Source organism: Podarcis liolepis, assembly GCF_965112155.1.
Source record: "Podarcis liolepis genome assembly, chromosome: 1".
In the NCBI taxonomy this organism is placed as follows: domain Eukaryota; kingdom Metazoa; phylum Chordata; class Lepidosauria; order Squamata; family Lacertidae; genus Podarcis; species Podarcis liolepis.
Window position 1 is genome coordinate 58,824,388 of NC_139554.1, and position 72,089 is coordinate 58,896,476.

Below are 72,089 nucleotides of genomic sequence, written 5' to 3' on the forward strand. Positions count from 1 at the left end.
TGGGAGGCCGGACTATATTTTGAAAAATACGGTAATATGAACAAATTCCTATGCCCCACAAATAACCCAGAGGTGCATTTTAAATAAAAGCACACATTCTACTCATGTAAAAACACAATGATTCGTGGACTGTCTGCAGGCTAGATTGAGAAGGCGATTGGGCCCCATCCAGCCTCCTGGCATTAGGTTACCTACCTGTCCTATGTTTAGTGGATCTTATTCTGAGGTAAATTGCCAGGTAAAATGAGGTAAAATGAATGGAACATTCTCCCTCATAGTTTAAAGAATCCAGTAGATCTGGAGGCTGAGTTCAGTGAATTCCTTCCCCAAGAGCATTTGTTCTCTGAGGCCAATTCCTGCCTCCTGAATTCCGGAGTTTAAACTGTGAGGGTACATTCCTTGTAGTTCAAAGGGCTGTGGGGGTAAATCAGATAAGCGTAAGAGATCTCTGGGCATCATTTGAATACCAGTAGGAGCAGAGAGCCAATCTTGCAGACGTTCTTAATATCTGGTTTCTGGGCTTGAATATTAATTTTTCACATAGTAGTCCAGGCGGGAAGCAAACAGCAGGGGAGTAATACGATTGCTGCAGTTTTTATTTCATGATTATTTTTAAACAGCAGCAAATAAAAATATTCAGAATGACCAGAAGAATATGGTGAATACAAGATAAACAATTTATGAGAAATGAGGGAACAGTTTAGAGGCCAGAAATAAGGTATATGAGTTTGAAAATTTCATCTGCAATATGCCACTTAGAACAGTTGTGGGCTGCCCCTCGAATAATTCTGGGAACAGCAGTTTGTTAAGGGTGCTGAAAGTTGTTAGGGTGGTGCTGTGGTCTAAACCACTGAGCCTAGGGATTGCCGATCGGAAGGTCGGCGGTTCAAATCCCCGCGACAGGTTAAGCTCCCGTTGCTTGGTCTCTGCTCCTGCCAACCCAGCAGTTCAAAAGCACGTCAAAGTGCAAGTAGATAAATAGGTACCGCTCCGGCAGGAAGGTAAACAGCGTTTCCGTGCGCTGCTCTGGTTTGCCAGAAGCGGCTTAGTCATGCTGGCCACATGACCCCAAAAAACTGTCTGCGGACAAACGTCAGCTTCCTTGGCCAGTAAAGCGAGATGAGTGCCGCAATCCCAGAGTCGTTCGCTACTGGACTTAACTGTCAGGGGTCCTTTACCTTTTATTATTCCCCTCACAAAGCTACAGTTCCCTGATAAGAGGGACTGACTGTTAACATACAGTGGTACCTTGGGTTACAACTTAATTCGTTCTGGAGGTTTGTTCTTAACCTGAAACTTCTTAACCTGAGGCACCACTTTAGCTAATGGCACTTCCTGCTGCCGCCGCGCAACCACCATGCAATTTCTGTTCTCAACATGAAGCAAAGTTCTTAACCCGAGGTACTATTTCTGGGTTAGTAGAGTCTGTAAGCTGAAGCGTCTGTAACTTGAAGCATCAGTAAACTGAGGTACCACTGTACTCTGGGAAATGTAGTTCTATGGGGGGTGGTCTCCTAGCAATTCTCAGCAGATCCCAGCATTTGGGGGGTGGGAAGCCCTGACTGCTTCAAATGGTATGGTGCTGCTTTAAATGTAGAGTGCAGTTTCAGCTCCCAACACCACCGTACCCTCACAAAAATATTGTCCCAAAGCTGTTACAAGGATTGCTAGTGGGCCATATACCAAGTGTGCCTGCCACTTGTAATATGTTATTACCAGTACTACTATTGCTTCCATCCCAAAATCTTCTCAGTGTCCTCAAAGCATCTTCTACCTATTTGTAGTTCTTCCTATAATGCAGAGCCCAGGGCCACCTCAGGCAGCAGATATTGGGGGGATAAGGAATGGTCCTGAGGCGTTGAAGGGCCAAGCTGTGTGTGTCACTAAGTTAACCAGCTGTCCTGTGGTGGAGGGTGCTATTCTATCACCGGTGTTCCGATAAAATTAAATAAACTTGTGAAGTGCCATATTGTCCTTCACTTCAGGCAACAAAATGTCTTGGTATGGTCCTATAGATACTTGAAGTGAGAGGAAGAAATTATCAGCTAGGTAACCCTCTATGTGTAATTAACATGCTTTTATGCTGTACAATTGTATGGTATGACATAATCAGCTAGAAATTGTCAGCAAATTAACAGTAACTTTCTCAGTTTGAAAACGTTACAGGTGCTATGTTTGTGTGTCAAATCCTGACATTTGGGGATGTTTCTGAAAGAGCTGGATGAGAGAATTCATATGGCCATGACCATCATTTACAAAACCACACGTCTCATAAAATGATTATGGTTCTCTAGCGATAGCTTGGTTGTATGAAAACATCTTCACACAGTTTTCTTATGAATGGCAATGTCACCTGCCAATGAAAACAAAGTTATCCTTTGTATACTCAACTGCCTCTGAAATGAAGCGGGAGAACTCTTGAGAAATGTCAACTTCCTGTTTAGAGAATTCCTATAAACTAAAAATTATAAGGTGACGGTGAGTACAACAAACAGTGTTGCACATGTCAGCTCTCTACTTAGTATTTGTAAGGTAGAAAAAGCCTACTCTGCACTTCAAAGGAAGCCCTCAGCCTTTTCAATTTTGGGAATACCAATTTTAGATAGACTGTGCTAAAAGCAGAAATGTTACAACAACCATTTCTTATTGTTTTTAATTGTACCTGGTTTCCCCCGAAGCGTTCATTTTCCTTTCCCCAAATAATGTCCCATCATGCTTCTTAACTATAAATCCTGCTTGAATACATTTTGGGAGCAGCATCTATCTTTTGTCTTGCTGAATAGAATTTAGAAGTGTTTCATACTGGGGCTCAATGATTTCATAGCAGACACAACAATTATATTTTCCAATGGGTCTGCCTATTTTTAGGGCCCTGGTTGAGGAAAAGATTGTGTGATGCCTAGACAGCCTCCTTATCTAGCATTGGTACAAAATGGAGATCGATTGCATATGTTGTTGCTTTTCATTGGAGCATGAGTGAGTGCTTTCTTCAAATAATCTGAAGGTATAATGAAAGTTTTAAATCTTTCGGCCCCCTCTGAATCTGGGGACTAATCAATATTGCATGGAATCTTTCTTGAATGTAGGAACTGTGAGTCAGCAGCCCTTTAATTTTTTTAGTTGGTGCTATTGTTCCAACAGCAAGCTTTACTGCTATTGTCCAGTGTTTGTCCAGCTCACGTTTACTGGACTGTGGGAACGGATTAGGGTTTCATGGCTCCCCCCTTCTTGCATAAACTCTTGATCAAAGACATTCCTTGGATGACAAAACACTGTATACTGTGTCACACAGTCCTGACCAGACTGCACGAACAGTAGTTTAAAAACACATGCCTACATTGTTCTCTAACTGGCTTTTAAATATTTTTTTCCAAAAAAAAAAAAAAAAAACCAACACAAATTTTGGTATAGGCACACTTTTTTAAAGGCCCAATTTACTATTTTTATAAGCAAATGCAGCCACATATACCATTTGGACATAGTGAACAGCTACCAGAGAGGTAGCCACTCCCTGAAAGACTGCATCTTTCTATGGTCGTTGCAGTCGAGATTTGACAATAATAGAGTAACATGCCACCCTAATCCCTGAGCAGTGCCAAAATTGCAGGGGTTCCAGGCACTTACCAAGGGTTCATGTTTCCATTTGGCACAACAGAGACTGTGGTGTCTTTATGATATAAGGTTTATTTACACATATATACCACCTGAGCGCAAGATGGAGCGTACAACATCAACACCACAAAAAGGTCTTCTTTCTCCCATAGCCTTGAATTCAGACAGAAATCAAATGTTGCTCTGCCTCTGTCTCCAGTCTGCTGTTTTTTCTTCTATCCACCATCACTGCAACACAACTATGGCTTTTCCTGCTAACTAACCATGAGCTGGTGGAGGGGCACCTCCCATTTGCCATCTCACACAGAGCCCCTTTCCTTGGGTTCCCTTAATGGCCCATCACCCAGGCGATCACCTCATCAGGGAGCTAACCTGACTTCTATTTTAACACTTGCTGGATCCAGGGCTCAGGAAGGTCTCTGCATACAGCCTACTCCCCTTACCCCCAACTCATAAACTAGAAAATAGCAACAATGGCATAACTGGTTTGTTGACATTGCCTCTCCAGCGTATCTTTTGCCCGCAAGAGCTATGCCATGTGATGCAATCTGTAAAATGTAAACACGGACCACACTTATTTTTTAAAAAAAAATTCTGTGAGTTTATATAATCTGTTTTAAATAAGATAATATTTTATGTGGTTGCATGTTTTAGAAATGCATTTTCTCCTTCATAAAAGCAATATACTGTTATACAAATCAATACATTACAATACATATAAAAAAGCAAAAAACACAATACATCAAAACAAAAACAAAAGCAAAAACAGTTAAAAACACATCCAATATTTCCATATCTTTATCTTTCATTAACTTGTTTCATCGACCTCCTCACACCTCCCTTTTTGTATTCTAGTTATTAATTATTTCAGCAAATCCTTTCCATCTTTCACTGTTTTCTGTCATTTAATTATCTTAATTTGTTTTAACCTTATCTTACCATTAAAACCCTAGAGCTTATTTATACTTAACTCCTTATAACATTTCTACTAAAGCCATATAATTTCATTCCAACATTTTTCTAACACTCATTAATTTTGCAACATTTCTCTAAATAATTTTTTAAAAAAACCTTTTTCCTCCAATCTTCTTCCACTGTCTCTTCTCCCTGGTCTCGGATTCTGTCAGTCCTTTCTATCAATATCATATAGTCCATCAACCTGGTGACCTTCTGTCCGAGGCTCTTAACTCTCTTCCATGTCCCTTCTGCAGATCTTCATATTTATACATGCACTTTATCTTCTGCTGATCTTGTTCTTAATTTCCTTTCTTTGGCACTGAGGAGTAGATCTCAGGGAAACTCCAACCTAGCAATGTCTTTATTCCTTCTCGACGGATCAGCCCATTCTCCATAGTGAAAACTAAAGTCCAAAAGATATTTCAAAGCACCACTCTCCCCCTGACCCAAATCCAGATCCCAAAGGCCAGAGCATCCCTGCATTGGAGGATCTATCCAACTTTCCTTCTCCAATCCAAGCAGGGCTCCATCCCACCAAATCTGGCTTTCTCTAGATTCGATCATAAAGGGCAACGGCTTATGATCATCAAATTGCTTCTGTGAGCCCGGGGCTCTCTCCACTTGAATTACTTGAGGTTCAACAACAACTTTCTTCTTCGTCTTCTCCACAGCTTGCCATGTCAAAACAGATTCCTGGGTCAATTCCTGAGTAATTTCTGTATAGATATTCCCTTTTTGTCCCAACTCAGTCATTTTTTGTCCCAAATTGTCAATTTTATTAATCCACACATCCGTCTTCTCATGAAGCTGTTCCAATAAAGCACTTGTCTTGCAAAATGCAATCACTAAGGCTTCTTCTGTCAACATTCTTGTCCAAGGTCAGACTCTGATTCTCACGCTCTTTAATCTCTGCAGCTGGAAAATTCCCCAGCTCCACTCCTGCAACAGTTTCAAAAGCTCCCTCTAGGGGAAACAATTTCTATTTGTATCCATCAAACGCAGATCCAGTGGCAGAATTAGTTTCGATTTTCAGTTACTTTTTTTGCTCCTTTTAAGTGCAAAAGGAAACAATGGAAACAATATATTTCTCTTATATAACTATGTGTCAAAATACGTTTTATTCACAGTCAATGAACTTTCCCAAAACGTCAATCTTACTGGCAGCCCGTTCCCAGGTTCGAAACAGTGGTGATTTAACTTTCTTCACTCTCTCTCCTGCAGGGCAGAATTTCCCCCCTCTTCTCCTGCTTCCAAGGGGGGTTTAGTAATTTTTAGCCGATGGAGATTTAATCCTTTACAAAAGACTTTCCAGACTTTAGCTTGCAACGTCTTTGCTTTGATCTATTTACAAAAGAGGAAGGCGGACTTCCTGTTTGAAACCTTCCTGTTTCGATGCCAAATTAAGAAGTTTAGAGATCCAATTTTCCGTTCTACTCACGGGTAGTTGTTTAAAGTCCAATTGTCCACAGGAAAAAGTCAGCGCTCTCCGGCAACAGCAATGCAGCTTCACTCCGTGAAAAAAGCAGTCGATTCGAAGCACCGCGCCACTCACCCCACGTCGCTCCAGATCCCCGAAACCGGATTTCCCCGCGAGTAGGGGAGGCGCGAAAGGTGCCAGCCAAATCCCACGTCCACAGGCTTCTCCCGCCTGTGGTTTTTAATGGGTCTCCGCCTCACCGTGGCGGTCCAGACCCTAGTTTCCATGGAGCGGATTCCTCCCGATCAGAGGAAATCCGCCATTGCCGGAGGCGCTAACCCGGAAGTCCAAAAACTGAGCCAATTCATTATGCACTTATTCCGTTTTAAGGTACATATGGACCCTGCATTTCAGTCTGGTGATTCCCTAATTCACCTTGCAACAGATTGTGACAAAGCAAATCAACTCCTCTCTTGATGGCAGGGGCAGCAAAAGATATGCTGGAATGGGACTGGGGAGTGAATGCCTCTGGTTCTCTGGAGTTTGTTCGTTTGTTGCTACTGCTGTCCATGCAGGGTCCGTGGTGGCAAGCCTAAGGCAAGGGAAACAAGCTTCTCTCACTGCCCAGGAAGGATACTAGGAAGCACTGGAATTAACTGGGACCACTTGGGGAGCATCTCCTCAGTCAGGCTGGATGGAATGATCTTCCAGGGTTATCTCTGAGAATCCAAAGAGAGGCTGCCGCTAGACTTGTGTCACTATTTTGTAGCAGGGATTTGAGCACATGGGTTTGCACAAATAAAGTGAATTATAGGGCATGTCCCAGAGCAATAAATCTACTTAAAAAATAAAAACCACACACAACGATCTTTTAATAATTTGGAAAGTGATTAAAAATGCATTGGATGCATCAAAAAGTGTGGGATGAATGAATTATTGACAGGAAGGTGTGTAAACACCCTCTAAGCAAATCAGGATGAATGCTCATTGCTATAGTGTAACAACAAAAATTAAGGGGAGAGTTGTGAACTTTTTAATATGCTTTTACTCATGCAAGACCTAAAGAGACACGTAAAAAGATTAAGTGAATTGTTCTTCTGGACTTTGAAGACCCTCCAACTTAGAACCAAAGGGAGAAACATTGCTAAGAGGAAGGCATGCTTGGCAAATCCACACCGTGATCAACTCCTGCCCGGAAACCAATGTCCCCACTGTGGAAGGACATGTGGGTCCAGAATTGGCCTCCACAGTCACTTACGGACACATTGTTAAAACCGTGCTTATGGAAGACAATCTTACTCGGCTACGAGTGATTGCCGAAGCTCTATCCAAATCATCCATATTCCAAAAGTTACAGTTGAATCCATATCACCAGACATATACAAACGAAAAATAAATCAAGTACATAGCAAAAACTATATTCAATCTATAAAAACTCAAGTCCAACAGAGAGCTTTCTTAACCCAATCATCTTAATCTCTTGATCTATTAAAAGGTTTAACACTTCATTTCAAACATTCATTAACCTTTCTTTATAATGAACCCAATATGTTAACATCTGATTTGCATTAATTCAGCTACCCAAATATATTAATATATTGTAAGTCCAGGAGACTTACATGGTCCCAAACGGTGTCTTTTTGTATTGTATATAAATTTCTACCAATTTGGCAAAAGCTTATTTTGTCTATTTTCTGCTACTATATAGGAAATTCTTTGTCTTCTGATCTCACTGTTTGACATACTTTTTTAATAATTGGGCATAACAGGATTTCATAGGTAACATATTTGCGATTTATTATCTTCCAATATTTATTCACCATCTTGCACTTCCACCACATGTGAACAACCCCCCATCTCTTCTTGAAATTTCAACGTAAGGGAGAGTGGCTCTTACTAATTTTATGTACCTTGGCTGGAGTACTATACCATCTTGTCATTACTATATAGTTTCCTTCTTATGCCTATGTTCAAAGAAAATTTGTGAGCCGCTTCCCGTACGTTTCTACCAAGAGCTCTCCTGTCATTTGTGCCCACTTAATCATGCACTTTTCAATTTGTTCTGGTTCTGTTTGATATTTGAATAAAAGCGGATATATTTTTGCTGGCCTGTGTGTATCAGCAACATAAAACTACAGGAGTCCAGTTGTGCTAGCAGGACTTGTTGCATTGGCTTCTGCTAGTGTTAGTTTCTGTATGTGCAATTTCTAATGCCTTATCATTCAGATACTGAACAGGAGGAAAGTCCAAATCGTTTTTAACTTTTAAGTCCAGCTGCAAGTCCAGTACATGCTCCACTTTCTCACACTGAAATAATGAACTTTTAAAACTGCTTAGCTTTGAATGGATCCCTCCTTAAGCCTACGCATGTTGCATGGCCTTGGAGGATTAAATTTGGAACCAATTTTGTTAGGTTTGGACAAGGGAAATCCAACTTCAAATCCTTGATCAACCATTATGTTCACCTTGCAAAGGTGTCTAGATGGTAAACGCAGGACCAGTGCCAGGGGTTGGCATTGTTTGGCATCTTCCAAGATGGCACCAGGGCTGGGTCCTCACTGCCATACCTCCTGGAGTCCCCTGGCTTTTGCTGCTGTCAAGATAGATCAGTACCTTCCAATGGGCAATTGTGTGAACTCTGCAAAGGAAATGACTGGGCAGTGGTAACTGTGGGGAGGAGGGCCCATTCAGAGAGGGAGCTCCATTGAGAGACTCTTGCCCACCAGCATAGGGTGATCATAGTATCAGGACTTGTTGTAACTCACAGAATCAGGCACGCAAGAGAACCACAAGGACCTAGGCATCAGAAGACTGTACAGTGGTACCTCGGGTTAAGTACTTAATTCGTTCCGGAGGTCCGTACTTAACCTGAAACTGTTCTTAACCTGAAGCACCACTTTAGCTAATGGGGCCTCCTGCTGCTGCCGCGCCGCCGGAGCACGATTTCTGTTCTCATCCTGAAGCAAAGTTCTTAATCTGAAGCACTATTTCTGGGTTAGCGGAGTCTGTAACCTGAAGTGTATGTAACCTGAAGCGTATGTAACCCAAGGTACCACTGTATTGTAAAGGTATGGGATGTGGTCCACATGTTAAAGCTAAAATAGTCAGAGCAGGTAGAGAATCTAGTGTTACACTTAATAGAAAAGTGAAAGCTTTTTTTGGTCATGTTTAACAAACTGCAAGAAAATGCTGGCCCATATATTTCATTAGGAACTTTGCAAAACACTGTCAAGGACTGAGACAACCAATGCATCATGTTTATGAAATAAAGGCTTCTTTTAAAAATGTGATCCATTATATAGAAACTTTGCATTGTGTGAGTTTGGGAAGGATTGTGCCAAGAATATATTCTGATCATTGCTTTATTCTGGCAATGTGTGAAAACATTACTCAACCTCTCAATCTTTATAGAACAGATACCAAACTGAACTATACTGAACCATGAACGCTTCTAAAAATAAAGGATAATTGAGTGCAGCGGATTTGTGGCTCACAAACCGTTCCCACTGAATAAAAGCACAGGACACAAGCATTGGGTTTTACAAATTTATTTCTAGACTTTTAGGGGAGGTCTTTATTCTTCTTTCTTTTGCTGGAAACTTATCTGTTACAGGTCTGTTGGTGAACATGTGCATTTCAGACCAGTGATGCCAATAAGTACAATATTATTATTTTTTTAAAGATACAAATCTGATTTGTTTTGCTTTCTATAGATCGTTACAACAATGTGACAAATAAAGCATCTCTGTTGGCACGTGAACCCGCTTATCAGCATTTGGCCTTTTAGTACATACAATACTTAAAATTTTGCAGTACACGCTGCCGCTTCTCAGTGAGCAAAACATAATATAACCAACAACCACTAACTCAATAATCTTGTTTGGTTCAGAGACACAGAGATGCCACAAACAGAAATGTCTATGAGGTAAGCAGTAAGAAATGTTCCTGAAATTTGGACAGAATGAATCCAGTCCTCGTGGGTCCTGCGAATGCTAGAAGCCTTACAAGCCTGCTGTCCTTTTCCATTTGAATAAGCTTAGGTAGGATCTTAACTGCGTTTGCCCTCAAAAATGAAGTTCTAATTCTGTTTTGGTTTAGCAGCATACAGGCAACTAGATTATTCTTCACCATACAACTCTGTTAGCTGGCTTACTTAATGAGATTTACAGGTTGTTGTTTGTATTTTTTTTTAAATTAGCATTATGCTATAATTAACATCAACAAAAACCCTAATATATCATAACAGATTAAACACACACAATACTTAAATTCCAGAAGATAACCTATCATACCGCATGATGATTCCCCAGTGATGGAAAGCATCGGGCATATAAGAGTTATATTATAATGCACCTTTCATATATCAAATGTGGCTAATAACACAGCTTAAAAACTACTATGATAATAAACCCCAGATCAGAAAAAAAAGAATCCACTTTATAAAAAAACAAAACAAAAAACACATAACCAAAAGAACCTGACATTACTCGATCTTCTGAAATGTCTGCTGTTTTAACATTAGCACAAACTAGTTGCAAATCGCGAGACCCATTCAGAATAATGTCCAATGCATTTCAGCTTGCAGTAGAACTATGAGGCATTGTGAACGAACATTAAAACCTGATCTAAACACGGTTAACTGAAGTATGAGGTATTGTGAAGCAGGAACCTTTTTTGGAATAGAGCAGTAAATCACATTAAGTAAAAATTGATCACATAAAAAAAAAATCTACCAAAAAATGTCAATAATATAATTTTCTATGAGAAAATTTAAAACCTATAACATGGCAGTATATGACATTGTATAACAAAAAAAAAAAAAAAAGACCACAAAATAGCAGCAAAACACAATGACAAAGATACAGAAAAGCAATGTTAATTTTTCTTTTCAATTCATGCTGGGAATTTATCCATAGCAGCTCAATAAAAAAAAATGGGAGCGTCCGCTCCTTTTTTTTTTCCTTTTTAAAACTTTTTTTTTTGTTTTTTACAATCAACACCTTAGCGGCAGTTTCTCACATACATTTTGCCATCACATTCTCCTCAAGCATCAACTTCAACAGCTATGTCCACGTCCCTTCAGCTACTTTCTACAATAATAATAAAAAAGATACATAGCCAAGATGTGCAAATTTTCTATTCGTAGCTAAATTAAAAAAAAGGAGGGGAAATACACTGGATTAAGAACTTTTCTTTTCTTTTCAAGTACACCAATTCTACACTTTTAACTATGGCGCTTTCTTGTGGTTATTTTGGAATCATCTGGGCCGAATGTGGTACTATCTTGACACGTCCTCATTTCTTAGTAAGATGAGTTAAAACTGCAACATCAAGGGCGGAAAGATCTTTTTGTTTTCTCAGAATCAAGGGGGTGATTTATTTTACAAATTATACTGGCCTTCTGAACATCCTCTGCAATAAATATTCTTTTTAGCCTTAACTATAAATTATATATTTTAGTGTTTAATAGCCTTCAGTTGTACAACATCTAGAGACAATTCTCAAAATATGTGTCCTATAGGTAAACCTTTCAGGCCCCTAAATTTATATTTTTTTTAAAAAATGAATTGGCACCAAAAGATTTCTAAACATCTCTTCTATTGAAAAGGTTAGGAAGATATCCTGGCAATTTTGTGAATGCAATTTCTCTGACTGGAACACAACCCTTCAGGAAAAAACAACAACCCCACCTTTCCTCACACCATAGTTAAATGCACTTGCTTTGCAATTCTGAGTTTGCACACAAGCACTTTATATATATATTTATATATTTATATATATAATTTCCAAACCATTCCATTTGAAGAAGAAAAAAATTCCCACACACAAAAAAAGAAAGTATTTCCTATACCTAATGAACTGAAAGTGCTTTGAAATGGAATGGTTTTAAAACAACAATAATAATAAAAAAGAAGATAAAACTGTGGATTCAACCTGGATATAATTAGGCTGTGTATCGTTTGGGTGGAAACCAGCATGTTTTTGTACACTACAAAAATAGGAAGGTTACAAAAATATATTATATAGCTATTGGAACTTCTCTTTAATGTTGGAACAGAATTTCGGATCTTTTCCTGGCCATGCTAAGCTGGAACCCCTAGAAGCCTTACACACAGGTAATCCACAGGCACAGAAGATTAACATATAATAATGCTGATTGCTAACATATACTAACGTAAAGGTTACATTAAAACCATTTATAAGGTGAAGAGGATAAAAACCTAAGGGGATAAAATAAACATTTACAGATGAATTATAAAGTGACTAAATGCATAAGCAAGCAAGATACAGAAAAGCCTAGAACTGCATTAAAGCTATGCTTTTTAAAGGAAAAAAACACACACCCAAAACACATATAACCTATCTAAAAAAACACACCCTCTTCTACTTTAAAAATGGTTGGCTTTTTAATATGCAAGAATCAAATCTAATACCTCCCCTGGAGAGACTGTGTGTGTGTGTGTGTGTGTGTGTGTGTGTGTTAATGCCTATTTTTACAACATAAAGACAAAAACACTTTAATATATAAAAAACTAATTGATTATTATTGTATAAAATCTTCTATTTTTGTAGCACAAACCCCTGGAGATCATGCAAATACTATTTTTTTTTTTCTTTTTAAGACGGTTGAGAGTGAAGGGGGGGTTGTCTGTTAAGAGTCACAAAGGGTAGGAAGGAATAGCGAAGAAAAGAATGAATGACATTTTCCCTTCTGGTATAAAAAGTCCTGGAGAAAAGGTTTTCCTAGGTGGGGGGAGGGAGGGGCGGGGGGAGAAGATCCTGATTCCACTTCCTTCTCAGATGCCCTTTCGTTGTTTGCTGGTACTGCCAAGCAAACCCAACTGCAGAAGTCCTCCTTAAATATTCACATCTCTAACATCAGTGGGTGTGCAGGAAAGATCAGCTTCATCTTCAACAGTCTTTGTTTCTGAAGATATGTTGTGTTGCTGTGCCTGGCGTAGACTAGATTCAAGGAGGGATTCAATCTGTTCTTGGCAGGCTCGTAAACAATCCTGCGAAAGAGAAGGGGAAAACTCTTTAGCAAAACAGAGAGAAGTGTGCACAGCCAAACAGCTTATCCCTAGAAAGCATATAAACAAATGGAAAAGTGTAAGTCATAAGGAAGCCATAATAATTCAGAAGTGGCCACCACTGTGCTCTCCAACTCAAAAGCCTAATACATGTGTAGATATGGATTTGGAGGTAGGTAGAAGAAACAGGAGAATGCCTAGTGACCCTGGCCCCTGATGTTCACACGTTGTTATTATTTCCTTTATTCCTTGTATCCTGCTTTTCCTCCCCAAGGAAAGCCCAAAGCAGCCAACAACCAACAATTCAATTCACACAAAATATTGAAGTAATGAATACAGGTAGCAACTGTTTTGGGCGTGCCTGATATGTGTGCTCCTTTTGGTGCGGCGCAAGCCAGGTGATTCGCAGGGCCCTGCAGCACCAAAAGCCATGCATTTTTTAACTCTGTGGTGCCCCACATAACAGCTGACTGATGTGGCATTGCAGCCGTGCCAGCCAGTTAAGAGATGTTAAGTGCCAAACGTGGCACCCAGGTGTCTCCAATTCCTCGCAAAAGGCTGGTTGCCAGTTGCGGAATGCACATATAATTTCCAAGTCACCCAAGGCTGAAGACGCAAGTATCACCCAAGGCAGAGGGTGCGAGTGTTCATTTCAATAAAAGGTCACCACTAATTAATCTAAATGGTCCACAGCTATTATTCTCAACAGAAAAGCCAGTAAGCAAGCAGACCACTGGAGCATCTTCTCTAGGTCTCCTTACAGGACAGAAGTATCATCAACAGCTATGAAGTAACCACTGGAAGATTCACCAGCTGGGTTTTGAGGCTTTGTCTTTCTTTCGAGGGCGCTCCGATCTGGGCTTCTCCAGCCAGTTCAAAGGAAGTAGCTCCTTTGCACTTACAACTAAATGAGTAAAGAAGCCTTCCTGTGGAGTATAGGTGGGAAATTCGTAGCCCTCCAGGCCATAGGGAACTGTTGGGACTCCAGTTCCCATCAGCCTCACCAGCATTGCTCATGGCTAGAGATGATGGGAATTATAGTCCAGCAATATTTGAAGGACCACTCCCCCCCCCCGTAGTGCGCAACCCAGTCAATAAACAAATCTGAGAGCCTGAACTTTGTATCACTGTCCATATTTGCTGTGTGATCCAGCCTTAAATGCTCGTTGCAGATACAGGCTTTTTCAGGCAAATGTATTCTGAAGTAAAAACTTAACATGACACTAAGCATATTAAATAATTCCGCATGAAGCCCAGAGCCATCTTTAGTTTCCCATTCAATGGCTATTATAATATATACCATTGGTTTTCAACTGATGGGTGGGGACAGAGTACCAGAGTATGGCCTGATCTAAAGTAGCAGAAGCAAACAGATAATAAAAAAATTAAGAAATCCATGTTTGGGTTATAGGTAGGTTTCTGGTCTGAAATGGCTGAAGACTATGGATTTCATATACACAACATGAACTAGGCCATTTCATGTATGCAACAAAGGTCAGAATGTATAGAAAGCTATTAACATATAGGGTTGTGTGGGGTTTTTTTTTGCCAGTAGTTAAATGGTAAGCATCCATTGATGTCTAACTACAGGAAGGGCTTTAAAGAGTACATCATAGCTGATGAACCAAGCTATTTTGTTAAATGCCGGCATTGTAAAAGCAGCTCAACGAACTTAACATACTCTGACAATATGGCAAACTTTTCTGTTTTCAAAATACTACCCAGGGCCCCTTTATTGTATTTTATATGGCGACCGCTAAGTACTCATCCACACTGTCTACAAGGAAAATGCATTGAGATAGGATATTTTAGGAGATTTGGAAACGTTTAAACAGCGTAAGAACAGCAAAAAGGAGAGTTTTGACATCTTAAGAAGAGTAACAAATTGATTGCGGCATGAACTTTGGGTGCCAAAGGTCTCTTCCTTGTTGTTTCTGCAACAAACTAACATGGCTACTTTTCTGGAATTGGTCCCAAAAGGATCAGCCATGCCAACTAGGAATTAAGACTGGAATGAGACCTGGTTGATCACCAGCACATGCGTCCCTGTGTGTTGGTGGGATACCTTCTTCAGTGCCAAGTGCTTTAAATAGGCAAAACAAACAATCCCACAGCAGTCTGCCGAAATTCCTTTGGCTCACTGTTTACTCCTGTCTTTCTAACAAACATCGCAGAAGCTTTTTTCAATATGTTTAACTCTGTGTATTAAGAACTTTGAAGTTTCCTTTTGGGATTGCCTTTTCTGATTTAACCTATGACATGTGCTAGCCCTTGCGGTGAACCCAGTCTTCCATGATAAATTGCCGTCAAAAGTGTTAGGATGTGCATGACTGAGAATGAATGTTGTTTTCCTGAGATGGTGACCTGCCTGCTGTTTTCTTTATTTTCCTGTTTCAATTCTGCCTTCATTCAGAAGCTTCTTGTGTGACCTACCAGCTTTTCACTGATTCCACTACCACAAGAACCTTCTCTACCACATGGCATTTGGGGGGTAAAATAAGATTAAAAACCCAAGCAAACAATTCTCTGCAAGCCTCTTCTGAGAGAGAGGGAGGTTAATCCTACCTCTAAGCAGATCAGACCATCAGTTACAGCTCACTGAAAACAAATAACCTTTGACCTTTACTGGTTTAAACTCTAGTGTAATATTTCCTCTTCACAGAGAGACAGTATTTTAAATTGCAAAAAGAAACACCCTATATCCTAAAGCAATTATGCCACAGGCACCCTACACAGCGCTGGCTTTTCTTAATAGATACGAATATGGTGTTTCCATACCTACTCTGATCTCACACATTCTTATTTAACCCAAATAAGAAATATAAAAAGAAATATATAGGCATTTTCACAAGGGTTTTAAAAACAAATTCTATCACTTTCAGAAAGTTTGGGTAAAGTTGTGAGTTTGATTCAACCATAACTGAACAGTATAGTCAGCAACTCCATACTGAATGAAGCATATTATATTTTTTCTCATATTCAAATGCTGGCCACCCACCTGTGATACACTCATCACTTGAAGGTCCCCTGTTGGGACTCTGTTAAGCTCAGTGGCCAGACCAATTCCACCTATCAGGAGTCGCTCCCAACCTGATGAGATCCAGGTGTTTTGAACACCAACTCGCATCAGCCCCAGTCTGTAGGGCTGTGCTGGATGGAACTGGTGGAAGCTGTGGTCCAAAACACCTGCAGGGCGCAAGGTTGGGGAAGGCTTACCTATAACACTTAAGAGGAACTCATATTCACACACACACACACACACACACACACACACACACACACACAAACAACTGAGAAAGCATTATCAAACCTATAGACGTGGTCAGAGTTCTAAACAAAGCAAGACCTCTGGCGTCCACAAATTCCAGCTGCTCCAAGGGGGCAAGGTCTTACCCCTAAATTCATGCTGTAGTTTCCAAAACTCAGCATGACATCAGGGACAATCCTCAGCCCCCTCCCATCTCTATGCACAGTAAGCATGCAGTTCATTTCTGTCACACACTTCCAATATGGCAGTCACATCTTACAACTACGGTGTTGACAGAGACAAGCCCCAAACTCTTCTTCTAAGCTTGGAGGTAAGGAAGACAATGGTCTCGGCAGTCATCAACACCACTACTATTATTCATTTATCCTTTGCTCTTTTCCCTGACGGGGACTCATGCTGTGAAGATACTTGAAAACACAGTGTGATGTAACCCCCAGTTCTGCTCTTGGATTTGGAAATCGCCACACACAAACACATGCCCACCAGAAGATGCCTTTGAAGCAAAGTGCAATGTTGGAAGGATCTCCTGGATTAGGCCAGTGGCCCACCTTGCCTAGCATCTTGTTTTCAAAGTGGCCAACTAGAAGCCTGTGGGAAACAAGCAGATACCTGAGCACAGCAACATTCCCCCGTCCTAAAATCATACTGCCTCAGTCAGTGGTGGTAGAACACAGCCATCAGGGATAGTTGCTGCTGAAAGCTTTCTCCTCCATAAATATGTCTTCTAAAGCCATCTGAGTTGATGGCCACCCCTGCTTCCTGTGGGAGCAAATTCCATACTGGGATCCCTACTCCCTTCTCCAGCTCCAAAGGCCAGCTGGGGCCTGCTCTTGTCATGCTGAGTTTCCAAAGTGCAGTCCAATTGTGGAGCTGATACCTCCACACCTTCCCAGGATTTGGGCTGGAGGAATGCTGAAGCTCATCAAGCTGGCTAGAGGGTGACTAGACACTCACAAGATTTGTAAAAACAAACAAAACTGGGTGCATAGCACATATGGTTTTAGGGATTGTGACCAAAAGATTCGTTGTCACTGGAGGGGACATGCCAATTTTTAGCTCCACGCTGCTTTTTCTCCCCAGTGATTACTGGCAAATCTTTCAGCAGATGCAGGGAACTCAAGAGTTGGTATTGATGTCTGAAACTCAATTTTGAGCTTTGGAACCAACTAGAACCTTGCTGTTTCTGGCTTTCCCTTCTCAATGCTTGACATGAATGTCAAGGGAGTTACCATGTGCCAGACACTGTGGAATCTCAAAAGTAGCAAGCAAAACTCATCCAGCATCCCATCTTCTCCAAAGCCTCATGTGAAGTGTAGGGCGGCCATACGTCCATAATTTCCCGGGCATAGCCGGAATATGGCAGTCAGAAACTGTCCGGGTGGAAATCACTAGAATGTATGGCAGGCTCAACAACTTTGCCAAAAGCTCTCACTTTGCACTAGGCATCCAGGGAAGAAATACAGTGCTGACTCTGTGATTATGTTTTTGGAATCCTGTTCCTTAGAAACTACTGTATATTTGATTGCATTGGGCTACAACTGACTAGTATTGAATTATTGGCACCATCAATCGATAATGACATTAAAACAGGGAACCTGTGGATTATGAGAATTGTAGTCCAACAACCTTTAGAGGGCATCAGATTAGGGAAAGTTTACTTAGAGCTTGTTCAGACCAGGCCTGAGAGTTGTGAGCAAATGAGTGTGCTCTACTAACATAAAGACATATCTTTTTACTATAACTAAGCTGTGATCAGGCTGTATGTCAGTCAATTTGGGATTTGGAGATCAAAGAAAGTAACAGAGACAACTTAAGAATCCTGCAATATTTATTGCCTGGTCCACTGTGGTTACAGACAAGATGCTCCCAGTGTGAAGCCAAACGAATTCCAATGTATTTAACAGATAGCATCGAAAACAAATTGAATGTAGCAATTTTCTGGCCTTGAAATGAATGTCAGGAACAGAGCTGATGGAAGACAGCCCAAGAGTCTAATGGTGGCTATCTGACTTCTAATTACCACTGATCAAAAGCAAAATGGGAAATTGGACTCCTACCAAAATGAACCGTAAAGGAATTTCAGTCAGGTGCTATTAATTTTAGCTTTTACTTTCTCGTGGTTAAAAGTAAAAAATTAACCGTAAATTATTATTTTTTTAATCCTCTAGCTCATCTATTCCAGCCAAGAATTTTAAGTTTATTTTACGATGTTCAAATGAAATGAAATGTTGATCTCTGTGGTTTTTAAACTTTAAAGTTGACGACTGTGTGACACATTATGAAAACCCATGCACTTGTAGAAGATAAAGTGCAAATTCTAAGCACTTTAAGCAACCCAGAAAAACTTGGGATTTTTGTGCCCTCCTGATTTTTGGACTGCGACTCCCATCCATCTGATGATTATGGACCATCAGCCAGGAATGGTGGCAGCTGCGGAAGGCCACAAGTTAGCTGGTCCCCTGTGCAGACAATGCAGCAGTGGTCTGACTTGCTTAAAGGCAGGTTGCCATGTTCCTACAGTTCAGAAGCTGCTATTAGATAAAAACTGAGCTTGAAAAGGGAGGCATCACTGACATTCAGCCCCTACTGCCAAAGGGCGGTAAGCTTCAATAGCTAATAAAAATGTTTTATTTACAGAAGAACCCCATTTTTCTTTTGTCCAATGCATTTTTAGTACACCATACTCCTTGGAGACACCTAAAAACAATTCAAAAGTATGACAACATAAAATTTAGCAAACTGGAATTATGTACAGACACATCAAGCCATTTCTTTTTACAAAAGAACATCCATGGAACCTCAGAGATTTTTAAGAATGTGTTTCTACATAACGTTCATGTGCCAAATTTTATAATACAATTGCTTGAATCACACTCTTGTCTGTAGCAGTGTCTAATGATGAACATAGTAACTCAAAATGCATGAGGCAAGAAATTGAGTGCTTCTGTAAATAAACAAACCACAAACCATTTTCTCTAGCACCTTTTGAGGTTCACCTCCTTTCTGTGGTCAGGAAAATTTAGTCCCAGTGCATACTGAACAGAGTTCTCTGGATCATAGCTCTTTTGAAAGACACTGGTGGGTTGAATCCAAAGAAGAGAAAATCTTCGGAAAGCAGCTGTGAATGCTATTCCCAAGGGCTTGGACAAGTGCTAACAGAAAGAAATTGCACCGTGTTGTAGGTACTAGGCTCCATAGATTTTCTCGTGCTTCCGTTTGTGCCAAGATTTTCAGCAAGTAACCAAGCATATTAGGTTTTATATTTCCTGTGTAAGGTGAAAAGGTAAAGGACCCCTGGATGGTTAAATCCAGTCAAAGGTGACTATGGGGTGCAGTGCCCATCTCGCTTCAGGCCGAGGGACCTGGGCTGGCGTTTTGTCCATAGACAGCTTTCCGGGTCATGTGCCCAGCATGACTAAACCGCTTCTGGCACAACAGAACACCGTGACGGAAGCCAGAGAGTGCACAGAAACGCCTTTTACCTTCCCACCGCAGTGGTACCTATTTATCTACTTGCACTGGTGTGCTTTCAAACTGCTCGGTTGGCAGAAGCTGGAATGGGAGTTCACCCTGTCGTCCGGATTTGAACCACCAACCTTCCAATTGGCAAGCCCAAGAGGCTCAGTGGTTTAGACCACAGCGCCACCTGCTCCCCTATTTCCCCTATTTCCTGTGTAACACTCCAGTGTGATGTATAAAACGCTCCTTCAGAAGAGGACCTTTGGATCCAAACCATTGTTTTCAATTATAAAAATCCCTCTTTCTGAGAAAAGCTCAAATATTGACCAAACCACATAAGAATGTATTGTTTCACATGATTCAGAAGACCACAATGAAATAGACTCCAGTTCCATCTTATGCATGAAAATATGCTTAAATATAATTTCCTTTAAAATCACGATCAGTGCAGGATAGCAGGTCATTTAACTGCTGCGGGACCCCTAAGTCAAATGTATTGCACTGGACAGAGGCAAAGTACAGTGGAGAACCTACTTGGTTCATAGGTAGACAAGACTGCAATTCAGGTATTAAAGCCAACTTAAGTTTACCACACAAGTTGAGAGACAGCAGAGGCAAGGGCACAAACTCTAACCCCCATTGGGCTTCAAGAGTTTGAGGTCAACAGGCTGCAGTAGAGACCCTGCTCTTCCTAGGCACACTCCCTAAGCAATGTATAGCCTGGAAAATCGACGTTGTACAATGCTGAGGGAGCCTCCATGTCTTGACAGCCACCCTCAAAACTTGTAGAGAGCAACTGGGAAAGGGTAGAGCAAGTGTGCACATCCCTGCTCTCCTCATTCACATGTTCTACTTATTTGTGAGTTCAACATCTGTGTAAGGCTGACACCACTTTGTTTCAACATTTGAAATGAAGCCAAGACTTCAGGAGTGAATTTAGACCTGGTGCCACTGAAGCGCTTCAGGTACAGTCTTCAAGCTGAAGTTGTGCCACTGAAATCAACCAGTTTTGAGCATGACCAGGTGACTCAATCCACCTAGCACTACCACAAAACACACCCTTCATTCAAGACAACAGGGGGATCATTTGTGAGCTCTGCAAAGGCTTCACGAAAAATGAGGAGAGTAGATCAGGCTCAGGTAAACTGCATCCTGCAACCCTGACACTAAATGTAAGTTAGCGCTGCCTTCAATGAAGCGTTCTTTCTACAAAACAAGACACAGCTCTGTGGTGTTTCCTTCAGCTCCTAATCTGGCATCAAATCAAAAGTAGGCAGGATGTGATTTAAAAGAACCTAGTGCCAATATTGCTTCTGCAGGCTGCTTTTCTCAAAGTGTCTTCACTATTCTCTCTCTTTTGCTATGCAGGCAGGTGATGGATCAGCGCAGGCATCTATGTTGCTTGCACTGACTGAGCACATCCAATCCTTTGCCTATAGCCAAAACTTTGGCAGCATGAAAGACAAATAAAAAATAACACCATGAACCCATGTATAATGCAGCAGTGAAGCAAGCATTTGCAATCAAAGTAGCACAATATTCCATTCATTATGAAGTCTCAGGATGTTAAGGAACCTCATTGTAATTGCGACAGCTCTTGTTTCTGCACTCTTATATTTTCTATATATTTATGGACGTATGAAACAAGGAATGTTTTAGCCGTGCCTCCAAGATTTGGTTGCAAGCCTCAGGGCTGACTTTATTTGACTCATTGTTGGTGCTTGGAGACCCCACAAGAACCTTTTTCCAAGCATCTTTTTATTGGGCTTTCACATTGTTCCAGCACAAAGCTAAACTCTGCCCCAACTTCACACACCATTAGGGCATGGATCATTGACTTTAGGTCTTCCTTGTAGGCTCCCTTCCTGCCCATTCATTCATGAAAGGTTTATTGCTCACTAGTTACTGATGAGCATCTCCAGGAAGCTGCGGGGCAAAAAGAAGAGTCCTATGAGGACCATCTACCTTTTCATGAAATAATGGGGCACTTAAAAAACAAAACAAAAACAGCTGGGATGGGGAGGGCTTGGAATTCAGTATGATCTACTGTGCAGGTCTACCTTGTTGTAAACCATTAAAATTCTGTTAACATTTTCCCCACACATAATTTAGCAATATAAAGAATCTCAGGAGTGGTTAAATAAAAAGAGAGAGAAAGCTCTGTTCACTGCAATCACTACCGTTCCTTGACTTACTTTTAAGAGCACTTGTCCACACGATTTAATTATCTATAGAGCAATACAGCCTCTGAACTTGTCCTCTTAAATTAAGAGTTTCTCTTTTCCTTTCTTGGTATTTCTTCATTGAAAGGCTTGGAACTAGTGGTAGCATTCAGCCCACACAATACATAAAGGAGACTTTTGGGTACTAATGTGAAGATGAAGATGAAGGTGACAGATGTGAAGCAACTTTTGAGCCTTGCTTTGATTTGAGGCCCACAAACAGACTAGATGCCGCCACCCAGGAGGCACCAGGACTACGGATCAAGCATCACTTACCGGGTCACATTTGATGACTTTCGAGAGGAAATGTGTGAGGCATTGGTAAGAGAGGAAAGCGTTGGTGTTTCCAAGGTGAAGGCCTTGCACAGCAGCTACCACACTACCAGCTGCAATCATGGAAGGTGGATTTGAAATAAACTTAACATCTGTTGGGGGAAAAACAAAGAAATAGAAGTGAGCTTGCATATACATACCACCCTACGCTCATGGGTGCAAATAAAGGCGGCTGACCCAGTGCACAAAGGTTTCCAATGGGCAGGCGCTAAGGTGGCTTAACAGAGCATGTCCATATGCATCTAGGCTTACTGCTTTTCTTACAGCATCTCTTGGAACATTTTTTGGCCCAGCTCTGTGAACAGTCCCATGAAAACCAACCTGCATATAAATTCACCCATGCAGTTGTTTCCTTCAACGAGATGTGTTGGTATTAGCATCCATGTTCTGCTTGCAAGCCTCCCATAGACATATGGCCAGCCACTGTGAGAACATGCTGATGGACTAAATTGTCCTTTGGTCTAATCCATCAGAGCTCCTCTTCAAATCCCATGTAGCTGCATAGATTTAGGGCTTTGTGGTGCTTTATTGCACCAAAGGCTGTAGCAATTCCTTTGAAACTGGACCACCATCTTGCATTCTATTGCTTTTCAGGATGGTTCAGTCTCCGGCAGCTAAAAGAACGCATTCATCATCAGACCATGAGTTTGCAAGCAAAGCCAGTATAGAATCCTCCCCCCCCCCCCAATAATTTTTAAAGCTAGTATAGAATCCTGGTTTCAACACTGTTCAGGGAGAGCACATTTACAGGTTTTCTAATTTTTCTGTTCAAGTGGTTTCATATAATCAATCTATGCAGAACAGCATCCAACAGCCCAAATGTATAGTACTTTTTAAAAGCACTGCTGAGTCCAATGAGATTAACTCTGAAGTGAGTGGGACTGCAGTTCAAGGTTCCAATCCTCCATTAAACATACTTCTGACCACATACGCTGACCAAAAATTTTACTCTTTCTAATAAATAAAGGTGGAAACTTGAACACCACATATACAAGAACTTCACCACTACAGTGAAATAGAGAAATCGGATGTAAATGGGCACTTCCTCTGGTAAATGTTTTGCTTCAACCTTTCCCTTATCTGCGACTGCCTTCCATCCGGGCAATGGGGACTTAGTGTAAGGGGGTCCCAAGAACTGGCAGACAATAAGCTACATTCTGATATGACACCACGCTGACAAGAGCCTGGGCCCACTTCCAAACTGCATTGCTGTAGGTCTTGCGGCAAAGCCACTCCCATGATTGCTTGGCCTATAGCTGCCATAGAGAATGTTACAGCCAACAAAAAAGCAATCATTTACATTTTGAGGCTAAGGCTCATTCTAAGCAGGCATGTTTGATTCATGCCTTCATTTGACCATGACCAGGAATTAAGAGAGGGGGAACATGTTTCAATATCTGATTGTCAGGATGAAAGCAGAAAATGCCAACCTATGTACATCAACTTAGGAAACGCTCCCAGCAGCTTGGAGGCAATTCATCTGCTCACCTACAAACCCCAAACCATCTGAAGAATTGCAATTTCCCTTCCAATAGTCTACTGTGCTGAACACTTTCTTTAAATCGTAAATATTTTAAATTGTGATTTGCAGCTGCTCTTCAGGAAAACCAGTGTGAGAATATTTTATCAGCAAAATCACCTCCAGGACTATGCAAAAATCATTTCTTTCGCATTCCTTCTTAAACGTAATGGCTTGCATTCAATTAAGTCTTACTAAGAGTAGATCCATTGAAAATACCTTAGTTTGTCATGTCCTTTAAGTTCAATAGGGCTACTGTGAGTATCCCTACCCAATATTGGCACCTTGTTCCAATTTAAAATGTTGACAGTAGGGCAATATGCCCTTTTAAAATATTGGGAGATGAGAGATAGCTCAGTTGGTAGATTATGAGACTCAATCTCAGGTTTGTTGTTGAGGGAAATCACAATTCAGGAGCATCTGCACACTGCGGTGCAGAGCAACACACATTTAAATGCTCAAAGCCTCAACTCTTAAATGATCCCCTAAGACATGGACTATATGTATTGCTATTTAAACACTATGCCATGTTGCCTGAGATTACCTTCCTACTTTTCATTTTACAAAGGCCTGTGTTGTAAATTTTCAACATCAGCCCCCCCTGGATGAATACACATCAAACCAATTAACTGCTGTACAGCTTCTAAAGGGTTTTGAAGAAGCACAGAAATGACCACCCTTATCTGGCATTCTGACTTCTACATCACCCAGATTCGATTCTTTTTCTAATCTTGGAAACTTTGCTTTTTTTCAATTTGGAACCTTTAAAACCAAACCAAACTCCCACCTCCAAAATGGGCAAAGTGATCATGAGATCATTCAAAGAGTAGCAAGTTTGGGAATGCACAAAGTACTTCCTTTTAAAGTGGCGAGAGAAAAAGGAAGAGGAATTCCTAGTCACACCCTCTTTCTTCCCAAGGTGGAAAAGCAATAATGAAGTTTAAATGACTGGTTTGTGCCTGTCCCTATAACCACTCTAGACAAGCGGCATGGACAGACTTTTTGTTGCGACACAACAAGGAATTATTTGTGGCAGAGACCACTAATTTCAGCATATTAATCAGGGGGCCCCTCTCGGCTGTAATTGGATGCTCCCAAGGGAAGAGTGTGGCATCATTGTCAGCCTCCATTGCCTCATCTTGCGCTATTGAGCGCTCAGGAACAAGGGGGCTTCGGTGAGATGAATTAGACCTGACACAGCTACAATGGGGAAGGGGCCCCCTCAATTGAAGCACACATCCCCAGTAGCCTATCTGAGACTTCATCCAAAAAGAATAAACAACTTCAGTGTTGTTAAAAGGAGAGGGGGGGGGGGAGGAAAGAGGAGAGAGAAGAATGCCAGCCACCCTGAAGGGAGGACAAAGCAGGCATCTAGGCGCTGTAGCGCTTTAAAAAAAAAAAAATCCTAACAAGGCAAGTCACCCCCTTTTCCTTTTTAAATGGAGCAGCAATTCCATCCGTCTGGAGAGCTGGGGGCTATGAATGAAAATCTTTTCATTGAGGCAAATCAAAACTCCGAACATAAATCACTGGCTGCGAGATGCAACAGGTTTCAACTGGTCGCATACCTTGAGACTTCCAATTTTAGAAAGGCTCGCAGAATAGGCGAATTGTGGCAAACGCATTTCAAAGGGAGGGCTTTTCTCCAGCAAAATCACATTAAATAATGATAATAATCCTCCGCGGAAGAAAAGTGTAGGGGGGGGGCGGGGCGGAGCAGCAGTGGCAGACCCAATTATGTTTAGACAGCCGGAGGAACAGAATGAAACCCCGAATCTCCCAATATTTGTCCCAATTAATCGTTCTGCTTGTTTAGAGCAGGGCCTTTTCCCTAAGCAGTGGTCTCAGCTTGGATCAATGAAGCTCACTTCATTTGTGTGATCTGTGCCTTCCTTGGCCATGCCAGGGCCCTATTCATTAGGCTAAACAACTCGTGGTAATTTTCCCCCCTTCTTCTTCTTCCGTCCCAAGCCTCCCACCACACAAAAGGAGTCTTTGGAGAAAACATATTCAAAACAAAACAAAACAACACACACACATGTGAAAGAGAGAGAGAAATTACAAGGCAAATCCAGTCTGGTTAGACAGAGAGCTGAAGGAGGAACATAAAAGGGAATTCCTTTTAGCATCACCTTTGCTTGTAATCTTCTTTATATCTAGAACAAAACCACACTTCTAGAAATCCTCAAACATTTGTTTTACCCTGCCTTCACCTCATTTAAACTTTTTCGCCCACTGTTTAAAAGTAAGTTGTTCTATTGCAAAGTCCTCTAGGAACCTTCCCCCTTTATTCCCCATGAAGTGGAAGTTGTGCTCTAATGGCCAATCGGACCTTTAATTCAATGGGGTTTTGGATGAAGCCTCAGCAGTAGTTAATAAAACAGGGTTTGTAACTCATCCAGATGGGAGCTTGGCAAATTAGAATAGCAGAAGGAGGAAACAGTAAAAACCAATCCTATCTGTAGAAAGGCCATGCATCCATTTCCTGATCTCTGTCTCAGCAGCCCTCAATTTTCTTTCTTTCTTTCTAAAATGTGGCTGTTAAGGATAAATTCACCAACATAAAACCCTATTAAACACTGTTTACTTAGGCAAAATTCCCACTGACTTCATTAGGATTGGGGGTTCCCTTGTTGACCTCCACACACTTCTTTTAAAAGCCTGCATAGAACATTTTTCTGGACAAGGTTTGCATTCACCAATTCATTTTCCGGTTCTACGTATGGCGTTTAGAACAATGTTTAAGATAGGCTTCTAGACGTGCCTTCTAAACCAGAAACGTAACAACACTGACAGCAGATCAAAGAACTTGGCTCTTTGCAAGCCTCCGACCTTTGAACTATTCTTGTTTTCATCACTGTGGAACTGCTGCTGCCAGCGCAATAACCCAGGTTAAACATCCCCATATCCAAAAGAGGACGCTGTTTGGGGGTAAGAAGCAAACAAACAAACAGGCTCGAAACCCCACTCTGTGGTTACAAGGCTTGTCTCACCATTGGGACTTGCTAGCTTGCTCTAAACAAATCTATTTTATATGCCAAAACTTGATTCTTTTACAGAGCACTCCTGTTCATGTCTACTCAGCGGCAAGTCTCAGTGGATTCAGTGGTGCTTACTCCCAGGTAACTGTGCTTAAGACTAAAAACTATTTTAAAAAAACAAATAAATGCCCTAATGTTTTTAAAGAGCATGGTGAGGAATGCATTTTCTAGAAAACCCTGAGCTGCATACAGTCCTACAGTTAGGCTCAGGATGAAAGGCGAGATTGAAAAATATTTACAATATTTACATATTTCTCTTTGGAGAGTCTGCGGCTACCTCTCTGAACCAACCTCTGCAGTAGGACAGCCTGTTTAAAACCAACAAGGGGAGGTGGGTGGGAATCTGCTTGTTGTTTTTCTTGGATCTTTCCACCAAATACATCTCAGGTGTGACATCACAAACTGCTGGGCTTTAACCTCAAGCATCAACTTGGATTTTAAATGCAATTCAAGTTTCCAAACTCAGAGAAGTCTATTCAAGCTCAATTGTCCCGTGCCTACCTGGGAAAATGACAAATCGCATTTCACCAATATAAACACTCCCAGAATGTATGCAAAAAGCACCGGTTTGATCCTCAAGAGTCAACACTGCAGGCTTCCGTTCAAAGGAACGTGAGCATTGGTGACCTTTGCTTCGTTGTCCTTTAGCCATTTCCAAATCATTCTTGCCACACTGGAGGAAAACTAATTTCTCTCTCCCTTTTTTAATATTCATGCCCCCCCTTCCCCATTTGGCCTGCTGCAAAAAAGCACCAGCTGTGCTACCTGAACATCAGGAATGCAACAACACATTTCCAATCTCAGACTCCTGCTTGTCGTTTAGGAGGTGAAAGGAGTAAGGAATAGGAATAGGGTGGTTGGAATAAGGAATCAAGGAAATGAAACGGCAACAACGGAAGTGGCAGGGCGGGGGAAGAGTGTTTAAAAGCGCTGGCATGCGCACGCACACACACAAAGATTGCCCTTGAAACAAAAAACCAGTCCCCTCTCTATGAAATCCTGGAGCTTTGTCATAGTCTCTGGCTCCTCCCGCGGTTTCGAGCGCACATGGCTTCAGCACAGCACGTGGTCAGCAGGGTGTGGACAGCAAAGACTCAGCTCTTGGCCAGAGAACTTCTACGTGGGGCCCACTTCTATGTCTTTGCTCCTGCCCTCTGCCAGCAGCACTTAAGGATTGGGAAGGGGCGGGAAGAGGTTCAATTCTAAATGCTCCAGAGAAAGCGGACACAAACCCTGCACCCCAATGACTTTAAAATGGCAAGAACAGCAACAACGAGAGGGAAAAAACAGTTTTCCAAGGCCATCCAGCCCTGAAGCTCTTGGGCAGACCTCTGAGAGCTCGACGCTCTGCAACGGACAACTAATCTAGCCACTTTCCCCCAGGCTGAACCACACTCCGCAAAGCAATTTTCAGCCTCGAAACAGAGAGGAAATGCCTCTTTCTGGCAAACTCACCTTTGGCAAAAGTAATCCGGGTTCTGGAAAAGGAGACACCTGCTTAGTGCATGAGCTAAGCTGAAAATTTAGTGCCCAGTTTTAAAGGGTGCGCCTATGGGATTCTGGGCAGCGGGTAAAGGGAGGAGGGTGTGCTTGCTGGGGTACACAGACACACAACACGCCTTCTGGAGAGTGCAAGGCTCATACCTGTAGCACATAGAGCCACAAAAGTCTGGGCGTGTTTACGGATGATCTGCTTGCTGTCCTCAGCCACAGGCATTTTACTTAGAAAATGTTCAATAAAGTCATGAGGGGTCATGGCAGCCAGATTCCATTTCAGCTTATTCACCAGAAGCAGTTCCATTTGCTACAAGGGGGAGGGGGGGGAGGAAGAAAGGAGAGAGAGAAAAATGTGATTACAAAGTTCCCTTTATAAGCACCTGGAAATACAGCGTTTGTTGGCAGAGTAGCTGTCCTAACACTGTATCCTAAAGTCTGCTTCACTTTAGGTGCCTTGCTTTGTGCAGGAGGGCAAGCCTCGCCAGCAGAAAATGGGCTCTTGCCAAACATGGCAGCAGCCATAATGCCACCGGAGGAGAACAGAAGCAGGCGGGAAAGGTGCCTTTCCACAGGAAAATTACATAATTCTGTTCCCTCCCTCCCCCCCCCCACTCCAGCCCCACCACCACCCAGCTGCTCTGAACCAGCGCTCCATTAACCAGGCATGCGGCCGGCCGGATGAGTTTCTACCGCAAGAGGGCGCCAGCCACCCATTTTTCCGCCTCTCCCCCATCTTGTTACTATATTTCTCCTCGTTGTGAGTTAATAATAAGGGTTTAACATATTAGGGAATTTTCATTCAGTTAATCTACTGCACAATATGGGCTGCAGCCGTCCAGAGGTTGACTTTATACACCGTTGCTAAAAATATTTGTTTACTCCCCGCCACAAAAAAAGAAAGAAAAGTGCGCTTAGGATTGCAGCTCAGCAAGTCTGTCTCCTTGACACATGTTTACTTGGAAATAAATCCTAAGGAGTTCAATAGGGCTCACGCCCCACAAGGAATGTGGAAGGGATATTATGCACCCCTGGCTTTGTCATTCAGAAATCTCAAGAACCATATTGGCCATATCTGTTATTTCCATTCAGGCAGTCTAGAAGTTTGTCTGGATAAGGCAGGAAGAGCGCAAGCCGGGGAAAGCCAGGCACAGTTCTCAAACCCCAAATGTGAGGTGTGGGTTATGATGGGGATATAAATCTATTTCTTTTCCTTGCTGAGGTTTATAGCTTTGTTTCCCTGATGAAATTAAATAGGAAATTACCAGTAATTCGTTGGGTCTAATGGAGTTATCAGTGTAAATACACAGTTTTTCTGCAGTTAGAGGAATGGTTTCCTTCATTTTCGAAGCCACAAACATGCAGGTAGCTCCCAGCAGTTGCAGGCGGGTTTTCTTGAGGGGTTCGAAGGAGAGATATCGGTCCAAATAGTTCATAGCCAAGGGGAAAACCTCCTCTTCACATTTCTGCTCCTCACAAACCTGCAGGGGGAAAGAAAGCCTGTTGAAACCAGCACTTTAAAAAGTAAAATAAAAAAACCTCAAGGAGTTCCCCATGCCTTCTGGCAACCAACTTGCTTTCAGTGGCTATGAGGTGGTGAAGGGGGAAAAAACAAAACAAATTAAGTGAATTTCCTCGAATAAAAACAAATAAACCGACGAAACGGTGCAAGAGAAGAAATGAAAGAGAAAGTCGCAAGTTGAGCAAAATGTGGCTTTCAAAAACGTGGTCGGCGTTCGGGCAAGAAAAAAGAAAAGAAAATTGGAGCTTTTGAGGGGAGTCCTATTGAACGGCAAGCCCCCCCCAAAAAAAAATGGGGAAGGGGGTTTCAACCCGTTGGGGGCCACGGCCTAGATGCCCCCTATTGGCTCCCCCTGACTTGGGAGCTGCCGACCCCCGCTTTCGTCGAGACACAAAGGTGGCGTCCAGTGAGGCAGCTGCAAGCCTTTTTCCCCAGACGTCATCTTTTCAAAAAATATTTAAAAATATTTAAAAAATCTGCAGAGCCCCCAAAAGAGTCTGAAAACACCGCCGCGGGGGTCCTTTACCGATCCCCCTTGGGATGAGACCCGGGGGACTCTCCAGGGGGACACCCCGAAGTCAAACTCCAGGGCTCCCCAGTCCTCTTCTCTCTCTCTCCCTCAGGAAGCAACGTGCGACATTTGCCAGCGCCCCGGCTTTCAAAAATTAATTAAAAATAGACCGCAAGCCCGCAGGTCTTCGCAAAAGGGCTGAAAATGTAGCCCAGACGCCCCTGGTCCTGAAGGGAACCCCCACAAACACGTGTCGCCGACGGAAGGCGAAATCCACACCGGTTTTTGCCGGGCGACCTTGCCGACAAGTTCGTGCAGCAGAAGCATGTCTTCCAAGGGGGAAGCCCAGAGGCTCCTTCTGCTCTCTGAACAAAGAAAAGTTTCCAGCAGCAACTCCCCAAGATCTGCAAGCCAGGAGCCCGATCCCCTCTGCCCGGGGTCCCCCCGGGAACCCCACTTTCCTCTCTTCCCCCTCCCGCGGGCTCCTGCCTTTCTAATTATTAATAAACACTTGGCCTTTGCAATAAAAGAACAAAGATGGCGCATAATACTGGCACGGGGAGCACTTGCATACGTGTCCATGGATATTAATTTAAAATAAAATCCTAGTCCGATTCATGGCAAGGTTGAAGGGCTGCCGAAGAATCCGGAGGGGGGCATGCTCCAGGGATCTGCCGATCCCACCTTTAGGATCCCGCAGAGGCACGAGGAAGGGGGGCGTCTTTCTGAAACTTCCAAAACTCGTTTCCCCCCTCTCTATTTTTGCACGAATTGACTCTATATACTAACTCGACAAGCCCCCCGTTATTGGTGACAGCGTAAAGGCTGCATTCTAGCTTATCTAGCCCAAGTCTATAGGAAAGAGGGGAAAGGCGTGGAGGGTGGGGGTGGCGGGGGGTAGAAATCAATGCTTCACAGTATGTTTTAGGGTGCAGGAAATTGGAGGGGGGTAAAGAAAGACAGAAAAGAGAGGAAGAGAGACACTGGGACTCCGGAATGGTTTTATTGCGAGAAAGCGCAAGCTTTTGCAAAGCGCGTTTACCAACCTCCAACATCCAAGTGGCCACTATTTTCCTCATATATGGTAAGATCTCCTTCTGCACGCACTTGAAGTAGGAGACCGAGGGCGAGCAGGTCTCCTCTGCTTTCAGCATCGTCTGCAAGACCCTGTCATTGAGCAGGTTGGTGTCTTGGTAGGCTCTCCTGATGGTCTCCACTTCACAGCAGAGCAGCTGATGTTCCATGTCTGCCGCCTCCGCCTCCTCCTTGCTCCTTCTCCTGCAGGCGCAGCTTTGCTCCAAAGGACTGAGTCAGATTCTCTGGCTCTTCCCCTTCCAGGAGTCCCTCTGATGCTGCTTGCTGCTGCTGCTGCTGCTACTGCTGCTACAGCCCTCTGGAGGCTGCAAAACTTTCTAACTTCCAACAAAACTCTCCTGTATGAGTCCCCCCGTGACGTGACTGTTGTTAAGCAGAGATCAAAGCGCGGGGAGAATGCGAAAGAGAAGGGAGAGGGAGAGAAGCCAAAAGCAGGGGGCAGAGCCCTAAAGCCATCCCATAGGCTGCAAGTCCTTCCCCCTTTGCTTAGCGGAGACAGAAGCAGGGCTTTTAATGCAAATGCAAATGAGGACAAGGGCTCGCTTTCTGTCTTTTTCTTTTTTTCCCCTTTTCGGGGGAAGGAAGGAGGGAGGGAGGGAGAGACAGAGACAGAGAGAGGTGGTGGGGGAAGCCCAAATTGTCTTTCCACTGGATCAGGCAGAATTTTTTAAAAATGGAGAGGGCTCCGGCAGCCGAATGATGAATGAGAGTAGGCCACACACAGACACGGGCAGGCAGTAGGGGCTTCGGGCTCCTTTTCCAAGGAAGGGACCCCACCGCCACTACGGTGGTTTGGAAGATATCATCTGCGTCGTGGGTCATCCATCTAGGAAACCAGCATTCTTAGCCGTGTTTATTTTTGTTTTATTTTTTAAGTTATTATTTTAGAAGGCAAGCTCATTTTCTGGATAAGTTAGGAAAAGAACCCGGGGCAGCTATTCTAAATACACTTTCTAGAGAGTAAGCACATTGGGCTTCTTTGTATGAGTATGTACGTACTTAGGATTGCACAGAGGGCCGAAGTTATTGCCACTGACTAGAGAAGATACAATAATAAAAAGACGATCCAAATTATTTGTGGCGTTTAATTTTGAAGTCCAAGCAGCCTGAGTCTAAACTCATTACGCGCGACAAAGGCTCCGCGACTTCCGAAATTACGTCTACTTAGACGTGAGTCTCATTATTGTCCATGGAGTTTAGTCCCAGGTAAGTGCGGCTGCATATAGAATTGCAGTCTCCAACTTCCCTTGACCATTCTGTAAATAATAATAATAATACAGCCTTGCATCTGCATGCATTTGCTTGGACGTTAACTTGCAGCCAATGGGGTTTCCAATTTAATGTATTTTGGAGCGGGGCAAGCCCTTCGTCCGGAAGATGTGGCAGATCTTTTGGTAGCCTGCCGTAGAAATGCCATGAGTATGGCACAAGCAAAATGGTGGCCATTATTTCCTCCAACGTGCTTAGCCGGAACCCAAAGAAGGGACGGGAAGTGCACTTTTCTATCCGCCCCCCCCCCTTTCAGAGTGAATTTAGATTTCATTGCTGTAGTCGAGGGAAAGATACTTTGAACTGTTAATTTAAATGCATCTAATCCTTTGCGCCTTCATCATAAAACACGTGGTAAGTAGGCGTGGGATTCCAACCCATTTGAAATACTTCACGCCACCCAAAACTTAATATAACGTATCATCATCATCTAGGGAAAACTAAAAACCCTTCCAGACTGGAGAGGGAAAAGTAGGACCTTATCAACCACTTTTGGGGAGATACTGTCTCATTGAACTCCGCTGGAGGTTCCTTCTGAGCAGACATATAGGATTGCAGTACACAGCCACAATTACTGAGCAATACTGCTGAATATGACGCTTCTCAAAACCGCCTTTAAAAACTGGCTCCCTGGCTTTCACTTCAACATCCAAATGTGGTATACGTTTAGGTATGGGGATGTGCTGCTGTTTGCTTTGAATAAGGCATTATCACCGCATTTTAGGTAATCTTACTTAGAAACTTAGAATTAAGTCCCAATGACTTCAATGGGGCTCATCCAAAGTAAGAAAGATAGAGCCGTCGGACACGGTTCTATAAGACTCGAGGATATAATGGAGAAACCCTAGGGAGGAGGTCTGACAGCCCAGTCCTGTTTACTCGGAAGTAAGGTCTGTACCAGTCATTGGAGCTTCCTCCCGCGTAAATGCGCAGAATTTGCAACCCCCGCTTTCTGCGCATGCCCAAAGTTCGAGTACATCGCTGTTTGACATACGTGAGTGTATATACGGATATGTATGTATATATATTTCCTGTGCAGCTTCTCTGTCTCCAGGGTGCCTTCTAATTGAAGCGCAGCCTGGCATTGTGAAACGTTAAGTAAACTCCCCGCAAATTCCAGGCACGCCTTGATATGCAAACTTAAAGGATGTGTTTTTGCATAACCTTCCCAAGTCTTTTGGAATACCCCCCCCCCGTCTCTTCGCTTTCCTTATTTCTAAAGCACACTAACGTTAGATGGTCAAGAGTGTCTCCGTCCTCGTTTTAAAAGCTCTTCGTCCGCTTATCTGCGACTCACATTTTTATTTCTTAATTTGCGTTTAGTAAATATAACTCGGGTCAGTGGCCAGCTGCGCGCACTCCCTTTCTACCGAACAATATTTGCTTTGTAAAGTCGGTTCCCCTTTCCAGTCCTTTAAAGAGGAGGGGGGAAAGTGGCGGGGGGGGGGATCCACGACGAGAGCAATGTTGTTGTTTTTTTCATTCATAAAAATCTGCGTCGGTGTGGCAGGAGCCCTTGATTTATGAGACGGAGCAGTATCAGCTACAGCTTTTCCGGAGCCCCCCTTGTACCACCACCCTCCAGCTGAGACGGCTGCACAGAAAGACCGGCTTCTGCTGCGTGTGGCAATATTGCAGGAGCGAGATCGCCCACTTAAAACAAAATTGGCTCTAATTCCTGGAGGGAACTCCCCCCCCCCCCCTTTCCCCAACTGGGCTCCAATACAAGAGGAAACTGGAATTAGCATAAGCCAATGGGGGAATAGATCTGTTACCAGGCGGATCAGGCAGATCTGAACTAGGAACTTGTTTGATTTCTCTCTGACAAGACAAAAGGGGTCGAGGCAAAAGTGCGAGAGCCGAAGAAAAACGTGAACGCTAGAGTTGCAACGGGGGGGAACAGGAAACTTTTGATGGAAGCTTTTTTCTCACGTTCACAGTTGCACTTCCCCGCTTGGTCAACGATCAAAAGGAAAAACGGAGAGAGCCGAGATGCTCTTTATTTAATGGCGAATAATAATTGCGAAAGCGTTGGCAGCCTTGCAGACGTTGAAACCAGGAAGGGGGCTTTCGTAGTGCACGTGTCTGGTTTAAGAGATCACGCAAAAGGGAAAGTGTAGGGCAACCGCAGTTTGGGGTGCGCGCGCGTGGGGATGGTAGGTGGTTATGTATGAGATATGAAACACAGATTCGTATTTGGACATTCGCCATTTGCCCATTCCCTGCATGGATTTGGGATTACTCAAATCAGCGATTACCTTGCTGTCTTCCACGGTAGAAGGGCCGATTGCCCTTTCAACTGGAAAAGGGACCAGCTTCGCATATGCGCTCCGGCATTTCTGCCCCTTCAAATGTGCGCACTTTCCCCTCGATCCCCAGCGCCGGGAACCAGCCTTCTTTTGTTTGTAAGAATGCCATAAATTAAACAAACCACTTCCCACATGTGTAGGTGGAATCTCACCTTGAGCGAGATACCTGATCGGCAACTTTAAAGGAGTTCGTTGCCCCCTCCGCTCCACCCCCTCCCCTCCGCGCTTTCTCCGCTCGGTCAATGTTTTCCATTGTTAAATCTTTCCAAGGCTCTCATTAAAAAATGCAGCTCCTTTTAGGTCTCACGTTCCGTTTCCACATGGTGTTAGCTAAAGCGCACCCCTCTTTCATTTTTCACTCAGGATTTTGATGGGGGGGGGGAGTAATAATCAAGAGCTCGAATATAAACGGCACGTAAGTTTTAGGTTTGTTCTGACAGCTTTACCGAAGTTTTTAGAAAAAACACACCTCGTAGTTGCAACTCGGGAGGTGGCGGCGAGATATTTCGGTCTGTCAACCCCCCCCCCAAATCCAAAATATTGGTTGCAATCAGTGGGTCTCTTTTAGAATAAAACTTAGGAAGAAGAGTGGGGGTATCACTCCTGAGGGACAGAGGTGGAGTGGGGGCGCTGAGTCAAAGAGAGCCCCACATGGTGCGACTGTTAGGGGGCTGCTGCAGGCGATCTCGCCTCCTCCCTCCAGCCTGCATTGGCTTCGGAGTTGGTTCCTCTCCGCTCGTCTTCTTCTCTGAGGAGGCGCGTATGAGGAAGAGGCGCCTTAAGGGCACATGTGCTGCGGGCTCCTAGGCTCGTTTACTCGGAAGTAAGCTTCACCCCCCGCCGCCGCCTCGTGCTCAGTGCGACTTGCTCCTAGGTAAGGGGGCAAAGGACTGCCGTCTGTGCAGATGACATTAATAACCAGTCGAGCGGCGGAAAATGTTGCAATTACGCACACTGGCTCTCTCTAACCACCCCCTCCACCGTGTGGATTCTGGCAAGCGTCTTCTGAGTCCCTTAAAAAACCCACCCCCTTATATGTGAAAAGGTCTTTGGCATTCTAAACGAAACAAAACCGGCCACATATTTGGGAAGGGCCCGTGGTTAGATCTGTGTCTGTCGGTGCACAGCGCCGCATGGGTTGTTGTACCTTGGCCGGGCTGCGCGGGGGCGCATACTCTTCCTGAGGTTTACCTACCACACCGCGGCGCGCACGTTTGCCAGAGGCTTGCTGCGTCTTGCTTGCCTTTGCAATTGTTTGCAAGCATCGTGTATCTTGGCCAGCCGCGCTTCTCGCAAGGCATTGCCTCCCAAACCGACCCCAGCGACGTGCTTAATGCGTGAAATCCTCAACCCACCCAGCCACCCCCTTCCCGCCGCCGTCTAATAGTGCTTTTCTCCCGCTCTCGCTGTGATAAATTCTGCCTGATCTTGCTTGGAATGGATATAGCAGCAACATCAGGAAGTTGAAATGTGTGTGTGTGTGTGTGTGTGTGTGTGTGTGTGTGTAAGAGGAATCTTGCAGGCACTTTCTCATGATGTAATGAACATTTTTCCTCTTGTGTCTCTCCCCCCCCCCCACTCCGCCTCGCTTTCCAAAAAATAAAAAAGGAGAAAAGTATATGCAACCTTCTTCCAATCAGGGGGATGCAAGCAAGAAAGCAGAAGTTATCTGTTGCTGCGCTGGAGAGTTGCGGTTAAGACGAGTTTCCTCTCTCAGCTTTCTCGTCTGGCGAGCGAAGCTACATAATCTTCGGCTTTCTTTTGCGCATTCCTACTTAAAAAAGCAAAATAGCAAAGGGTCCCCCTTACGTAAGGGCCACTGCCTACATTGTACTTGAATAAAAGAGATGGATGATCAAAATGCAACCGGATAATGCATATGATGATTGCGGCGGAGTTGGGGGGGGGGCGGGGGAAATTCTGGGCTCTTTCGATAATTTCCGAAACTATGGGGGGGAGGGGATGCTACCGGTTTCAAAGTGCTTTTGGAGATGTTTAATATACGATACGTCTGTAGTCTGCTCCCTTTGTGTGTGTTTTAAGAGCGGGGGGGCGCTGAATAGCATCTGTATTTTTATAAGAAAAGACACTGCTCATTTAATGCTCCGGTTCTCCTTATTTTCCCACGCTAAACCGGGAGGGATCCTAAGCGCGTTAAAAGTTAACGCCGAGGCTCGTAGGTTAGGCAAGGTTTGTGGGCTTTGTATCGAACCCGAAGCTGGGAGAAATATTGGGCGATATCGCTTTAATTGAGGCTTCTGTGCTCTGATCATTAAATGGAAGCGCTGCGAATTCCTATCATTCCTGCCTGTGCCTAAGTTAACAAGCCCACATGGTTTCTCTTATCACCACCGCGCACCGTAATGTCTCTAAGACGAGGACCCGTCGGAACTGTGAAAGGGATTCACGTCAGCTCGCTGCTTTCACCGCAGGAGCTGCTGTTTTGAGAGCCTTGGAAAACTTTCCAACAATAGTTTTGTGTGGTTTTTTTAAGACTAAAGGGAAGGTCAGTTTTTTTGTTGCTAATGCTGTAATAGAGCCCGGTGCTTTGCTTATGAGCAGTAAGCTTTATTATTTTTAAAATACAAGTTTTAGGATTTGGACTGGGAAGTAAACTGAACAACACAATTGTAGGGGCGTAGAAGAAGAGAATGTAATAATCTTCCCTGATACAGAAGGAGTCACTAAGAGTCTTCCTGCCGCTTTCATTGGCAAAGGAGCCCTATGCACATATTGTGCTGTACTCTCCCTGACCAGTTTGCTAAGCGCTATTTACTTAATTGTGCTAGTGAATCAGAAAGGGAGTACAGTAAATGCCAAGCCATACCTCGGGTTACAGATGCTTCAGGTTGCATTTTTTTGGGTTACGGACCACGGGAACCTGGAAGTACCGGAACGGATTACTTCTGGGTTTTGGTGGTCGTGCATGCGCAGAAGCACTAAATCGTGTTTTGCGCATGCGCAGAAGCGCCGAATCGCAACCCGCGCATGCACAGACGTGCCACTGCAGGTTGCAAATGCTGCGGGTTGCAAATGTGCATCCCGTACGGATCACTTTTGCAATCCGAGTGTCCACTGTACAAGTCTTGTAGGCATACAATTGCATACAATATAGTGGGTTGTGTTTTTGCCATACATGGACAGGGAGTCTGGTGCCATTGAATCCAGATGTTGTTGGACTCCGATTCCCATCATTCCCTGATCCTTGGCCATTATGGGAATTGGCATACAGCAACATGCTGAGGGCCGCAGGGTCCCTCACAGCTGTTCTAAAGTACCCCAAAACCTGGGTTGGAGCAGCTTCAGTTCTCGGCGGCTCCCATTATGAACATTCTAGGGCATACTTAGGATCTACTGCTGGGGAATACCTAGTCATTGAACTGGACTCAGATAAAATATATTTGGTAATACTATTTGTTACGGTTCCAAAATTATATTTTTCGCTAACATTGTAAGCTAAGCAATATTGTAAGCTGCTTTGCCAAGCCCCCCTTTTTTGCATTGAAAAGAAGGCAAAAATATCTAACTAAATATCTAAAAAATAGGTTTCCTTCCCCCGCCAGAAGAAGATGGCAATCCAGGGACAATTTCAGGTGCTGCAATGGGAGTAGTCATAGTTCAGCAAGAGAGCACATGCTTTGCATGCCAAAGGTCTCGGTGGAATCCTTGGCCTCTCCAGTTAGAAAAGCAGGAGGTAAAGTATGTGAAAGACCTCTGCCAAAGATGCTGGAGAGCTGTTGCCAGTCAGAGTAGCAATACTTGGCCAGGTGGCCAAATAGTCTGACATTCCTGTGTTCCCTTACCATGCTTTTACAGTGCCCCTGAGCAGACCCCTGTACTTTTTGCCCAACTAAGTGAATTGCTGCCATTTTCTCCTTTACTGCTAGCATTCTCCCTTGGAGGCATGCCTACCTCCTTCCCTGGCACAGGTGGGCAGGAATCATAATGTTGTATGATTTATAACGAAATGAAAAAGATATTTAAATATACTTTTTTGAAGAAACCGAGGCCTTTCTCCTGGGCATGGTTGGCCAATTGGTGTTAAAGAAAGATAGAACTTTTTTATGTATGCAACAACAGCAGCAAGAATACTTATCGCGAAGTATTGGAAGACACAAGATTTACCCACACAGGAAGAATGGCAGATGAAGTTGATGGACTACATGGAATTGGCGGAAATGACTGGCAGAATCCGAGACCAGGGAGAAGAATCGGTGGAAGAAGATTGGAAAAAGTTTAAAGACTACTTACAGAAATACTGTAAAATTAATGAATGTTAGAAAAATGATGGAATGAAGTTATATGGCTTTAGTAGAAATGTTATAAGGAATTAGGTATAGATAGATTAATAGGGTATTAAAGGGAAAAATAAGGTTAGAATGTGTTAAGATAATTATAGGATAGAAAATAGAGGAAGATGGACAGGAATTGCTGAAACAATGAATAGAAGTGGAAGACAGAAAGGGAGGCGTGAGGAGGTCGTGGAAACATGTGAATGAAAGATAAGATATTGAAATTGGATTGTGTTTTGAATGGTTTTTGTTTTGTTAATTGTGTTAGTGTTGTGTAGTGTTTTTTGTACGGTACTGTATTGTTGTATTGTTTTTCTTTGGTTTTTTGTAGTGTTGTGTTTAAATTGTTGAAAATTAATAAATATTATTTTTAAAAAAAGGAATCATAATGTTGTATCTTGGCTTGAATTCAACCAGCTCACCTACACCCACGGCCCCAAAGTGACACTTCAAATGGACATGCAGCTCAACATGGTTCTCTTCCCTCGTATTCCAAGAAAATTACTGTCATTAACACACACAGTTTTCTAGAGTTAGACCCTTGAGACAATCACAGTGCAATCCTAAGCATATTTCCTCAGAACTAAGTCCCGTTGAGTTCAGTAGGACTTACTTCCTACAAGGTTTGCATTTGATTGCAGCCTCAATGCATTCAGAATCCTATCCGGCACGGACCATGAAAACTCCATGGTTGTCCCCTGCTCCTTTTTCTGTCCTCTAAATGAAAGAGAGAATATTTAGAAGTCCCTTTATTTTAATTTCATTAATTTTTCAAGAAAAATATGAGCATGAACATAAACAACAATACAATTGATTTCCCCCCTTCCTATCCCCCCCCAAACAGAAGACTAATGCATCAAATTTCCCCATAAATGCATAGTTGACTGTTGCCAATCACAGGGTTTTCATTTGAATATTGTATAAAAGGGTGCCATAATCCAACAGGATTGTCCATATTGGATATGTCATTGAGGGCGTCGTCCGTGACAGGACCTTACGGTCAGGGGTACCTTTACCTTTTTACTCTGTTAGTTAGTATCTCAGATAAAGCAATTGTCCATATCTTCTGTTTCCATTGTGTGATGTGCAAGTGATCAAGTCCTTTCTGGTTCTTTGCTATAAGTAATTGTGTCGCTACCAGAAGAAAAAATGGTGAGTTCCTTGCTGAATATCTTTGAAGATTGTTCACAAACCTAGGCATGGATTGCACTGCACATCCTGGTTTGTGATTTTGCTTTATTCTGTTTTGTAAATATCCCTTCCCAAAATGGTTGCACCCATTCACATGCCCACCACATATGAAAAGTCTTGTACCTTCTGCTGAAGAAAGTCCCTTTATTGATCCATGTCACACTCAGGTAGGAAACCTGAACTCACCAGTAAAACACGCCAGTAGAGAGGAATAACAAGAACTCACTAAGTAACTGGCATTTAGAGGGAAAGACCAAAACCATCTTGATGACGCATTGTAAATACTTCAGATAGCTGAGAAGAGTTGATCAGTCAAGCACCAGGTTGTGACTCAGCTGTTCCAGGACTTGATAACATCAGTATTTCTGAAAGGTTGGTGATTGTTTCTTTCCCCTCCCCCCAAGTTTGCAGTGTCAAGATAAAATGTGTGGATGCATATATGCAAATGTGCAAGCCTGCTAACGTGTCCCTGGGAGACGCCAGCTTTACTTTACTATTACTTGCAATTTATATATAGCATCTAATGACTGTTCATCAGTGTGCCAGGTGAGTTGTGGAGTTCAAACCTTCACTCATTGCTTCGAACTGGGGGAGAGGAGGGCACACCCTTAGTGCTGTCGCAAGCACAAATAACCCCTGGAACTCTCAACAAAACATGTTTAAAACATCTCACATTGCTACCTTGGTGCAACCTCCATCACAGGGTGGTTGGGAAGAGAAAGTGGGAAAGCTGCTTGTGTGTCATCCTGAGCAACTTGAGGAAGCATGGTGCAGACATTTTTATTTTACTAATTTATCGCATTTATGGACTGCTTTTCACCATAATGCCTTAAATACAGCTAATTCACACACTTATTTAGTATAAACAAAATAAAAAAAATCCTTCCAGTAGCAGCTTAGAGACCAACTAAGTTTGTTATTGGTATGAGCTTTTGTGTGCATGCACACTTCCTACAGATACACCGAAACAGAAGTTACCAGACCCTTATATATAGTGAGAGGGTGGGGAGGGGTATTACTCAGAAGGGTGGTGGGAATGGGTGACTGGCTGATACGTGTGGTAAACCTGTTAACGACTGCAATTGGTCTTACAGGAAAAAGCAAGGGGTGAGATGGTTTATTTAGTATAAACATTAGAATGTAAGAAAAGCCTGCTGGATCAGGCCCACTAGTTCAGTATTCTGTCCCCACAATAGGCACAGAGCGCAAGTACATTTCCCCCTCCTGCAGTTTCCAGCAACTGGTGTTCAAAAGCATTACTGCCTCTGACCATATTTGAATTGTGTGATTTGATTGCTCCATTTGCACGTGGGGCTAAATCAAACCATGACACAGTGCAAACATGGTGGCTCCTAGACATTGCATCCCCTTTGCTCCTCCCCTGGTCCTATTAGTTTAGCATAGCATGGCAGCTTAGCCCAGGTTTGGCACTGCATGTTGTCCAAACACAGGATCGTGGTTAAGCCCTCTTCTCCCCAGCCACAATTTGTAGCCAAGACTTGTTCTTGATTGTATTTGTATTTGCTTAATTATGATCCTGTTCAGACCAACGCTAAGCCAAATCCTGCATGATGAAATCCTGCTACACAGAGCTAAAATGACTGAGGAGGAGCCAAGTGGGTGCAAAGTCCTCATGGGGAGTCAATACATTTGCTTGGTCCCTGCATAAATCATATTGTGATGGGCAAGGAACAGGTGAGTAGCTTGCGGGTATTTCTGAATCTATTACTCAAGACTCAAGTGGCTGTGGTGGCATGAAGTATCTCCTATCAGCTTTGTCTATGCTTTGGTAACCTCTAGGTTACGCATTGCAGTGTTATACATGGGCTGCCTTTGCAGACTGCTCAGAAACTTCAGCTACTGCAGAATTCAGAGGCCAGGTTGCTCACTGGGGCAAGATGGGTCTGAGCACATAACACCAGTCCTGGCCTGACTGCATTGGTTACCAATTCTGCGCGCGCACACACACACACACACACACACACACACACACCCATCCCCATTTCTTACAATGTATTTAATGTAGGATTGCTCTCTCAATCACTGGCAAGGGTGAGGAAGAACTGTATTCTTCCTTTTAAAAAAAGGTAGCATTCTAAAGGCTTTTCAAAGAATCCTAACAACTCTGTGTGAACAAAAGAGCAATAAGGGGTCATTAATCAGAGTTAGGGATGCGGGTGGCACTGTGGGTTAAACCACAGAGCCTAGGGCTTGCTGATCAGAAGGTCGGTGGTTCGAATCCCCGCAACGGGATGAGCTCCCATTGCTCGGTCCCAGCTCCTGCCAACCTAGCAGTTCGAAAGCACGTCAAAGTGCAAGTAGATAAATAGGTACCGCTCCAGCGGGAAGGTAAACGGTGTTTCCATGCGCTGCTCTGGTTTGCCAGAAGCGACTTAGTCATGCTGGCCACATAACCCGGAAGCTGTATGCCAGCTCCCTCGGCCAGTAAAGCGAGATGAGCACTTCAACCCCAGAGTTGACCGCGACTAGATCTAATGGTCAGGGGTCCCTTTACCTTTAATCAGTGTTAAGTGAATCTGTGAATGCTTCCCAAAGTGAGATACATCTCAAAGCAGCTAAGGAATGGAGAGGTTGCTTTGGATAAATTCTATGCATAACTAATGTGCAACCAAATATTTGGCCTGAATTACAGAGTTGTCCTACCCTTGCTGTCCCCCAGTGAAATAAAATCTGCAGCAGAATATGGGGCAAGTAAAAATTCCCCTTCTCCCTCACCGCATCAGTATATGCGATTGAAAATGAAAACTTTAAATATGTATATGGTTGAAATACTACTGAATGGCCTATTTCACAGACTCATAGCGATGGAAAGGAGATAATCTGACTATAGTTCAATGCAGAAAATCAGACACAATATAACTTAGAGGTGGCCATTCGCGCTCTGCATAAAAACCTCTAGCAATGAGTTTCCACCAGTTTCTGAAGCAGTCTGCTTTTAACATTTAGTCAAAATCCTCTTGTTCATTGAACCCGTTCTTTTGGGTCCTAACCTCTGGAGCATCAGAAAGCAAATTTGCTCCACCATTTATGTGACACTGTGGTTTGTTATTGGAATATCCTTTTGAGGTTCACTAAACGGTACCTCAGACTGAGAACTCCATGGGTGATTGGGGATTTGAACCTAAAACTACCCAATATCCTCAAACTTGATACTCAGAACAGTTCACCTACTACAGTACACTGGCTCTCAAGTACTTAAAAGAGAATAGCTGGAATGTGGCAGCTGTTTAATTGATTTTCTTTTTAAAAAAATAACAAAATCACTTTCGTGTGCTTGGTTTAGATCCTATTTTTGTATGTGGTAACAGACATTTTGCCACCAATATCAACCCAAGCAGAACTGGAGCCTCTCAGTAGGCACAACCTGTTACAGTATGATGTAGGGTCTTTTTCAAACTGAAATAAGGCAAGCCCAATTATTAATATAATTTAGCAAAGTACTGATCTGGGAGAAAGATCAGTGCCGACCAAGTCTTTGGGAAGCACTTTTCAACTTAAATGCCAGTGTGAGTTCCATTGATTTCAATAGGATTTAGTTTTTTCCCTAACATTCTCCAGATTGCCCCCAAGACCTTAACTGAGTTTGTTCCATAGTGCCTCCTTTATTGATTCACTCCCGCCTTCCCCATAATCTCATCTTTATGACGGGGTGGCTTTTTTTTTTATCCCCCTATTCTTTGTGAAGAAGTGATGCAAAAGTATAATTTTCACCGGAAGATTATGAACATTTGCAAGTCTAATCGAAATGTCTTTCTTTTCTTTTATCGCACCTCCGTAGTCTTGGCTGCATATTGGTTTTCAAATTTTCCCTCTTAATTTTCATCTGGCATTTAGCCAGCTGCAATTTACTCTGCTTTTTTATTGCTTTTACTAGACTTGGATTTCCTTTATTTTCTTTTTTTAAAAAAGGCACTTGGGTGGCTTGGTTAACCTTTTGAATGTTGTCATTTAAATAGACTAGCCTGAGTGGAGATGAAGGAAGGCCAAAGAGGAACAATAGTCACTTTCTGTGAAGGGCTTTAGCATATGAATGCTTCAAAAGACAGACATGCAGTTATAGGAGAAGGGCACTTGGACATCACTGCAGAGTCATTAATTGCATTGTGATTCCAGAATGTAAATAACAACAAATGTAGGCCAGGATGTTAATAGTTAAAGTGACTCAGCACAAGGACACTGGACTGGAGAGTACCTTGGGTTTTGTTATCTTCTGAAGAACACTTAAAACTCACTTTTCTTTGAATGAAGAAAGGGAACTTTTGGCTTCATCTATGTTGATAAGGTCTTCTTAGGCTATGACGAGAGACATGAAGAAAAAATTGACCCAAATAGTTTAAAGAAAAATCAGCTTTTTAATTTGATTGATTGACTGTATGTAAAACAAGACACGACCAATTTTTAATTTGAGCGGCGTTTCCTAGAATATGCCAGTTTCCTTTGAACGCATGCATGTTTTTCCTGTATATTTGAATACTCTTTGACTAGCAGCGCAATTCTACTCAAGCTTAGCGGGACTTGTAAATGTATATAAGATCACAGCTTTCAAGATATACAGACCTGGTCAGCAATCACCATTTAACTTTGTCATAAGCAGAATTATACAGTGGGAAGGAACCCTAAAGGGTCATGTGGTCTAAGCCCCTGCTAATGCAGGGAATTAACTACTACAACATCCCTGACTGGTAGCCGGCCAGCCACTGCTTTGAAATCTCTAACCGCCTTTCTCAGTCCGCCTGATCTCCTGAGAAAATGATCTGGAGCTAACTGGTTTGGGGGACTTTCTGGGAGGTGAGAATGATAGCTACCTATTTATTGTGGCTGAGCCATAGATTGAGGAGCTCCCCTACAGTAGCAACAGATTTGTTTCTAGGTACCCTTTCCCATAACTTTAGCACTATGCTTTTCTCTGCTTTGTTTAGAAGTCCTGTGCTGCGAATCTGTTAGGATCACCACCAGAAAACAAGCCACCGAAACCTTAGACCAGATCCAACCCAATGTGGCTCATGAGTTCAAAGGCCCACTCAGCCATGAAACATACTGGTGGCTATAGGCCAGTCACCATCTTTCATGGTGTATTTGTATGAATAAAATGGGCAGAGGCACAACCATGTGTCTTGCCCTGAGTTGCTTGGAGGAAGGGCAGGATAAAAATGTAATATAGTAATTATGTGTAAACAGCTGTAATAAAGTATCTGGAGTGGGGGGAGAGTTTAAAAGTTTGTTTATACTGTATAAACTTAACAATCAATGCATAGCTAATTTCCAGATCTGTAAGTCTTGCACTGGGTTGAGAAAACATTTCCTCCCAAAATAAAATACATTGGGAAGAAAGTGGCGCAGTCTCTCTTTTTCTGAACTGTAGCTTGTTTTCTCCTGGGTGCTTTTACACGCTGGTATTACTGTTGTCTATTGCATATTTTCAATTGCTGACCGTGCCTAATTTGAAGGCAGTCAAGAGACAGAGTTTGTTGTGATGTGGCTTGGACTCCATCATTGCTGCAGTCTGGGCCAGAGGTTTCTCATAACTCCTGTTTACCGGAATTGTTTTGGGTCAGTTTCAGGTTTTGTTGCCTGAGAGGATGCAGACAGGATCCTTGGACAAGTGTGTCTGATAACCTGCCAAGTTACAGCCCCTGCAGAGGTATTCACCTACTTTTATAGCATGGATTATCAACACTGTGTGTTTACAGGATCCACCCTATTCCCAGGACTGTAATTTGCTTTAACCATTTCTAATACTGGATTTTAAATTGTTGTAACATGTGGACTTTGTGGGGCTATTCTTGAGGATTCTAAACTTACTGCATTTCTTGATGCTACTGATTTGATTGTTATCAAGCGATGAAGATCACTGATATGCTTTGGCACTTTGGTTTCCAGGCAAAATCCAAGATGCTAGTTTTTCTAGGGATAGCCTGAACCAGCCATGCATCTTCCCATTTGACACCCTTCACCAACCCCCTGTATGGTAAGGTATTTCAATGAAGCATTGCTCTTAGCCTTTTCTGTTCCACTCTTGCAATTGTGAAACTTGCTTCCTGGGTTTACTTGCTAGTGTATGCCGCCTTTAGCTGTTAGAATGGAAAGTTAAACATGGTTTTGCAAAGTATTTCCTTTACTTCTCTTAGTCTGTCTATTAGCTGATCTATATACCTAGTCTGTCTATTAGCTGATCTATATACCACCTTTTAAAGTGTGGTTGCTCCTTCAAAGTGGAGTACCAGATTTTGTAAGATACAGTAATGAGAAAACATAATCAAATTAGAAGCAATTACTAAAGTTACCAACATTAGCAGCAACACCTTTTACCATTAGAAGCTATTCTGGTTAGTGTTTTTTTGTATTGGTTGTACAGATGTTTGTTTTCTTATTTAAATATTTTATTATAATATTTTAATGATTGTTCCACTAACCTACTATGAGCTTCAGTTGGAAAAGCAAGACATACATTTTAAATAGATATGTTTTTTAACAAAAGAAGAAACAGTGGCCATATCTGTGGAAGAAACTTTGAATGTGCCAGTAGACAAACATTGTTCCCCTCCCTCCATCCCAGGTACAAACAAAATCCCATGTACGCTATAGGCATAGAACATCATCTAGGTTCACAATCATCAGATCTGTGTCTCAGTGCCTGGCTGGGAGACCTCCTGGGAACCATGGATGGTGCCTTTGCACTAGCAGAAAGTGCTTCGACTCATGTAAGGCAAGGCATCCCATTTTTGCTGAGCTCTCCTACCTATTTTTGTGTACCCAATTTGTGTGTGCTGGTGAACCCTCTGGAAGGTGGCACAGAGTACTGCAGTTGGTGGTGGGCATGGGGCTTTGAAAATTCAGTGCTTTGACTTGGACGAGAGGAAGTGCATTCTGCAGGTGCAAAGCCAACACTGGGTACATCAACATGCCTTGAATTCTGTCAATGAAGGTGGGATATTAATGCAATAATTTGAAAGACCTTCCCAATAAAACAGGTAAAGATAAAATACAGTTCTTGTGAAGGTTAGAACCATTTCCATCTAAACTGTCCTTAATACATTCCAGATTGCTGTTTACTTTGAGGTTTTCAATAGAGTCCTCGAAGATGTGCCTTGTTCCCCAATCTGGGGAGTTTTACCTGTTCATTTGCCCATGGAAATATAGTTTGTGACAGCAGGGAATGCAAGGTATGATAATGGCCTCCTATTTAGCCCAAATGAATTTCTTTTGTTGGGTAATCTTCACTTGGGAAGGTGGGGCCTTTTTTTTTTTTTTTTTTGCTTGCTTGCTTAGCACTTACCAGTGAATTAAATGAACAAAAGATTAGGGATACAAAGGAAAGGAAAGGCAGGAATATTTATGTTAATGGGGGGGGGGAATGAGAGTACCAGTTTTCAATAGCATCTACATTACACCATATTTTGGTTAACAAGGTTTATATGGGAAACTCACATACGGACCATTTATATGTCACCCTTTTTTTATTTGATCAACAAAACAGGGTACCAAATTATACATATTCTTCTTCTTCAGAATTGAAAAAATAGAGTTTCCTTGGTATTTGACCCTTGCTAAATTAGCAAAAATGTAAAGAATGAGCACAAAAACTTGCTGGAAATGTAAAGAAAAAGAAGGTACATTTTATCATATGTGGTGGATATGTAAAGTAATTAATTTTTTTGGGGGGGGGTTGATATATAATGAAATGAAAAAAATGTTTAAAATAACTTTTGTTTAAAAACCAGAAGCTTTCTTATTAGGAATTATAGGTACCGAGATTCCAAAGGACCAGAAAAGATTGTTCATGTATGCGACAGCAGCTACACGGATACTACTAGCCCAGAGATGGAAGGAAGAAACCGCCCCGACCAGAGAATAATGGCAAACCAAGATGATGGACTATGTCAAAATGGCAAAATTACATGGGAAGCTTAGAAATCCAGAAGACATGAACTTTGAAAGAAAATGGGAAAAGTTTGTGATTTATTTACAAGACCACTGCAAGCAGGTTAAAACACTGGCAGGATATTAACCACACTTGTAAAGTAACAGAAAGTATGGATAATTTAGAAGGATAAGAATTTGGATAAATATTGATATGCAGGTGTAAATATTATCATCAGGACCCCTGGAAGGGACGGGGGAAGTCAGGAGATTCAGAATAATCTTGATATTTGGATTTTGAATTGTTGTTTGTAATGTGCTTATACTATTTAAAATCATATATCTTCCTTCCTTCCTTCCTTCCTTCCTTCCTTCCTTCCTGATCCTACTGTTGCCTTTCTGGGCAGGCAAGCAGTGGCAAGAGTGAGAAACTGGAACAGCATCTTCCACCTCCCTCCTGATGTTCTTTCTGGGAACACTGGACCCAGAGGGAGTGTGTCACTGAATGGGCAATGGTGACTATGGTGAAGAGGTGGGCCAACTCAGAGAGGTCTGATAGAAAGTATGGATTGAGCAATGTGAGCCACCATATATTGGGGGGGGGGGACCTTCCCTTCTATGTTGTTGAATTTTAAGATAACTGTCTCACATTAAGACAACACTGCTTTACTTAATAATTTAATTTGATTCATGGATGTAAATTTTCAAGTAAAGCCTAACCTAACAGCAACTTGGCCTATGAGCAGCCACTGCAAGCACCAGAAACGACTAGACTAACAGTCTAGCTGTCAATATGTTGCACCAGCTGAAGCTTCTGGACCAAGCCCAATGGTAGCTCCACATAACATGTATTGCCACTGTCCACAGGGCTGGACAATAGTTCTGTGGCAGCTGCTGGGTTGAAGACAGCTGTCTAGCCTGTGTGCTCAGGTAGCTGGCCTTTGAAACAACAGTCTGAGACCAGCGGTGTCTATACTTGCTGCTGCACCTCCGACTTTTCAACTTAGACATTTCAGATTAATAGTATTGTGTTGCTGTTGTTGCTTTAACAAAATCATCCTAAGTCTGCAAAGCTCTCTCCCTGATCCGCTCCCCCAGACTCTAGCTGAAGGCGTCCCTGAACCTCCCATTGCTCACGGAAGTGGGAGGCAAAAACAAGATTGCTCCATCACATTTTACTTCACTGTTTTCTGTACTGCTCCATTCCGTGGCGTATGTAGCCCTGCTCCCCTTTTCACCGCATCTTCTTTTGATGTTTTAGCCCACCCCTTCCTCTCATTGGCTTAGCTTTTGCTTGTATAGTCTAGTAAGCTTTGTGGGGGTGAGCAGAGCCTGAGAGACGCAACAGGGCCAAGGAACATTGGGCAGTAAAATAAAGTCTTGATGACATATTTCAGATTTTGCGGACTATGGGTTATCTGATTGTCAAGGGCATTGCTATAGTCTGGGAAAGTATGAAAGAATTTGCTCCTGTTTCTGACTTTAAATGCAGAGCAAAAACATTTCAGGCCCTGGCTTCAGTTTCTTTCTATCTGCAAGTGTGCATTGTTTATGTGTTTTTAAAATGCTCAAACCTTTATCTCTCATTTATTCTCCCTTTAATGCTGACTTCTTATGGATTGAAACTGAATGTTTTAAAAATACACATGAGACTCAGAAAATAATTGCACCACACTTAATCATTTATTCAGCATTTTCAGTTTGCCCGTAAATTACCAGTGTTCACTGCTTTTCCTCTCACAACAGTCCTGTGGGGTTGGTTACTTACTATTCCCATTTTATAACTAGAGTAAAGTGTTCAAGCATATTGCTCAAAGTATAGGAAGAAAAATATATAAATGCTGCCTGACCAGACATTTTATTGCCCTTTTCCCTTTTAAAATGTTTATTTGGGGGGGGCATGCTATTGGGTTGTTGTTTTATTTTGATTATATATTTCATGGTTTTATATTTTGATTTTGTTCTGTGAACCGCCCTGAGACCTCCAGGTATATAAATTCAATAAATAATAAATAATAACACTTTGCAGTTTGCACCAGATCACAGCGGGCATACATTACTCAAGTGTTGTGTGCGTCCATGTCCTTCTGATCCGATGGAACTGAACCGTACTCAACTATCTTACGTAGCTTTCCTCTTTCTGGAAATAACACCCCTAGTAAGCAGTGATTATGCTAGACCCCTTTCCCAGCTGAGGAGAACTATAAAGAGCCAGGGTGAGTTGAGGGGAGGCGCTTAGAAAAGTGGGGGCCCCAGCTGAAGTTCAAGCTGGCTAGATGATAGTGTGGCATAAGAAACAGAGTGTTGTTATACCGGGGGGGGGGGGGGGGGGAGAGACCAAGATCAGAATTCCTTTTTCAGCCACAAAGCTTGTTGACTTTAGGCTTCTTTTTATATATCATTCTAACCTACCCGTTGGAAGGTTAAATAATGCTGCTCCTTGTTTTGAAGTTATCTGACCTGCCATCACCGTCTCTGATTTTGTGTCCTTCGATCATCATTCTTTCATGTTACGTCCTCCATTGCTGGCGGTTTGGGGTGAGCTGCCTTGAGCGCTGTTCTTCAGTGGAAGCATGGGATATAGGTAGTAACTATGAAAAACAAACAAGGCAAGGACCCTAAAAGCTATGGGAGTGTTGGACTAGGACCTGAAGAGTAGATTCCAATGCTCTCTTGGCCATGGAATTTACGAGGTGACCTTCAGCCAGCCACTGGTAGACAGATGAAAAATACAATGGAGAGGTACTTTCCATTTTCCTATTTTCCGATTCACCTCTTGGCCAAACATCTCCTAAGGTAGGTCTCACTAAAGTACCTCTCACCAAAACACCTTTGCCCACGCCAGCTGGGGCTGACTGGAACTGAAGTCCAACAACATCTGGGGAGCACCACGTTGGCTACCCCTACATGCATCAAAGTCAAGAAAGACCTGGTTAGCGTCTCTCTTTTTGCAATCAAATGTGTTGCAGGCATCATTGTGGACAGGCTAAGTGCTCTGAAGGCTTTTCGGAGCTGCTGTGCCTTTCCTTAACAAGCTTCCAGTTCATACATCCTGCCCAATTTCTTGTAGCCTAGGGAATATGTTGTAGCTGAGGCATCAGCGGAGAGAAGCTTTAATTACTGTTTCCCCCTTACGTTCTGTATGCTAGTTCAATATAAAAATGTCAAGGAAAAAATGTGAGGAAATCAGTAATTAAAGCCTACTCCCTACGGGCCAGAAACTGACGTGAGGGCAATTAACAGTGCAATCTTATACAGTACAGGTCTACTCTGAAGAAATCCCCGCTGTGTTCACTGGGACCCCCAGATAAGAGTGTATAAGACTTCAGAGATTCTTCCAAAGACAAATAAAAGTGCTCATCACTAATTCCCCAGCCACGCTCAACAGGAAGCAACAATACACAGGACCTTGGAATTTTAAGTTAAGATTGGAAAGGACCTTTGTTGAGCTGGACTTCCTTGTGAGTAGTCAGAGGAGGATTTGTGTGGCAAAAGCACTGCTGGAGGACATAGCACTGTATTCTGTGCTAGTGCTGAATTTCTGGGTGCTTCTAGACACCCTGTTTTCCTGGGCATTCATCCTGATTTGTTTGGAAGGAGGTTAGATGATGTTGGCTTACCTCACAGGGAGGTTAGACAACGCTGGGCCAAAGCGTGTGCTAGCCCACAGTTTCCAGTGGATTTTCCTGTCACTTTCCTTATTGCCAAAAAGGGGGGGGGTAATTTTGGGGTGGAGCTGGTTCATTGCGCAAGACCTCCCAATCAACTATCATTGTGCAACTTAAATTTGCTGGTATAAAAGGAATCCCACCCCAAAACAGCAACAGTCTAGAAGCACCATCCATTTAAATGCCACTGCCTTGGTTGCATTCTAGTATGGAAGCCTTCAAAAGCTATCTCTTTTTCAAAAACACATTTCTAGCTTATCTACCACAGCAATTTTCAACTTTTAAATTCTTTGTACAAATACCTGAGAATATGGTTGAGAGGCAGTGTAATTATTATTATTATTATTATTATTATTTTGTTTTGTTTGTTTGTGCCATTTATGTAGGTTGCTCAGTAACACCATTTTTCTGGGTGGTTTGCTGGCCTGGACTTATTTGGGAGAAAGGATATAAATTCATTAATTATTCACTTCACTATTATTCTTCTATAAAATGATAAACAATATTTTATTTATGTGTGGGGTTTTTTAAATGAAAAGTGTATGTGTGCTTTGCTTGAAATGCTGAAAAACTACTGTATTTTCAAAGATTTGCTGTGAACTGGATTCCCTTATATGTGCAAACATCACAATACATACATTATTTTGTGGATGGGATACACATGCACACATGGTATCCTAATAAGTGAAAATTGGTTATTCTGGGCAATTCAGAATTTTATTTCAAATTTAAAAGAGATAGACAAATAGGTGCATATAAGGCCATCAAACAACCCCACCTAGGCTGTACAGTGATTCCTATGTGGAAGGACTTTCCATAGAGCTTTGTCATTTTGAAGCAGCCCTCATGCACTTCATAAACTTGAGTCTGAATGGCACGTCATGCTAAAAACATCCAATAATAACTTTCACAGACCATTAAGTTTTAAAGGTACAGTGTAAGAGTTTATTACAAAGGGACTTGGTTGGGGTGTTGGACTTTTCAAATATCAGCATGTGCTTTAAGCTAGAACGTGGGCTTTCCCCAAGGGAGTTATTTGTCCTGAAGTATGAGGTAAGATTTTGCTTTGGTTTTATATTATTTATGGTCTGAAAAAGACTGCCTTTGCCTTGCACTGTCTGTTGCAATGAAACCAGAAATCCAGCAGGAAAGGAGCAGAATATGGGGATTTACACGGCAAGATGTGAATGAAAAAGCCCCCCCCCCAAGTGCACAGTATTGTTGCTTCTAATCTCTACTCTAGAAATGTAAGCATTGTAGTACCAAGGCTTGACAAAATGTTTTTCCTCCTCTTGATGTCTGATGTGTACATTAAAAAGTTGCCAGTACCATAACGTACAGCAGGGTTGGGGAAGCTGTGGCACTCCAAATGCTGCTAGACTGCAGCTTCCATCATCCTAGACTTTTGGGTCATAATATCTGAAGATAATGGGGGTTAGAGGTGACAACAGCTGGAGGGCCACAGGTACCCCACTCTTGCCCTAGGGAAACACTTGCTAGCATTTAGCTCCTGTGGAGGAGCAGTCTTGAGCTATGCACACACTATACTTCTGAAGCACCTTCAAAACACATTCTTTCCCCCCACCCAAAGAATTCTCAGCCCTATAATCCCAAAGAAACTCAACCTCTCTCCCTCTAGCTGGCATGGTTCTGGAGAAAGTCACTCACTGATCCAAAGACCTTCAAGCTCATGACCTTGAGTTGAATGACTTTCCAGTGTGAATAAAGAGGGCTGGACCTCATCTTGCATCATACCTGATTATGGGCCAAGCTGGCTGGGGGTGGGGGTGGGGAGTTGGAAGCCATCAATATCTGGAGGGCCACACATTCTCCATTCCTGGTGGAGTGGAGTGTCAAAGGAACGAAGGCCCCAGAATCCCCCAATGCACATGACATGTATTGTGGTAGTGATTGTTATATGTGTAGAAGACCTAGGGGCAGCCCGGAATATTTTGCCACCTGAGGCGAAGTGGGAAGGGGCCACCCCTGCTGAAACCTGCTTACCGGGGTTGTGTGACTCTGGTGGTAGCAGCAAGTTTCAGTCTTTAGGGCCGGCCCTGAAAAGACCTTTCACGAGGAAAGTAGTTTTACTCTTTTTAAATATGTTTTGTACACCCATTCTCTCCCCCATTCCGGAAGCATGGAACTTCATTTTGACATACAAAAGAGAAAAGAAAATGTTTCCAACCTTCTTTGCACAAAATTGAGATAAACAGAAGACCAATTGGGGAGGTTTGAGAGGTCATGCAGGCGCATTCCTAACCAGGGAACTATCAGGTAAAGGAAGATTAGACACTCTTGCAATAGAGTTTATCAGGGATGGTTAAACACCTTTACATACTTCTTCAACCCCTAACAACAACAACAGCATTTTTGACTATGGTCAAAAGGCTAAGCAAAATTTCCAATCACCGGTGAAACAACAGGCATGTTGAAATGGAAGCCAAATGTGAACTGAGTTCCTTATCTCCCTTCTAAATAGTTCTGTGTCAATGTACATAGGCATTCCAACTCAGCCAAACAATAATAGAGGCTCTTGGGAATATTAGGGGTAAGAGCCCACTGTCTCCTAGTGCCCTCTCTTTTCCTTTCGCCTATCTTTGCTCACCCTCACCTGCCCATCCGAAAAGGTGACATATTTATCCCAGAATGCTGCTGTTCACATGATTTGCACATATCCAACCCTTTAGTGATTTTGTAAAACTTGAAGGCAGGTACCATCACCTTTAAGCAGGTCCTAAAAACTTATTTGTTCATTGTGACTTTCTCACAATATTATTGGGATGCTGTATTATTGGTGCTGCTTTTATCTCTACTTCGGTTATTACATTTGTATGTTTTTACTGGCCCTAGGGTTTTAAGGTCATTGCTGGTTCCTGTTGATTCATCGTCATGTTTTCTTCATTTCATTATATTTCTATATTGCTCGTATTCTGTTGGAAGTCACCTTGGGTTGGTTTTGTCCTAAAAAGGCAGCTTATATATTCCTTAAATGAATAAATCTAAAGTGAAGATGGTGAGACAAAGATTGTCCCAGTTCAAAAGAGGTGTTTTGTGCTTTTTAAAAATAACAATAAAAATAAAAGGTCGACAATATGTTCGTCAGCCACTTTACCTTCATGTTTTAAGAGACTACTCAGGGTTCACCAGCAGCTTCTTCACTGACTTGGTAAGTAGCCGTGACGCTACTGTCGGGAGGCCATTTTGATGTGCCACCGACCATTCCTGTTATATATTTTCAGCAGCAAAGTATATGTGAATGCATTCGTCACACATGACAATGCATGCCATTTTCAAAATGCAAGTGCTTTCTAGTTCCCAGTGATCTGACACATACTATTTAGGCTGACATGTGATGAGAAGCTTCAATATTTTTTAAAAATTAGTTTTTATTCATATAATTGTATTTTTTTAAAAAAATGCATTACATAAGGCTAATTCATTAATTCATTAATTAAATCCATTGTTAAGCTTTCTTCAGAATTTGTTTTACCATCCAGATGTTGGGAGATTTGTTTTACTTTGAAATGTATCAGCTTCATGAAAAAGAAACCAGGCCTATGCAAATAGTAGAGGCTAGTCAAGAAGCAGGAATGAAGAAGCAAAACGCCTGGAGTTTCCCATGGCCCAAAAGTGACTCCCTCCCTGGCTTTGAATAGCCACAGGTATGCCGTTAATTTTCAGTCCTCTGGCCAGAAGGCTATAAAATGTCTTTTCATCTTCTGTTATGTAAGTATCTACCATATAAGAAGGCTGTTATTACAAAGGCAACCACACTGAAAAAGGTTTCATTTACTTGGAATATCTGCATTAGAGGGTTGTGATGTTTCCTTGTGCTTTCGAGGTTGCCGAGTCGCTTGTGGAGAGGGGAACATGGCACATATTTCAATAACATGTTGAAACTGAGTAACTCCAAAGTGGGGATGTTCTTGGGAGCGCAGATGTTATGAATGATGGTCTGTATCTCACTTCAGGTAGGTTCCACATAACTTTCTGAAGATAAACAAACACTGCATGAAACTGGGTTAGAGGCATGGATCAGCCCACAGAAAGCTACTCTGAGTGTTAGACTGTGACCAGGGAGATCTGGGTTCAAATCCTCAGTCAGCCATGATGCTCACTGGGTGAACTCTCAGTATCTAAACTAACAAAGTGATGTTTAGTGTGGGAGAAGACCATGGAACCTAATTTCCTGAAAAAAAAGCAGGCACTAATGGGCTGTTCACAAGCTCGCCACTCATATCCCACAGCCAAGGAGGAGGAGTGCGACTGTTCACACTGGCCTTACCCTCCATGTCTATGCATCTTCTGGCCTTAACTTCTGAGATCTACAAAATCAGTATAAACATTGGCAAGGAGGACTTGCACAAATACTGCTGTCCATGTGCAGGGTCTCCTTGCAGATGTTCTACAGTACAATTGAATATTGGGGTAGAAAGTACAGTGGTACCTCGGTTTACGAACTTAATCCATTCTGGAAGACCATTCTTAAACCGAAACCGTTCTTAAACTGAGGTGTTCTTTCCCTAATGAGGCCTCCCGCCGCCGGTGCCCTTCCACCATTCGGATTCCGTTCTTAGACAGAGGTAAAGTTCTCAAACCAGGACACTATTTCCGGTTTTGTGGAGTTTGTAAACCAAATCGTTCTTAAACCGGACTGTTCTTAAACCGAGGTACCACCATATATGGATGTCTTGGGTGGTAATGAAATATTCTCATTGACAATGAGAGCAAGAAAATGTCCTATACAAAATGTCCAAGACATTTTGCTGCCTGAGGCAAAGGAGAAGATGACCACCTCCCCACCCCCATTCTATGTATAGAAGCCAATTGGACTGGTGCTTGAAGCTTGCTTCAGCAGTGGCAACTGGACAGTGCTTTTCACCATACTGGTGGGCAGAAGGCTAGATTAGCAAGTGCAGGGTAGCCCCATGACTACCCTCTTGTACCTCCCCACCACTCCCTGCTTCCCAGCATCTGCTGCCTGAGGCAGCTCCCTCACTTTCCCTAATGGTAGTGCCTGTTGCCATGACTGTCCCATTTTCTTCTCATTGTTTGGTGCATCAGAATATTTGTTTATGTGACAGTGTGAAAGAAATATGAAGAAATGATATGATTAATTTGAATTGTTCTTTGTAAGATGCTTCCAGGATAACTAAGAATATATTCCCAAACTGATATTGTTATTATTATTATTAAAAATATATTTTTTTATTAAATTTTCTGTTTTACAATTTCAAATAAACATTTTACATACCTAAGATATCAATGACTTCTCTTCCATGCTTCATTTTACATATCTTATATCCCTGCATATTTTACAAAAACTATACCAATCGGTTTTCCATTATTGCATCCATCAAAACTTATTTGACCTGTTGATTTTACCTTAATGCGTTTTCAGCAGTACACAGTTATTTTCCATATATTCAATAAACCTTTTCCAATTATTATAGCTTTTGTGGTTCTTAAGACTTGCATCTGATAACAAATATTGAGTATTAGTTAATAGCGGCTTAAAAATATAAATTAATATAGACAGTCCATGTGTCCAAATAGGAATCTAAAGGAGATTGATGATTAAATGTATATGTTCAAATGTAGAAAGGGCAGTGAGGACGTCAGAGACTGAAAAGTAGATGTGAATGTTTATCCTTTCAGGCTCGCAATATAAATCTCCTTGCAAACATGAGAGATCTCGGGGTCCACTTTCATTGTCCATCTGTTCACCCCACCACCACCACAGGAACATAATTTTAAGAGTATAATACTGTGTGAACATTCACAAATATAAAGGAGTTTTGGAAAATCAATGTTCGGTTATTTCAGTGGTAAATTATACAATAAAACCATGAAATTTTCCTAGCAGCTATATTATCATCATCAGTATCATCCTTCTTGAGGTGCCTGGGCATTGACAGGTAGTATGGTCTACCTCTGAGAAACAGAAGTCTGATATGAACATAGCCACAAGAACAGTTTTGTGAACCACAGCATTTACAAAATTCTTGTGACTATTCTGACTTCCCTGTCATTCAGGGGACCAAAAACAATGCGTGGCTTTTAAGGTTCCAAAAGTCAAGTGTTGTAGCTGTCATGAGAGCTTGTATGCCTAAAAAGTAAAATTATATCCCAGTCAAAACAGCTATTCAGACTGACATCAAAGAGGGAAAAATGTGTTCAGGTCAGGGAGTTTAATTTCCATAGCTCTCATACTTTGATTTCTCATGAAGTGTACAGTAATGACTCAAATGGCCGTGGGCAATATTGTAATCAGAGCTTATTGTGGATAACGTGAAAATGCAGCAGAGGTCTCTCTTTAATAATGATCCTAGCCCAAGATTGTTGAAAGTGACTGGTGACCTGGGATGCCTTCATTGTTTCTATGTCTGCTTAAAGCACTTCAAGGTTGGGGTTTAATTTTTATTATTAAGAAATTAGGATTTCCAAGATAGAATTTAAAATACGGTAGATGGTTCAAGACTTTCTGAAAATCAAAGCCTTGAAAATTTGGTACCTTGAGTGAATGCATGTTCTGTTCAGGAAATGAGAGCCTCAGGAAGGGGAAGATCTTAATTTAAATTTAAGTGTTAATTTAATATTTAATTTTCCAGGTTCTCTCTCACTCACTCTTTCTCCATATATATTCATTTGTATTTCACTCTTTCTCTGAGTGATTCTTGGGTGGGTGGTGGAAAGAAGTCTGAGGTAAATGAGGCCAAGAGTTTATGACTGGTCCAAAGCCATCCAGTAAGCCAAAATGAGATTTGATCCCAGGTTTCATAGCACTCAAGCAAATAGTTTCTCTGTCTAGAGGGCTGGCCAGTCCAAGTCTAGTTTAAAGATAAAAGAACCACAAGAAGGAACAGGATGGGCCTTGAAGCTGCCCATCAACAGTTAGTACCTGGGAAACAAATTGAGCAGGCACACACCTGGTCATGGTCTTTCCCAACTATGGTGAGATGCATAGTATTCATTTCTTTATTAAAACTTAAATTTAAATATATGTATATACATATAGATACAAAATAGCTATACTTGTTTTATTTTACAGCATATCTTAATCACATACATTTATATTTTAACGTTTTGATAGCATCACCTTATGTATTTTAATTATGGTGTAGTTTTAATTATTCTGTGCAATGTTGTGCAATTGTTGTCTTTTTTTTGGCAAACCACTTAGATGTCATCTTGACATTAAGCATATAACTAAATGTATATAAATAAATGATCATATTAATATAAATTAGTACAAGGAAATTCTATTCCAGTCGGTGTCCTTTTATGCTTTCTTTTGGCGATGTACCACCTCCATTACTCTATATGAGGAACACTGTATCTGCCAAAATGCTTTATTTTAGTGCCCTAGTGATGCAAAAATATGGGGAAAGGAATGATCTTATCAGCAGAACCTGGCAATACCCTATACATAGAGCTGAAGGCATAATTCCTTCAGTTTCTAATCATGGATATTTCTTCCAAAGTTACCTGCAAAGGATGCTCTATGCTTTATGGGCCCAATGGACCTGTGTGTTCTCATACAGCTAATGTGTGGCTGGGAAGAGCATTTGACAAGTATAATCAGAGAGAGCAGAGGTGGGAAGCTTAAACTTTCACATGCCTGCTAATCCTTCCCTACGAGTCCCTTCTACCAGACCTTTATTTCTTTCCCTACTTTAAACTCTTTTATCGCAGACAGGATCCCTGAGTGGAAGAAGCCACATGGCAGAGAAAAGAATTTTTGTGGCTGAACCATTACACAAACCGTACCAGCGGTAAAAGCAAAAGCATTATAGATCTTATATTATATTGTATGAATGATCACACATAATAATAAACGATACATAACGATCATTTAACGGCTATGGTAATTTATGTAAGTGGCAGAAAGTGGATTTGATGCATGAACCGATCATGATTCCAGTTAATGGGTAGTTAGAAGTTGAAGTCATGATGAGATCTGTCCTCTTCTGAAAACTACATGCAAAATTCACCCCTCAGTTCTGTTGGGGGAGGGTGCACAGGGGAGGAGAGGCAGTGCCAATGTGTAAACCGAAGACCTTGTGCTGACAGGACAACTTTGTTGGATCCAACCCTTGGTGTAGTGTAACAGGGTGATGTTGTTGTGTATTGTTAAGAATTCGGGCAAGTCGGAGTAGGCTGTGTGCTGATACCCTTCCAATCCTGGGCTCTCGCAAGTGTTAAAATATAAGCAAGGATTAAAATTCCCAGAATTCCTGGTGCGGTGATAGTCTAGGTCAGGCATAGGCAACCTTTGGCCCTCCAGATGTTTTGGCCTACAACTCCCATGTTCCCCAGCTAACGGGACCAGTGGTCAGGGATGATGGGAATTGTAGTCCAAAACATCTGGAGGGCTGAAGGTTGCCTATGCCTGGTCTAGGTAACAGGCCATTAAGGGCAACAAAGGAAGTGGATCTGTGCCAGATGACACATGGGTGGGCTGGGTGATCTGGGGGTTGGGAGCCCTCCTTCAAGTGGCTGCTAGTTAGAAAGACAAAGGTGAGAGTTGAGAAATGTGAGCTAGGAGCAGGAAGCAACAGGCTGAGAAGTCAGAGAGTCAGAACGATGTTTGAATCCAAGGCTGTGGCTATGGGGGAAGCAAGGCCCTCTTGGAGTGTTCCTGCTGTGAGCCCCTCCATCACAGGCTCAGGTTATGTATATGTGCAAATAAACCATATATCATAACGATACCACAGTCTCCTTTGTACCTCATTCTGAAGGAAACACAAAAACCTGGGTAAGAGCCTGGAACCCCTGGAATCTCGCACCCCTCAGAGATAGGCGTGGCATGCAACAGTGTTTTTAAGGTGATTTTGCCCTTAAGCAATGCAGTGGGGAACTAAAGAAGGAGAAAGGAAACTTTTGGAAAGGTCACAAAGTAGTGTAGCCATGGAGGAGTGGACAGCATTGCATATCTCTCCTGTGGTACTTCTGGTAGACCTACCAAACTGACTAGGATAAAGAAACCTGCCCCAGACAGAGTGATCCCAGCCCAGCAAGGTTACAAGTCATTAGTAACTGAACTCTTGACATTCCTATTACAAAAGAATTCATGCCTTGGATTGTTTCTAATGCTGTTGGGAAAACAGCCTTTATCTCCAGTTGAGCGCTGGGTGGTTGCTTATGCGAAGATGTGTACGAACAGCTGGCTAGCCCCTTAGCTAGTGTAAATCATTGAGGATTTCCAAAAGGCAGTTTAAATGCTGAAGCTCTCCACCAACAGACACAGCAAATAATGGCTCTGACGTCAAGCTGCCAAAAAATGTAGGAGTTCCAGTCTGGGGGCCAAACTCGACATGATGGGACAGCCATCTGCATGTGTCTGCTCCACTGACATATAAAGTGGGAATTGGAAAGAAGGGTGGGGTGGGGAAAACCGATTATTTACATGAAAAGGAGCGTCCATGAGGAGGAGAAGCTTCCTTGCTTTAAGCCGCTTCTCCCAACCTGGCTCTGATACTGGAAGCAAGCCAGTCTGGGAGAAGGTTTCCAAAAGCAGTGGAGCACAGTGAGGTAAGACGTGACAGAGAAATGGGTTTCACGGCCTGTGCCTCACATGCTCCTTTGCATGTAAAGAACAGACCCTCTTCTTCGCTGTATAAGTTAATGAGCAGCTATATGCAGAGAACACTTGCGGCTGCTTCTTGCATCTGCTTCTCTTACAACTTACAGCACAATCCTAATTACGTTGATACAGAAGTAAGGCCTACTGAATCCAATGGGGCTTATGCCCAGTTAAGTGGGGTTAGGATTTGCATTCTCATTTGACCAATGTACCCAAGGGACATAAATTACAGGGTGGACAGAGTCTAACAAGAATATCCCCAGGAACTGGTCCTTTAGGTTGCTTGAGTATGAAAGCCAGAGAAGTGAGTCCAGGTCTGGCTCAAGACATTTTGCTGCCTGAGGCAAAGGATAAGTTGGCAGCCACACACACCTGATTCCATATTCAGAAGCCAATTAGGCTGGTGGTTGAGTCTTACATCAATGCTGGCAATGGGAGAGCATGCTTGAGGCCAGCAGCCCAGTAGAGGTGGCTGCAGTGTGTCATATAGTAGGGCTGGCCCTGGGTGAGCCAAGGGGCCAGTATATGTTGCTCATCCCATGCCCAGCTCATGTCATTCTTTACTCCTTCATTAGTAGGCTTATCTTCCCCAGCAATTTTTAAAGTTATGGTTATCCCTTCTCCCCCTGTTTGCATCCTGCCTTTCTGCCTAATCAGATATGTATAGAAAAACTGGACTGGTACTTGCTTGTAGGCTACCTGTTTATTGAGCATTCACCCTGATTCATTTACATAAAGTTTCTGGGGAGGTTAGACAATGTTGGCTGTTTATTTGCAGGGAGTTTATATGATGATGTGTCAAACAACTGCTATCCCACACTTTCCATTGCATTCCTCCCCTGTTTCCTTATTGAAAAAAGTCCATTTTTTTGGGGGGGGGGGAGAGGAAAGCAGATTTGTTGCACAAGAGCATCAAATCAACATTGCCCATCCTAAATTTGGCTGTGTGTGATCGAATCCCACCTGATGAAACTAGGGTCTTGTATTCTGTTATAAAGCAATCCTCTGCTGTGAAGGTCCCATCCTCTTGTTTTCTAATCAGAAGACTGTTTAAAAGGTGCTTTTAAAATAGCAAGCAAAAGGAAGTAGACAGTAAAAGGAACCACAGGAGCAGCTGTTTGGAATCTGGAAATCAGGACAACGTGCTGCAAAACACTCTGCTCTCTGTTTTAGACATCTATTACTATAACAATAGGAGTTGTAAGGATTTAGTTTGACTTCTGCTTTTTTGTCGCAGGCTTTAACCATGGCTATAAGCAGATTCACTGCATTTATTGGTAAGCTAAAATGCTGTCTATCATACTCTGTATTATTATAGCCCTTATTCATTCAGTAAATCTTTGTTTTCAACAAACGTGTTTTATTTCAGAGCCGCGTGGTTATTATCCCTCGAGAGGACTGAAATGAATGAAATGCCAGCCAGCAGGTGGAGATGCATGAAAGCATTCTTAATCATGGACATGCTGCTTGATCGCTAATTCCCATTGCTCTACACAAGGACTAGAGCACCGGTCAGAGATATTTTGCTTTGTGACTCTTGGGGAAGTTCAAACTTTGGATGACTGATAGCAATTGTGTGGCGGAGCATACCCACCCCCTACACCACTGCCACTGACCCATCTAGCATCAACTATCTTGTTGGGAAGGATTTCAGGAGAGAGAGGATGGGGCTGATCCACCATGCTAGTTTCCTGGCAGGTGAGTCACTGTTGGTTACCGGGAGGAACATGGGGAGAGGTGAGGCAGCGGGGAGGTTAGTGCAGTGCAAACACACCAGCAGAGCAAATCCCATACTCCTGCCATTGTTTGTACCATGCTGGCCTCTCCCTCCCAGGAAGCAACAATGACTCACCTGCCAGGAAGCTAGCTTTGTGGCTCTGCCCCCCCCTTGGGAGCTGTTTCTGTTTTGGGTCCTGCTCCCTTGATCTGGACACAACAGCATGAACACAAAATGCCGCTTAAAACCAACAGCAGCATAATAAAACAGGTAAAAGCAAATAAGAAACCAGGGGTCTGATTGTATGGTCTAGGTATGTTGTATGCTTTGCAGGGGGTTGGACTCGATGGCCCTTGTGGTCTCTTCCAACTCTATGATTCTATGATTCTAAATCCTGCAGGTAAGTCTTTACAAGACATCTGAGGTTAACTGATGGTTGCTGCTTCACATATGGCAGAGGGGAGGGTGTTCCATTGCATTGGTGAAACAGCAGCAAATGTCCACTTTTGAGTCAGTCTCACCAGCAGAATTTCCCCACATGAAGTTTGCAGTAATTCTACAGATCTGTACTGTGGCAGGAGGTCTTTCAGGTAACCTGGTTCTGAGTTGTTCAGGGCTTTAAATGTTAACAACAAGACCTTGAACATGGTCCAGCATCTGATAGGCACAGTGCAGTTCCCTCCACATAGCACATAGGTGCTATATATGTGCACTCAGATATTCTACTCAACAACCTGGGCACAGCTTTCTGAATCAGCTGCAACTTCTAGAACAAGGAAAGGCCTATGTAGAGCGCATTACAGAAGTCCAATCACAAAGTTACCAATATATGAATCACAGTGATTTTTTTAAATTTTTCTGACTAACACCCCCCCCCCAATTATTCACTCAATTTACTTTTTGTCATCCCTGGGGAGCCTGTGGTCATCCAGATGTTGTTGGACTACAACTCCCATCATCCCTCAGCATTAGCCATGCTGGCTTGGGCTGATGGTTATCGAAGTCCAACCAGGTATCTCATCTCTGATTGAAACCTAATGACTTTTGTAGGTGAACCCTGTATTTCCCCTTATGTCTTTCTATTCCCGAGAAGCTGGGGTTAAACATGCCTTCCAGGAGACAAAGCATGCATAATATAAAACTCCTGAAAACATAAACATACTGTAAAAAAAACACCTTAATCATAGTCTGTTTCCAGATGTGCACATTTGCATTCCAGTCAATCCTTTTTCTTTGAATGTTTGCCGAGCTATTGAAAGGACATTCTTTAAAATGCATGTTATGAAGGCACATAGAGGATTCATAAGACATCCATCAACTTCTTAATGGATTATGAGGTAGAATAGTTAAATGTGAGGGATGACTCATAAACAGCACTCTGAAAGAAAGGAAAATACCAGATAGAAAGCAAGTCACATTAAATGCACTGAGACTTACTTCTGAGTAAACATGCTTTATGGATTGCACAGTTAGAATGTTGAGATTCCTGCATTGCAGGCAGTTGGACTTGATGTCAAAATCAAATCAAATATCTTTAATACGGTCAGTGACCAGGAAGCTTGGACTTGATGTCCTTTGGGGTCCCTTCCAACTCTACAATTCTATGATTCTATGAATGTTGTAGTATACAGGAGTCTGCCTCTTCGAATCTACGCATTACTCTTGAGATGCTTCCTTAAATCATGAATGTATTATTGCATAGAGGAATATATTTCACTCCAGTGTTGCAAAACTGTAGGGATGATTCGGACATCCCTGTCATGTATTAAAAGAATGGTCAAGGGACTTATGGACTTCCTCTGGGGATTGCATGTTTGGTGAGTGTGAGGAGGGACCTCATGTGATACTGATGTAAATACATAGACAGGGTCTACATGCATTTGCCCATTACGCATGCTTGCTGAATGGAGAGCATGATCAGCAGGTAGGATGTGGCTAGCAAGTGCCCCAAGAAAAAGTATGATGGGTATCAATATGCAGTGCTGTTTATCCTACTGAACACTCAGCTCCTTTCCCAGTTAATCTGATGTATTGTGATTTACGTAAGTCAGTTTAGCCTCCTTGATTTCAAAGGGAACTAATAGTGTCATTGGAATACTTCCGCTTAAGAGTGTTGGATGGATATATTATATATTATATGCTTTTACAGGCCCACTCCTCTGTAATTTAGCAGGCTTATCTACTATGGTAGGGCTCATGTGCCAGCAAATTCCATCCATTTCTGTGAACAGGGGGAAATGTCACAGTTGTTTTTTGATTTTCCCAATAGTAAATAGGGAATTGTTCCCTAAGACAAATTGAGCACCCTCCAGATTAGTCCGAGCTGAATCAGGCTGTTTTATGATGTATTGATTTGGGATCTGAACTAAATCTTGTGTTTTGTGTACATCCCTAATTGTAATAATAAAATTATTGTAATAATACAATAATCCCAAATGGGAGCACACTCACAAATTCAGAGCCCTTAATCCTTTGGCTGATAGATGGCTATAGCATGCTTTCCTTGTACCTTACAGGCCCCAGAGAACTGGCATATGGAAAACAGTGTTCTTCCTGGCAGGGAGGGTTAGTGGAAGAAAGCTCCCTGTAGCTGCTCCTTCTTTAGTGATAGGTGAGGCCAGGCTGGACTTGTTAAGATATTTTTCCTAGAAGACTTGGTATGGGACCTTCCAGTGACTCTTGATCCCCTGGCGCATGATAGAGGCTTCCCTTCCTCTCTGCAGTCCAAGGGCAACCGAATGGAACATGAAACAAACAATCCTATTATCATTTTTTTTCAAATTGCACGTTTTTTCAAATTTCTTTCAAATTGCACGTTAACATGTCTGGGATAAAACAGGATCTTAAACAAAATCACTTTCATCTTTCTTTTTTTTAACGCCTTAACTGAATATTAAATCAGATTGCTAGACAAATCTTTTCTCTCCGTATCATTGCACCTTTAACTTTGTGGAAATAGTAGTAGAGTACCTTGTTCTGAAGTGGGAGAGAAAGAAATCAAGATGCTTTTATCATTGGTTTGCCCTGCAGACTAGAACTGATTTACACAGGGGACTGCCCAATGATAAGGGTAAACTGCTGCCCTCCTGCTTCAACCTCTTCCTCACACAGGTTGGGGCAGAAATGTTCCACTCGGGAGCTACTGCCAAAGCCTACCTTGAGGACTTTGCTTCATATCACCTTACATTGGCTCTCCTTGAGAGATTTTAAGCTTTTATCTCGGATGACTCATGTGCTTGGTGGTGTGTGCTTTGATCTGCTCACTTGTTCCTGAACTGTAGTGATTACAGACTTGGTTTTGAGGGTTTTATTTTTCAGTAAGATATACTTCAGTGGAGTTCAGGATTAAAAAAAAAAAGGCAATGGCAGAGCACTTCCTATGTATACAAAGGTCTCAGCAGGTCTCTGCCTGAAACCCAGAGAGCTGTTGTGAGTCGGTGTGGACAGCACTGAATGTGATGGACCAATGGCCTGACTCAGTATAAGAAAGCTTCCTATGGTCTTTATTCTTTCTTTTGTCATCCATACTAAGTTCTCAGAGAAGATGAAAGCATCTTGTCTGATGGACATTTATGAATGATTTTGAACAAGAAGACCAACTCCTCAGTGCCAGATAGGCTCAAAATTTAACCTCATTGTATCATTTTTTGTAAAAATACACCTCCACAGGATTCCCTCCCCTATGCTTATTCAGCATGTTTAATTCTTATGCTCCTTCCCCACCTCTACACAGCAGAAGAGACCCACAGCAAGGTACAGCACTGTCTACGCAACTGACTTTTCAATGATGGCACCCTGTTTGTGGAATGCTCTCCCTGGAGCGGCATGCTTGGTGCCATTGTTATCTATATTTAGGAATCAGGCAAAACTGTTTCTTTTTTAGTCAAGCTTTTGTCCCTTAATTTGGAGGGCATTGCGTACATCTGTGGCTTCTTCAATGCTTTTTATTTTATTTTTTGGGTCAGGTGGGTTTTGTTAGACCTGCCTTATTATATACATTAAAGATGTGTTTTTAGGTTTTTATTTTGACCTGGTTTTCTTAGTTGGTTTAAATGTTCATATTATTTCGTCCTTTTTGTAAAAAAAAAAGTAGGCAACTAATAAATGCCGTAAAACAAGCAAACAAATAAACAAACAAACGAGCTTGTCATGTTAGTCTAAGGCTTCCTTCTTTGGGGGAATTTTCTGTTAAACCTTTAGTATTGGAATAAATCACTGACTTGGGAAGAGCAGAAATAGCCCTGCAGATGACACTTAACAACAATGGTGGTCCCCCCCCCCCGTCCCCTTGATGGAAATGACCTTATATGCGTACTGTACATTTCTATTGCTGTATCTCCTGTTGAATTCTTCATTGCAAAATGCTACACTGGAAGTAGCCTTGACCTAAATATTTATTTCCTCCATGGATGCTGATCTCCATATAAGCTGAAAGTGAAGCATTTCCAGCAAGCTTCTTCTTCCCTCCTGACCTTTGCACGGATTCTCTTCATCTGCCTGCCTTAACTTTAAAACCTTCTAGAAAGGGGGGGGGGGGGTTGTGTTTCAAAGTTCTTGGGAGATTGTGATCACATGATTGTCCATCCATCCTACCTGTGCACTAATGACAGCCTTTGAGTCCCTCCTGTAAACTTTGCTTCCCACAAATAAGAGGCGGTGGTCTAGGAAGGGCTTATTCCCATCATTATTTCATATGTTTTTGGTCTTAAAAAATAAAGTTTATATAATGGGAATACAATATAATTAGACACATGGGAGTTCTGGTTTGGAAGTGGTTCAGCAGAATTCTATGATAAAACAAGTCCCTGACCACAAAAAACTACATGCAGTGATTTGACAGTCTAACGTATACAATCACTTATGCTAAATGAAAGGCAATGTCACCATGTTAAAAGCTGTATACGGAAAGCCCTTATGTTATTTGCTGGCGAACAGGCCCAAAAGCTGTAAATCTAACCCAAAGTCAGTGTTAAATAAACTTTGAACAGGCTTTTCCAAAAGGTGCCCAGGGTGGTCATGTTTATAAAGCAACATGTCTGCAAAGGAAAGGATTATAAAAGGATTATTTGAGAATGGCATCATTTCAGCCCTGCTGTGTTGTATGCAGCCAGGATGCTTTGTACCTTTCTTCCCCCCATGAATTACTTTCTGAATTACTTTCCAGAAAGATAAAATCCGTAAAGGTTGCTGTACTTAAAAGAACCATCCTATTATACTGGAAAGCAGGGCTTAAATACTCTAAAAGCTGCAGGGCTTGTACATGGGGTTTTCTGTACAACCAGCAGCAGCTGAACTGAGGTTTGGAAAAACACAACAATGCTGTCATCCTTGGATCACTTATTTGGCTTGTGCAAATCGGAATTATCTTGTTGACTTCAGTCAAGCATCAGCCATTTTTATCAGCTGAACACCTGATTTCGAGCTCTGAATTCCCAATTATAAATGCATGTGACTTGAGGAAATGACCTGTCAAAGGCATTTTGGAATGGGAAACCCAAAGTGATGCATCTGCCACTGGAGCAGAAGGAGCCTCCCTTTTTAAAAAAGAAACAACTTTGTAGACATGCCAACCTTCCCTCATTATACATTTGTGACCAAGAAGAGGGTGTATTATTCTGGGATATGCATCAACTGCCCAAGAGTATTTATTTAGATTTTATTGGAAAGTTGTGTCAAAAGAAGAGCTAATCTCCATATTTCATACCTGTATTAGCACCATTTCATGTGCACTTCAAAGACAAGGAATGATGCTGTTCAGCACATGAGATTATAGGTTAGGAAAGACCAAATATAAATTTAGGAGTGCTTTTGGGCTACAATCCTATATACCCTTATCTGGAAGTCAGTCCCATTCAACTCATTACAACTTACTTCTGGCTAGATATGTTAACACTCTGGGAGTGTTTCAGTACAGATTAGTTGGATTCAATTTAGGGAGAATAACCTTTTTAAATGATGTAAATATTAATTATTGCTGTTTAAGGCATGCCAGCAAGCTTCTACACACCCCTTTTATTTCTCATAATCATTTAAACTAGGGCGGAAAACTAAGACTTGTTAAATTGTGCACTACTTCCTTGATGTACTTTTCCCACTTTGTTTTCCTGCTGTTGTTTTGTTATTTTTATTGCTGTTAACCACCTTGGGCTATAATAATAATAATAATAATAATAATAATAATTTATTTATTTATACCCCAGCCATTCTGGGTGGCTCCTAACAGAATATTAAAAACATAATAAAACATCTTCAGTGGAAAGGCAGGGCACAATTTAATTAACTACATAAATGTGAATGATTTCTTATAACATTGCTTGAGCCTCCATCTTCCTTGCATGAAACCCTTAACTGACTTCAGTAAAAAAAAGAAGAAAAACAAATTAATTATTTGATCTGTGCTTAACATGTCGCTAAGATCAGGTCAGCAACTGCGTAAATAAGGTGAGCAGCTGCCTTGGAGCTTCTGCGTATCAGCTGATTGTGCCAAGACCATCTTGCGTTACTAGTTCTGTATGTGATCACTGCACACACAAGCACTCCTCATTTCCACATCATAATGCGTCTTTAAAATGAGCTTGCGATTGTAGGAATTGGCTGCAACCACATGTAGAGTGACTGTGTTTGGACAAGCTTCAGGGACCTGCACACAACCTCTTTGCTCTTCCCTTTATGCAAGCAAGCAAACTAATCAATAAGCTGCAGTTAAACATAGGTTCCCATTAGGGCTGAGCTGGGAAACTATGGCTAACGGTTATGGCTTCCACACAAGCCAGAACAGGAAACCATGGTTTGAAGTTGATTTCAATATCTTGGCTTGATTGGAAGCCACTAATTCTCAGCTCAGAGGTATTTGAAACTATGGTTAAGTATGGCTTCTTGGCTTGCATTGACCCTTACATGAAGGCAGGAGTGAAGCAGCTATCTTCAGTTATCTGACCCTCATGTATCTCAGCTGTTTATTAAGCCAAGTTTGATTGCCTGAATGTGGCCACTGGTTAGAGGGCTTGTTGCATGATATGGCTTCCGTGGCTTCTGCTGGAGTGTGGGAGTTCAGGATCTGCAGTGCCCTTATTAGGACGGAGCAGCCGCCACTGTCTGCGTGAACTGCCTCCAGGATTTTTAACAAAACCAGAAGAACTGGCCTGCATGAGGATTTGGGGGGGGAGGGGGGTGCCTTCCAGAGGGCTTTCCCAGACATACAGTTAAAGATTTTTCGGAAACTTTCTCTCTGCTCTTTCTCCAGGAGTTCCAAGGCTGCAACTATATAGGCCTCATTAGGCCTGTTCATATGACTATATTTTAAGAGGCTGCATTTTTCCCATGTAGTTTGATACTTTTCACTGTAAATCTGTGTTTAGTTCCATTAACGGGCAGGTCAAAGCATAACACAGCCAACATGATTTGAGCAGGTGTTTCTAGGATCCTGAGCCAATAGGAAATGCCTGGATCACTTTTTCCCATCCTCCCAGAAATAAGCGCCAGCATGCTTTGGGTCCAGAACTGCTGAACAATAGCAAAAGTTTGCAAAAGGCTGAAAGATGTGAAAGGATGGAGGAAATGGGATGAAATGAAAGACACAATGAATATTGACCTGAGTTACCCCAAATTATTATGCCCAAACAGCAAAAATAAGAACTGAATCTTGATCCTCACCATAAATATAAAATGGTTTTTTACTTTTACTTTTTTAAAAGAAATACTAGTGTGCAGAAACGACACATTACAGATCCTGTCTGAAACACATTACAGTACTATGGTTTATTGTTGTCTTCTTTGAAAATCTCTTTCTTAAAAAAGATTAACAAATCGGTTTTTAATAGCAGCTGGCACTTATGGTACAGTTCAAAACAACATGTTAATATAAATGAAAAGAAAACTAACAAAGAAAACTGCAATTAACACTTATTGGTGCAAACGTCTTTATGTTAAAATATGGAATGCACTGTTGACCATCTTTCTCATAAAGGAGGTCAAAGATGCCTTGAATGAAGTCAGCAACTACGTGTTCTCTCTTTTTCCATCCACTCTAATCCCCTCCCCTCTGATTTGTCTCACTGTAATTTCTCTATAAAACGGTTTAGATATAATTTTGACTGAAAACATAGGGTAGAATGCCACAATGCCACCCACCAGTGGAATGGACTTGTGCTGGCGCAACAGGATTTCTCCAACTTCTATAGCCTTGCAAGCACCCTGAAAATCTGCACAGGGTGTGTGTTGGAATATCTTCAAGAGCAGAGTTGCTGAGGGTACAGGACTAGAAGTCACATTGTGGGAGCAGCTGTTGGTTGTCCACCAGTGACTTGGGTCCTCCCTTTTTGCTTTAAGAACAGGAGGACCTTTTCCATGAGCACAACTCTTTCCGTATGAAAGATCCTTCTGTTCACAGAGCAAAAAGTTTAAATTGAGACCATAGGAAAAGACAGAATAGATGACTAAAACATGGAAAGAAAAGAATCATAAAAATATAAATGATATAAATTCACATTAAGATATAAATTGATACCAAATTAGGCCTCTGTTATAGCAACATAAATCATAAGGAAGGACCCATCATGATCAATAACAATACAGTAGTACCTTGGTTTTCAAACAGCCTAGTTCTCGAACATTTTGGCTACCGAATGATCGAAACCTGGAAGTGACTGTTTTGGTTTTCGAACGTTCTTTGGGAAGCCAAACATCCAGCAGG

General features: G+C 42.2%; 2 protein-coding genes across 3 annotated transcripts; one reads left to right on the forward strand and one right to left on the reverse strand.

Annotated features, from left to right (window-relative positions):
* Positions 1 to 9,518: 9,518 nt before the first annotated feature.
* Positions 9,519 to 31,935, reverse strand: CCND1 (cyclin D1). The gene is made up of 5 exons (XM_083465583.1): positions 31,433 to 31,935; positions 29,619 to 29,834; positions 28,504 to 28,663; positions 22,243 to 22,391; positions 9,519 to 12,999 (listed from the first exon to the last, which is right to left on the reverse strand). The coding sequence occupies exons 1-5, from the start codon at positions 31,628 to 31,630 to the stop codon at positions 12,844 to 12,846; spliced, it is 879 nt and encodes a 292-aa protein (XP_083321709.1). The 5' UTR covers positions 31,631 to 31,935; the 3' UTR covers positions 9,519 to 12,843.
* Positions 31,936 to 35,706: 3,771 nt separating this feature from the next.
* On the forward strand, positions 35,707 to 50,390 carry LOC310688934 (uncharacterized protein). Of its 2 annotated transcripts, XM_083466037.1 has the most exons (6): positions 35,707 to 35,882; positions 46,119 to 46,204; positions 46,444 to 46,531; positions 47,120 to 47,264; positions 47,605 to 47,726; positions 48,300 to 50,390. In XM_083466037.1, the coding sequence occupies exons 1-5, from the start codon at positions 35,848 to 35,850 to the stop codon at positions 47,701 to 47,703; spliced, it is 453 nt and encodes a 150-aa protein (XP_083322163.1). In that variant the 5' UTR covers positions 35,707 to 35,847; the 3' UTR covers positions 47,704 to 47,726; positions 48,300 to 50,390. The 2 variants fall into 2 exon arrangements, 1 of the variants encoding a protein (XP_083322163.1); XR_014517248.1 differs by lacking the exons at positions 35,707 to 35,882; positions 47,120 to 47,264; positions 47,605 to 47,726 and adding an exon at positions 40,352 to 40,914.
* The last annotated feature ends 21,699 nt before the right edge of the window (positions 50,391 to 72,089 follow it).

Bases quoted from the DNA above. Each gene is read 5' to 3' on its own strand.
- CCND1 (XM_083465583.1), bottom strand. From the start codon at position 31,630: ATGGAACATCAGCTGCTCTGCTGTGAAGTGGAGACCATCAGGAGAGCC. The intron at 29,835-31,432 runs GTTGGTAAACGC...TTCCCCCTGCAG, and splicing joins TGGCCACTTGGATGTTGGAG to GTTTGTGAGGAGCAGAAATG. The intron at 13,000-22,242 runs GTAAGTGATGCT...TCTCTTTCGCAG, and splicing joins AAGTCATCAAATGTGACCCG to GATTGTTTACGAGCCTGCCA.
- LOC310688934 (XM_083466037.1), top strand. From the start codon at position 35,848: ATGTGCTGCGGGCTCCTAGGCTCGTTTACTCGGAA. The intron at 46,205-46,443 runs GTATTCACCTAC...TTTGGTTTCCAG, and splicing joins AAGTTACAGCCCCTGCAGAG to GCAAAATCCAAGATGCTAGT. The intron at 46,532-47,119 runs GTAAGGTATTTC...CCTCCATCCCAG, and splicing joins CTTCACCAACCCCCTGTATG to GTACAAACAAAATCCCATGT.